Source organism: Vicia villosa, linkage group LG1 (assembly GCF_029867415.1).
Source record: "Vicia villosa cultivar HV-30 ecotype Madison, WI linkage group LG1, Vvil1.0, whole genome shotgun sequence".
In the NCBI taxonomy this organism is placed as follows: Eukaryota; Viridiplantae; Streptophyta; class Magnoliopsida; order Fabales; family Fabaceae; genus Vicia; species Vicia villosa.
This window is the reverse complement of record NC_081180.1, coordinates 38,117,613-38,171,804: the sequence shown is the minus strand read 5'-3', so window position 1 is coordinate 38,171,804 and position 54,192 is coordinate 38,117,613. Positions and strand designations below refer to the sequence as shown.

The window sequence follows — 54,192 nt, the reverse complement described above, 5'->3', positions numbered from 1 at the left end:
AATCAGAAGGATCTTGTACAGAAGATGCTAACTCTTTCAGTCTTTCCACATTAGGCTCTTTGAAACCGTACCTCTTGGTATGCCTTTTTACCCACTCCATAATCTAATCCTATAATGTTTGCAAAGAAAATTCTCTAATTGTTTGGAAAAATCATGTTTTTATGGAAAAAGATTTTTTTATTTTTTATGGATGTATGAATGCGTGGATGCATGGATGCCACATATTCAAACATTGTAAAGCAAACATGGTAGTTCAAACATGGTAACACATACATGGTAATACAAACATGGTACACACAGGTTCAAAGGTCCAGTGTCACGAGCATGAGGTCAGAGAACCAAAAATGGGATAGTTCTAGTTAATCACCTGCACAACATGTTCTACTGATACGTCAGAGTCTACATTTTTCTTTCGGATATTACCGGCTTTCCACAATTAAACTCATGAGCCAGTAATATTCTCAAGAAAAACTCGTCTGAGTGTGGTTCTCCGCATGACAACTAATCCAAGTCTTCACCTGAATAGTTTCTGCACCACAACCTAATAAGGCCAGGATGGGTTGGGGTTCTACGGTCTCTCAGCTTCTACAGTTCAATGAAAGCAATAATGTCTTCGCAATTAACTCGCTAAACATATATTACAAACAAGGAACCTCCACTGAGCGGAAGGATTCTCACGTGCGCCTGCACATGACTATACCCTCCACCTAATTTCTTATGTGTACTTAATCCGGGTTAGGATTTGTCCATAATGTATCACTTGTAACAGAATCCACACAAGTAACAGAACCAAAGAACCAAACAAGAACAAAATAAAAATAAAACAAATAGAAATAACCCTTTCTTTGGAAACAATAAAAAGATGGTCCCCAGTAAAGTCGCCATTTTTCTGTCGCGGGGAAAAATCGTTGTCTTTTTTTCGGGATGAGACACCTGATGCCTTCTTTGGGCTCGAGTGCTCAAAAAAATGATTTTTCTTTTGTACGGACCAAACTTTTTATTGTTTCCAAAAGAGGAAAAGGAAAAAAGCTGCAATAACCTTAAAAGTGGGGAGAGATCTTGGGTAAGAGGGTTGGTTATACGAAGGGAAGGTATTAGCACCCAACGTATCTATAGTACTCTATAGGTTTCTTTGTTTTATTTATTCCATTCTTGTTATGGTGGAGGTTCTTGTGAAATAGGTGGGACCTAAGGTGTTTGTTTGATTATGCTCGCAAAGATCATCGCGATCCTCTGCATACATATCCCCTAGAGGGAATCAGAGCATCTGTAGCTCGGGGTCTACGGGTGCTAAGGTTTGAATGGTTTTTTTTTGTTTTGTTTTGCTCGCCAAGGATCGACCTTGTGCCTACGTATTCTCAAAGGGATGTTGAGAAAGTCAGAGCAATCGTAGTTCCCACTTATGCTAGTGGAAGCAAAGGAAAAGAGACAAATGTCATCTAAATGTTCGATGTATCTAATCTATATCATCACATACATCTGTTTGATTTTGTTTGAAAATCTTTTCATTATAAGCCCGGGGCCATGCCACTTAGGGTGCTTAGAATGATAAAGATGTTTTTGTTGTTTAACCAGCCTTGTGGCAAAAGTTTCAATGAAGTCAGCCTTGTGACAAAAACTTTGATTAATCAGCCAGCCTTGTGGCAAAAGTTTCAATGAAGTCAGCCTTGTGACAAAAACTTTGATTAATCATCCAGTACGGTGGTAAAACAGTTTGATTGATTTAGCCAGCCTTGTGGCAAAAAGAAGTTTGGATTGATTAGCCAGCCTTGTGGCAAAAAAGTTTGATTGATTGATTGTTTGTGATGATATATAAGAGATACTCCTAGCATAGAGATGAAAAATGTCTAATCTCCTAGGGTATTTGATTTGGATATTGGGGATGCTTATAAGAAGCCCGTGGGTCCTTGTACGAAGCCCAAGAGGAGGCTATCCGAGGGTCCTTGCATTGTAAGCCCAAGAGGAGGCTATGGGAGGGACAATCCAGGGTCCTTGCATTGTAAGCCCAAGAGGAGGCTATGGGAGGGTCACTCGTTTGTACAAAGCCCAAGGGGAGGCATGGTATAGTTGGTTTGAGCTCTTAGAGCGATTTCACCGGGAAACCATACTCTATGTCCTAACCTAAACTAGTGGAGATTCTTTGCACGAAGCCCAATAGGAGGCTATGGGGAACCTAGTGTTGTACTAAGTTGAATAAGCATATAACACAATCACAAGTATGAACAAGTACAAACAAACATGAACAAGTACATGAACAGTTATATATGACAGAGTGTGTGTATATAATGGAGTTTATGAAGGAAATATACCTGTAAGCATGATCCATTTGTATACACAGGGGCTCGGGACTCACACTCGGGGAAAGGTCCGCTTGAGTTTATTCAAAGCTATGTAAACAGGTTTTTACAAAGGGGCTTGGGACTTATACCTACATGGAGGCCCATGGTATTTTTGGGAAGATTTAAAGAAAACCTTCATTTTTGGTTTGTTATTCAAAGTTAAAAATCAAATTGATCGAGATATGTACAAAACGGTGTGTGTACAAAAAGGCGTACAATGAAATACCTAATTTCATGTACTGGAATGGGTATGTACAAAAGGGCTCGGGACTTATACCTACATGGAGGCCCGTGGTATTTACAAAACATGGTTGATTGCTTTATTAACAGAGCGCGAGGTTTCGCTTTTGAAAAACTGTTTGAAGATTTGTTTGAAAAGTTTATTCTGTTTGAAGAAAAACTGTACAAAAAAGAAAAGAAATGGGACTTACACTCTCTAATATTCGAGAGGCCCCTGTTTTATTTTCATAAAACAGGGTGGGTGGTTTTGAAAAAAAAGATGTGAGATTTATTGTTTTGAAAAAACAGTTTGAAAAAGTATTGTTTTGAAAAAGTTTTCTGTACAAAGAAAAACTGTAAAAGAAAGAAGAGTGGGTCTTATACTCTCTAATATTCGAGAGGCCCCACTTCGTTTTGAAAATCATTTGATTAGTCAAAAAGATTTAATCAAAAAGGAATGGTTTATCGTTTTTGAAAAGAATTGTGATCGCTCGTTTTAAAACGATTTGAATTTGAAAGAAATCAACTTAATTAAGTTTAAAACAAGTTTTAATGCTTAATTAAGACCTAAGTGATTAGGGTTTGATCACAAAATATTTACAAGTGATTAGGTTTGAAAATTAAATGAAGAAACAATATTTAAAGTATTAAAACACTTAAAAATATGTTATTTTAAACTTAATTAAAAATGTATTAAACAAATATATTTTTGTGATTTTTTTTGATATTCATAAAATATGTATATTAAACAAAGAGTATGCAAAAAATGAAGTTAAAATGAGTTAATTTGCTATGTTAATTAATTAAGTGAAGTTGTTAAGAAAATGAAGAGAAATAGTGATAAAAAAGAAGGGTTTGGTCCCATAGGGACTTGAACTCGTGACCCTGAGGTCACTACTCAAAACAAAAGCCAACTGAGCCACGCTTGTGGCTTGTAATATACACGCGTTGAATTAATTATATTTTAAATCAATTTCCAGAAATCCTTTGAACCAAAAACGCGCCAAGAACAACCCTCCAACTGAAATTTGAAAATCTCTAAAACTGTATTGTTTTGATCAAGCAAAGGGTCTATCTCACTCGGTTTTTCACAAGGAACATGATGGTGATCTCAGAATTCATTTATTTTTGCTCTAAAGGGGTCAATTTTCGCATGAACATGAAGAACCCTAGAACTGAAATTCAATGTGAAATCGTGTATGTGCAAGTTATGATGCAATTGATTGAGGGTTAATGATCCTCATAGGTGCAGAAACAAGATGGTATGCTCACATTTCATTTATGATGCGTGGAAGTATGAATTTGAAGTTCATGAGCACTTACCTTAAAAACGGCACAACTGAGAATCGAATTCTTGCTTGGAGGTGTTACAGAAGTTGTTTGATGATCTGGATAGCTTCAATGAACCTTATGGAAGGTGTCTGGATGCTTGGAACCATCTGAATTCATCTGGGCATGGCCATGGTACCCGATCTGCATAAGCTTCAAGAGTGAATCGAATTTGATGATTCTGAGGTTATTGGCTATATGTGATGGATTGGATAGTTCATATGTGATATATGGATGATGTTAGAAGCATTGGTTTGGACAGAAATGAGCTTGTGTGGACTTTGGCATGATAAGGCTCATTTGATGTTCATATGGAGGTTGAAAAGTGAATCTGAGTTTTGGGGTGATTTGGGGTGTGTGAGTGGTTCAAACACTTCCTAATTGATGTTTAGAAGTTGTTGGAATCATCACTTTGGCCAGAACTTCAAGGATTTGGAGGTTGAGTTTTCTACCTCACTTTGAAACACATGACTTGTAATTCAAGAAAGAAGAGAGAAAACCTATAATTGTGAGGTTTTGGTGTGAATTGAAGAGTGGAAATGACCTCTATTTATAGGCCAAGCTTTCTGAATACCAAGCCCTTGCAACTTGCTTCTTCTTTGGTGATTTGGCACTTAAGGGATAGAAAGGAATCTTACCATTAAATGCATATGGTTAAAGTTACTAAACCATGGTTAAAATTGGCTATGCTTCTTATCTCTTTCCCATCTGTCTCAAATCAGAAAATATCTCTCAATCATTGCTTTTTTGCATCATTACTTGGATTATAGGTCATGTAGTCTTGAAACTTAGTGAAAAATGGTGAAAATTCAAGTGAAAATGATCACTAAATGCATAATTCAAAACCATAGCTACACCCCATATTTTTTCATGCTCTTTGACATTTTGGAAAGCTCATGTTACACACTTCAAAACCCTAGTTGAAAGTTTCTTCAAACTCTTTAAGGAAATGGGTGAAAAAGATCCATGAACTTTGAAGAAAATGAGATTTCAAGTGAAACTTTCAAAAAGTACCAACTTTGAAGCACCATATCTCTTAAATGGTTGATCTTATGGAAAAAATTTATATGTGTCAAAGTTGTTTATTGGATCAAAATCTACAACTTTCATGTTGGAAGTTTTTTTCAGTTTGTAGGTGAAATTTTGAGAAATTCCCTTCCAAAGTTTGGAAAAAACCATGAAAAACACTTAGAAAAATTTTCTAAGTATGAAAAGTCAAATTTTTGACTTTTGATTCTTGATTGATTTTCTTGATTTTTCTTGATCAAATGACTTCTCATATCATATATTGATGATTCAAAACTTCAAAAGTCATGGTTGACCAAAATTCCCCAAAAGTCAATGGTGATCTTGTACAGTTGACTTTTTCAGACGAATCGCGTTTCTGGAGATTTCAAATGAAACAAGCTATCCTCATCAAATGAATAGTATGAATGGATCATATTGAGGTATTAGAGGATATTGAACCATGATTTGAGTTGTGGCACCATGTCCTGATTAAAAAGTCAGTTGCTCAGTGAATTAGGTCAAAAAACCCTAATTGTCGACCTGATGAAATTGATGACTGTAGGTCTTGAATTGAGATACAATTTCCACTGTATATTGTCATAGGGATTATTTGAAGATGATTGAAACCTTTGATTGACTTCCTGGGGATTTTTAGGGTTTCCCAAATGTGATCCCTGATTTCAGTCCCTGATAGTTCAAAACCCTAATCTGAGGATTTGTCTGATCAATCTTTGTATAGGAGATGTTCTGAGCCAATGGATTAGGTCAAAATGATGTACTTGGGGTTTTGAGGTCATGTCCCAAGTCATTAGGTCAAATTCTGAGCAAAAGTCAGGAGTATGCTATCTTCAGTCAAAACCCTAATTCAGTCGATTCAAAGCTGTTGAGTTTGTTGAAGTGAATCTCTGGGGACCAAATGTTGGTTGTTGATGAAGATGATTCATTTGAAATGAAGGGAGAACAAAACCCTAATTGATTGTTACTTGTACTGATGAGTGATTTCCTGATTAAACCCTGCTAAGCACAAGTAGCAAACACAAGCTATGCAATTTGTTAGAGATGCAAATGATGCATATGCAAATGGTATGAGGTGGTATCTTAGGTCAAAAATTGGGGTATGACAGTCGCACGGTAGCCAAATTGGTGTTGCCCTCCAGCTAGTCGTTCGGGGGAGTTTGTTGGGCTTTCCTTCCTATTTGGAGAGACCCAATTAGATGTGGGTTAGTGGCCCATATGTGACGCCTTTGTTATTATCCAACAAAGAAAATTAAGTTATGCATTCATTGTGTGAGAAAGACAACAAGAAAAATTAGAGAGAAAAGTGAAATCCCGCAGCCCCAATTTTACACAAATCAATCCCAGCAAAATTGAAGCTTGCGCAAAATCCTACAGTCGAATTATCCTGAAATTCTGACACAACGTTCATGACTAATAAGAGCACATTCGGAAGGTGATAATTGGATTTAGAGCTTTCTAAATCGGTGTGTCGAGTCCATCTCTGAGGTCAGAACTTCTCGGTGTTTTTGGGTTGATTTGTCTCTCTTGATTCTTGTTGTATTCCAAGATTGATTGCAAATCTTGATGATGTTGATGTATACCTCTAACCAGTGTTGGAGAGAACCTTGTTAGTACCCATTGTTGATTATAGTGGAGATTTTAAATGGTCTACGGGTCCCGTGGTTTTTTACTCCTAGTTAACTGAGATTTTTCCACGATAAAATTGTGTTGTGTTGTTTGATGTGTTTTTTTGTTGTTTGTTGTTGTGTGATATTTGGGAGAGTTTATTTTATTGGGTTTTTTCATTGAGTTTGTGATTTCCTCCCAACAAATATGTGGTGGCTCCCTCACTTGTTTGGGTAAGTCTTTAACCTTTAGGTGAGTGTTTGGTCCAATGTGAATTTTTCTCCTTCATGATGACCCATTATGAAGGAACTCAAACGGGTGTCAGTCATCACCTGGAATGACTAACTAACCGTTAGCATTCAACGGTTCACCTTGTTTGATTAAATGCATGATTTTAAATGATGACAACCGTCATGATCAAATTTTTTTCTTTTAAGACACATATCATCCCACTTTCTTAGCTTACCGAATGCCTGATTTTCTAATTTTTTTTGCATCGACTAATCTCATTATTTTTCTAATTAATTAAATAACTAAAAACAAGATAGAACGCTCGTGCGTTACCTCCCATCGCTTAGTTCGACCTTTCAACTTGTTCTCAACAAGGGATTCCTTCGTACCGAAGCAAACTCCATTCCTTAATACCTTCTTCGTGTTCTTTATTTATTGTTTAATTATTCGTTGTTTAATTCAAATTATCTTATTTCACACATTATTTTAACATTGGGTGTAATATCTTACTGCTGACCAACTAAAATTTCACTTTAAACAACCATTATCAAAATTTCACTGATATTTAACATTTGAAATTGCAAAGGATGTCTGTATTATAAACTTCTTTTTTCTGAGTTAAAAGATAGTACACTGACAGTGTAAAATAGTTTTATACTGTCATCTAATAAAAACTATCAATTTGTCATGTCATTAAATTACTTTTTAAATAAAAGAATGATTTAATTGGATACATGGCGACAATGAAGCACCGATACTTCAAAATCCCTGTCGTATCGTATCCGATACGCTCTGATACGCCGATGCGCTCCGATACGCTGCCGATACGTATCGAAGGAGTATCTGAATTTTTATTTTAAAAAAAATAATAAAAAAAATCCGATACGGCTGCGATACGCTTCCGATACGTCCCCGATATGTGATATTCAAATTTTTGCAGATTTTATTTTTTTAATGACTCTTCATTTTTTTCTTTTTTAATAGTCATTATTTATTTCCATATTTAATTCTTTCCTAATATTTTTATTCCAATAATTTTTTGTATCAATTTTTAATATCTTATTTAATTAAATTCATCATGATTCATCATTAGCTGGGACTTCCAATTAGACATATTAGGGAATAGTTATCTATTATAAATATATAAAAAGTAAAGTATCTGGAAATTACGTGATAAGCCCTCTGATTAAAAGTTTAAATTAATCTAATTACAAGGGATATAATTGACTTTTTGCATAATCCTTGCTTTATATTCATTTGGCATTAAATGTCGCTGATGTGGCACCCTTATATTTTTTATTGGATTTTATATTATTTTTATTGCGCTAAAATCCCACTAAACCCTTATCTCACTTATCACGTTAATTATGTTGCAACATTATTATTGGCTGTGGAATATGAGCAGTCAGGCGCTACATTGAGTATTTGGAACAATTTTCAACCAAAAATATCCTTTCCAAGGAACGATATTCAACCAAAAATATCCTTTCCCAATGTGCAATCCTTTCCCAATATGTTGATTACTGCTGAACCATATTAAGATGGTTCCATACATTTCAAACCCTATCATTGTTGTTCTTCATCCAAGTTTTAGTCGGTAAGTTCTCTGTTCTCATTTTATACGTTTTTATATGTTTTTTATTTCTTGCAGTGATGTGAAGAATGTGAAAGAAAGAAAAATAGGGTAAAGATTTGGGTGCACTTCTGTTACAACCGAAATTTGATAATTTTTATTCACCAAGATCTATAAGAAAAAAAAGATAAAGATTTGGGTCCTAATGTAGTGCCGTGCGCTGTTACTTTTACTTTTTACCGAGGGTGTTAGCGTGTTGCTTGGAGTTGAAACCCTATTTCCAGCTTGGAGTTTAAACCCTATTCACAGGTTTTTTAACAGTTGAAACCTATACAGATCTGATACCTATACAGACCTGATGTAATTTAGTGTCGCCTGATGTGATTTAGTGTCGCCAATTTGTTGTAGGTTTGCTCAGGAGGTTCTATTCTTCTCATAGCTACAATTTTCCAACCTATCTTCTGTTGTCCAACCTATCTTCAAAGTTGAAACCCTATTCACAGGTTTTTTAACAGTTGAAACCTATACAGATCTGATACCTATACAGACCTGATGTAATTTAGTGTCGCCTGATGTGATTTAGTGTCGCCAATTTGTTGTAGGTTTGCTCAGGAGGTTCTATTCTTCTCATAGCTACAATTTTCCAACCTATCTTCTGTTGTCCAACCTATCTTCAATTTTCCAACCTATCTTCTGTTGTCCAACATATCTTCAATAGAAGAGAGGGATGAATAGGTTAACAATGTCTTATTCAACCTATCTTCTCACGAGATCTTCCGTGACCAAAACTAAAGCAACATTAAAACCTTTTGAAAGTGAGAGATCTTACGTGACCAAAACTAAAGCAACATTAAGATGGTAGAAAACACGATACTATTTTTACAAACTAATCCTATCATTGAGAAGAATATCAACCTGCTACATATATGTAGCTATTTTTAAAAATATATTTATTTTTTACAAACTTTTTCTTTATTAAGTATTTAATAAAAGAAATTGTTATATAATTAAATTAATAATCATAGAATCTTTTTTTTTTTACAAAAAAATCATATATTCTAACTTCAATATTAATATGACTAATGAAAAAATTAAAGATTAGAAAATATATTATAATATAAAAATTAATAAGATTATAAAGTATAGTATCGCCAGATACATAAGTAATGTGTGTATCTAATAGTATCAAAATTGTATGATAATATGAAATCTTTTTAATTATTTTATGATCACAAAAATAAAATAATATATAATTATAATCTGATACTTTTCATATAATTGTTTTTAAATGATTATTTTTTTAAATAGATTTAACTAGATTTCAAAAAATATGTTATTTCTAAATTATTTATGTTGATAATAAAGAAATATATGAAACAAATATTTATAATTAAAATAGTACTGAAAAAAATTATGTATGAATTAAATGACATTAAAATTATACTTTAATATAAATAATTAATAAATATTTTATAATCACCAAAACAATTACCCTTATGATATTTTTTGGTTTTTTAACTTATATTTTTATTTATAAAATTTTACAATAATTTATATATGATTTTTATTTTATTTTAAAGATTGTTATTGAAGATTAGGTGTCATACATTTTAAATTTGGAAAACTGGGTTAATATCTAAAATAAGATTAATAAATTTTTAATATTAACTCATTTGGATTCAAATAGGATTTGTTAACTTTTTCGGTTCCAAGTCTAAAAATTAAATCTTTAGAATTTTTAAAATCAAAGAGTTTTAATATTTAATCTTACAATTATAATTATAAATTTATAAACACGTTATTAACTTATAATAAATTTGTTAATATAATAATACAATTGCAACCTATATATTGTGTGTCTTTTAAAAAAATATATATTAAATCATTATTATTGATTTGGAAACTAAATCATATTATGCTAATTTCTCACGTTATGTTTTTTTATGCAAATCAATTTGTTTATGATGTTTGTACATAAATTTTATTACTAAAATAAATATTTTAGTCATTTAAAAATATTTATTTAAGTTTTTCTTTTTAAAATTTAGTAATATATTAACTATAATAAAAACTACTATTAAAATATAATAAATTATATTAAAATTTCAATTTATCAAAAAATGTTAATATTTTTTTATGATAAAACTGTTTTATTTTTACTAAAAAAAGTTATAAATATTTGTATATGATAAAAGAACATGAGACAATTATGATAGAAACATACATAAATTTGTTATGAAAAATATAAATTTATCATTCTTTTTACATTACTATAATTATATATAATCATTTTATTTAATTAGTACACGTGACATAAAGTTTTATCACCGTATCAAAAGTAAGTTTTGTCTCTTTATAAAAGCGTAAAAAATAATATACATTAATTATAATAATTAAATTATTATAATAAAATAAATTAAACATAAATTTTTTTAAGCATTTGACTGGAGCTGTCATACATTTTAGCATTGAAAAAATGGGCTAATACCTCAAATAAGTTTAATAAATTTTATTCTCTAACTATGTTTAATTTCTTAATTAAAATTATATTTTTTTAAATTTATAAAATTATATTTTTTATATTATAATAATATACATTAAATGTAGAAAATTTTAAGTATATACGGGAGCTGTCATACATTTTAGGTTTGGAAAAATGGGCTAATATCGCAAATAGGTTTAATAAATTTTTAGAATTAACTCATTTGGATTCAACAGGGGTTTGTTAACTCATCTAAATTGACGGGTAGATGTGAACGTATTGATTCAACTGGAGTTTGTTAACTCATCTGAATTGACGGGTAGATGTGAACATATCTCTAAGATATCAGCTGTTGACTAATCATTTTAATATGTACCTTTTAACTATTTCTTTTTTGTTGTTTTATAAAATTAAAGTTATACGAATAATTATACGATTTATTATAAATATGAATCGATGCTTAAAAGATGGTGCATATCATTAGCATATAATTGAAATTACGTAAATATTTATGAATTACAAAATAAGTTATATTATGTTTGATATTCCAAACACATAAATTAAAGTTTGATAAATTATTATAAGTTATAACTATATTAATGTTATCCAAATGAAAAAATGGTGTCATATTTAAAAATTTAGTCATTGATACCTGTAATGTGAATCCAGACACGACCCGTGCGACAGCACGGGTTTCTTACTAGTACGTTATAAAAAAGTAATAAGTAATATCTATCTTAATAGCTATCTTAATAGGCAATAACTATTAATAATAACTATCCTAGACAATAGCTATCTTAATATACCCATTCTTGTACGTTACTATCAAAGAAAACAAATAGGCAATATCTAAGTTTTCAATTCCAATAATATTGATCATTAGTGGCTATTTATATGACTAATATTTTCAAATATTCACCATCTCTCATCTCTCTCTTGCAACGTATCTCCTCTGCTATTTTTTTCTACTTCTTCATACTTTCCCATTTTCCCCATTTTTGAAACACCAAAATGTCAACATCTTCCAAATCAAATTTAAAAATTTCAAATAAGTTTCTCTCTGAAAATATTTTACAAGATGATCACTGTCCTCTTTGGGGTTATGTTAGTATAACAAACAAGGGTACTAAAGGTTCAGAAGCAGGTGGAAATAAGGTATGGGTATGTAACTTTTGTCAAAAAGAGTTTACAAGTTCTTACTCTAGAGTCAAAAATCATTTTCTAAGAATTTATGGAACTGGAATTTCTGTGTGTCCTAGTGTAAATGAAGAATATTTGTCTGAGTTACAATCTATTGTAGAACTAGCTAGCAATAGAGTGAAATCTAAACATATTCCATTACCCACTGAAAAAAGGCAAGAGGGTCCTTCTTTGAAGAGGAGGAAAAATAGTCCATTAGAAAAATCTTTTAATTTAAGTGAAAGAGAGACTCTAAGAGCTCTCACATCCAGAATGTTTTATTCTTCCGGGTTGCCTTTTAACCTTGCAAGAAATCCTTATTATGTGAATTCTTATTTGTTTGCTGCAAATCATAATTTATCTGGTTTCCTCCCCTGGATATAATGCATTGAGGACAACTCTCTTACAACAAGAGAAAACACATGTTGAGAGATTGCTTAAGCCCATTAAATCAACTTGGAATTCAAAAGGGGTTAGCATTGTTTCTGATGGATGGACAAATTGTCAAAGAAGGCCTTTAATAAATTTTATGGCCATAAGTGAAGGGGGTCCTGTATTCTTGAAAGTTGTGGATACTTCAGGTGAAATTAAGAGTAAACACTACATAGCTGATAGGATGGCTGAAGTTATACAAGAAGTAGGGGAAGAAAATGTGATCCAAGTTATAACAGATAATGCTCCTGTATGCAAAGCTGCAGGAATGATCATTGAAAGTTCATGTCCGAAAGTTTTTTGGACTCCTTGTGTTGTACACACATTAAATCTTGCATTGAAGAACATATGTGCTGCCAAAAATACTGAAAGAAATGAGGTAGTATGGACTGAGTGTAATTGGATTACTCAGATTGCTGATGATGTTTCTTTTGTTAGAAATTTTATCATGAACCACTCTATGAGAAATGTCATTTTTAAACAATTCTCATCTTTCAAATTACTTGATGTTTCTGACACACGTTTTGCATCTGTCATTGTAATGTTAAGAAGATTTAAATTCTTGAAGCGTTCTTTGCAATCAATGGTTATTAGTGAAGAATGGAATTCTTATAGAGAGGATGACATGGGTAAGGCTCAAGCTACAAAAGAATTTATTTTGAATGATGTTTGGTGGGACAAAATTGCATATATTATTGATTTTACAGAGCCTATTTATAATATGGTTAAATTTTGTGATACCGATGGGTCCACACTTCATTTGGTATATGAGATGTGGGATTCTATGATATAGAAGGTGAAGGCATCAATATATAGGCATGAAGGGAAAGATTTAAATGATGCATCAATATCACCATTTTATAATGTTATTTATTCGATACTAATTGATAGGTGGACTAAGAGTTGTACCCCTCTTCACTGTTTGGCTCACTCTCTAAATCCAAGGTAAAATTAGCCAAAAATTTATTAGTTTTTTTATTATTTATTTTTTATCCTTTTTTAATTCATAAGTTGCATATTAACTTTTATTTCATTTATAGGTATTATAGTGATGAATGGCTTCGTGAGGATCCAAATAGAGTTTCTCCACACGAGGATGAAGAGATATCTACACAAAGAAATAATTGTTTTCGAAAATTGTTTACAACGGTTTAGGAAAGAAAAAAGGTTAAAATTGAATATGCTAATTTCTCATCAAAATCAAATAGTTTTGATTCTTTTAACTTTATTGAAGATAGATGGGTATTAGACCCCAAATCTTGGTGGGTTATGCATGGTTCTCCCGCTCCTCTTCTTCAAAAGCTTGCCTTGAAGCTTCTTGTGCAACCTAGCTCTTCATCTTGTTATGAAAGAAATTGGAGTACCTATTCATTCATCCACTCTTTAAAAAGAAACAAATTGAATCCTAAAAGAGCTGAAGACTTGGTTTATGTGCATACAAATTTGAGGTTGTTGGGTAGGAAATGTGAAGAATACAAAGAAGGGAGTACTAAGATGTGAGACATCGGTGGAGATGCATGGGAAAGTTTCGATGGTGTTGGAACTCTTGAAGTTGCATCATTGTCTCTTGATGAGCCAAATTTGAAAGCCACTCTATTCACCGATGATGGCGAAGGAGGAGACGACATTGATACTATACCAATATCTTAGATTAGATTTAATATTTTTTAGTAATATAGTTATGTATTGAAAGTTCTATTATGAGTTTGGTTTTGTTAACTAAATATTTTATTTTAATTTTTATATGTGTATCTTAAACGTATCGTATCTGGTATTATTCAATTAGTAACGTATCGCCGTATCGGATACGTATCGTATCCGATACTCGTATTGTGTCCGTGCTTCATTGCATGGCGGTAATTAGTTGATATTGTAAAATTATTTTACAGTTGCATCGCCCAATTTTTTTTTTTTACTTAAAAGTACACAAATTATTTTTGGTTCTCTTATCATTAGTGAAACGAACTTAATATTTATCTTTTGATTACAAAGACAAATCGCTAACTCACAAATATCTTCTCTATCTTTTGGCTTTTACTTTTTTCATCAATTTGTCCTTTTCTCTTCTTAACCTTTCTTTCATTATTTTGCATACTGAATTTAAAATTTTACCGTTTGATCTGAATTTGATTGCAACAAATTCAAATCTACTGGTGACAAGAATTTAAACCAAGTGTTTCCTGCTACATTATGGCGTTACGGTATGTGACAGAAGGTTGTGAAGCATGTGCACAATTTGCATATTGAGTTAAAATGTCATTTCAATTGTCAACTCATAACTTAACACCATAGTAAACTGTTTAATTACTTCTTCACCTAACACAGTACTTGATCTTTCCTTCTGTGTGTCAAGGTCACTATATGTGTCCTTATCTTTAAATCATAAAATCTAGAAAATCGTAGTTGTGCATGTATATTCGATTGCAATAAAACGAATTCAAATCTGCGATATTTTACTTATTCATCAGACACATTCATCAGGTACAGAGTAATTCTGGCCGGTGAATGCAAAACTAATTAGCTAGCAAACAAAGAACAGAAGAAATTAAATATAAATTCAGCAACTCCAGTAAGTGAAAAAGGAAGAAGCCATCTTGTTCCTTTCGAAGAGACAAAAGAATTAAAGGTTCTTTTATAAAAGCTAAATAAGGTAAAGTTTAAATCCTCTTAAACTATAGGTGTTATATATATTCTCTTTAGTTTTTGTATACTATATAGCCCTGTTGCAATCTACCTATATGCATTTAAATATATCTGTCTTCTTTCTTATTAATGATACAACAGGTGCAGAGAAATCATTAATGATGATTGCATCCTCTTTCTCTTCAAAATGAAATCACCCCCTTTTTGTCTTTTCAAATTCAAGTCACCACAACACAACAAACAATACAAACACTCTTCTTGTATTTATGTTTTTTTGTAGTATTTCACTTTCATTGACTGTTTCTATAGCTGTCTGCTGCTTTGGTAAGTCAGAGAATTTAATGGATATTTACATTTCCAGGTGTTGTGGTTTCATATGCTATGCTGAGTGAGACTTATCCCTAAATTTTTTTTTGTTTTTTTATTTAATTATACGTCAAGGACTAACCAGTGTTTTCATATCGGTTTTAGGATTTAGGGTTTCGAGTTTCAATAGACTAAAAAATTCTATTGTTTGGAATTAGGGTTAAGAGTAGTTTGTAGACATATACTCTACTAAATGCGTTAAGGTGTTACTTAAACTCAAAACGGATAATACTTTGTTAGGGTTACGGTTTCACGCCAGATTTAAAACAGACAATACTTCGTAAAGCGTGCATTAGGGTTTAAGTCGGTTGGAACAAAATAGATATTTGTTTTTTTTTTGTGTGCCTATTTAAGAGAGAGATACTATTTATTTGTTGTATCTTGTTTTGTTAGCAGTTGTTGTTTCTTTGTTGGGTTTAGGATGAAACCACCCAAGAACTTTGGAAGTGAAGAGGAATGTGAGAGCAGTGAATCTGGATGGACTATGTATATTGGATCTCACATAGAAGATGATGATGGAGATGTTGATAACATGGATGAAGAAGGAACTACTACTCATCAAGGTTATCCACAAGATGATGAAAGTGATGATTCTATGGTTTCTGATGCTTCTTCTGGGCCAAGTCATCAACATGGGAATGATATTGGCAAAAGAGGAGTAGTCAACTATGGCTTACAAGGTTTCAAGCAAGTGGTGGTTGAGGAGACTCAATATGATAATGATGATGATGATGATGATGATGAAAGCAAGTATTGCTTAGAAAAGAAAGCAATAAAAACTGTGGAAAAGAAAATGGAAGAAAAAAAGTTGGATGGTAAAGGTAAGTCTTCAGTTCAAGGTGGTGGCAAGGTGAGAAAAAGGAAATAGCTTGTTTTTTTAAAAGGAATTGAACTTGTTTTCTTGAGAGAATTACAACACTTTCAAATCAATCTCTTGTGCTAGATTTGTATTTCTTAGGTTTAATTATAAGTTAGTTTGTTAGTATTATTTTTAGGTTTGGTTTCAACTAAATAATAGCTTCAATTACTGTGTTGTACTAATTTGTGTATTTGGAATGGTGATGAAGTTTGAATCAAGAAAATGTAATGGCCATATAGTACTTTGTTGCATGCAAAGATTAGAGAGCAATGGTTACATTCTAAATATCTTGTTGTGATATTATAGCACACAAATTAGTTCTGTTTGAGGAATTTATTTGGTTAAATGCATTACATTTAGGACTATTTCAGTCTCTATTTTCTTGTGATGGAATTTTGATATCTTCTATGTACATGTGTCTACTATGCTTAGTGTTTTTGTTTTCTTTCTTTCTAATATTACAAACAATTAGGATCATTTCTGTTTCTATTTTTAACAGATACCTATAAAAAAATTCTTCTAGCATAGTAGCAGAATTTCACAAATATGTTTCTTTTTTATCTCTTCTTTCTAAGTCTGTAAAAGACCACACACACTTTACAAATTTGGTTATTATTGAAAGAAATAACATTTTAACGCAAGTTCAACAAACACTTAAATAGTTAATGATGTTAAAATATATATGATTAACTATCTTCAACATATAGTTTATTATTGTCTAAATGAGAAATTGTTAGAATATTTTATTTAATATTTAGTTTACTTATTATATTATAATATTATTATTTGGATATATATATATATATATATATATATATATATATATATATATATATATATATATATATATATATATATATATATATATATATATATATATATATATATATATATATATATATATATATATATATATATGACAATTTGTTTACCCGTCGCAAAAAGTTGGATAGTGTACCTTCAACCAATCACAAGATACAATTTAATTTGAGAATTTTTTTTGAGACCCCCCTATGGGGGGAGAACCTCCATCGAAAAACAAAAAATACCCCTATTTCGGAAATGCATTTCTGAAGTAATTTTTTTCCAGAATTTTTCCAGAATTCGGAAATGCAATTCCGAAAATATCAAATGGGGGGTGTTTTCGGAGATGCATTTGCGAAATCACCTTTTCCACATTTTTGGGTGATTTCGGAGATACATCTTTGAAATATGCCGAAATTGTTTTTTGTTTTGTTTTTCTAAACAACGTTTAGTCCCGTATTTTTAATTAAACGACAACGCTTGCAGTAAAAATAGTGTTTGATATAAATAAAATAAATATAACCCGAATAAAATAAGCGACATATTAGCATAACATACTAATATTATATATACAACTAATAGTGTACGAAAGTGTATGTAAATGTCAATAAATACAAGTCGAATACAATAAAGTCAAAGAAAAATAAACTGGAATCTCCTACTGGGTATGCCTAACCCTAACGCCCTGGGACCTCCTCTGCCTAGTATATGTCGTTGTGCCGCCTGCGTCACCGACCATCCTCTCCACGACTGCAACCGCCTCTGGACCGCCGTGCATAATTATACCTCGGTCCAACGTGTCCTGCCCAGGCATCTCTATCCGCTGGCATATCGGCAGGAGATCAGTGACATGGTCATCCTCGGCCTGTTGGTTCTCCAAGATCTCCTCATATGCTGGCCTAGGAGCTCCGGGAGCGTCGGGTGTCATCAGAGGATGTGACACCCGATAGAACCATGTCACGTACCCCTCTACACAATGCCACTCCTGGGTGGCCTGCATACGCCGATACTACTCAGGGACCAAATGATGTGCCCAGTCCTCAAATATGGCAGTGAGCTCCACTTGGGTAATTGTGTCGGGAGAAGCCTCAAACAGTGACCTCGGTATCATCTGCACACGTCCAAACTGCCGCATGCACCGCTCCGGTGGATACCTCACCATGGTGTTGGCCCTAGCCAATCAGCCAGAGTATAACGCGATGCGGTCAAATGGGACAACAGCAGTGTAGTCACTGAATGGCGTCCAACGAATGTCATCGTGAGCTGTGTGGTCGAGGTACCCGCGATATGGTCCCACTGCGTTGTTCCCCTTTTGGAGAACGTATCGGGCAGCCCTGGGAAAAGTGTCATCGTACACAGGATCAATGGCAAAGTCGTGGATGCGGGGGAAGTAGGAGATGATCCAGCCCTGAAAGACAAACACAATAATGTATTAAAAATAAATATGAACCATAAATAAATGTGTAACAATTAAAAGGAAACGTAACGTCAGGAGTGTGGCAGATCCAGTCAACTGCCTGGTCCTCCAGTTGGAGGCTTCATTCAGCTTCTGGTATAGGTATACCAGAATAGCTGACCCCTAGTTCCATTGGTGAATGGTAGTCAGGTCCATGAAGTAGCAGACATTAGTCACGTCGACGTATGTTGCACTCTTGTCCACAAAGAGTGCAGTGCCTACCAAAAACATGAACCAACACCGGAGAGCGCAGGCACGCTGATACTCCGTAAAAAGTTCGTTCTCCGCCTGCTCAGACTCGGCCGCCGCCACCAGGTGGTTCTCATACAACTCTCTCAAGATGGAGAACCGGATATGGGTCTCACTCGTCGTCCTGCACTCAAACTCAGCCATGTATAGGTCCATACCCAAATATTCGACCACCCACTCGATCGCCTCGACCCTCTGGATTCGAGAATGGTGCAGCAGTCTCCCTCTGATCGGTAGGTGGAGCAGACAATGAACATCATGTAATGTGATCGTCATCTCCCCAACTGGTAAGTGGAAAGAAGACGCCTCGCGATGCCACCTCTCCATGAAAGCCCCCTGCATGCCGTTGCTGATAGTGATATACCCGATCATGCACAACCCACCGAGCCCGAAAGCAGTCACCACATCATTAAACCACAACGCCTATGATTTAAACATATCAAAAATCTTCCGCGTGTGGTTCACCATTTTTAGCGTCGGCCTTTCCTGTTACAACAAAAACAAAAGCAAAAAAGATTGTTAATTAGACCGTGAAGAAAATGTGAAATAAAAAGCTAAATAAAAAACGGTTAAATAATGAAGTCGGATAAATTATAAAAAATACCTCTCCCTCTCAGACACATCGAGCGACGTGCTCGTGGTAGAAAATCAGCACGGAAGTGTGCCTAGGCCCTCTCGGGTAGCCCTCCTCCTCCTCCTCCTCGTGCGGAGGATCAGCATCAGGTATCTCCTCGCCCGCCTCCTGGTATCTCACCTCCTCCTCCTTCCGTACCTCCTCCTGACGGGAAGAAGACACCCGAGCCAGCCGAATCCTCGATCCAGATGAGGAATAAGCCTCATCCATCTGCACGGGTACTCGTACTCTACCCCGTCCATGCGTCGATGCCAGCTGCGCCGCCCGCTCGCGTCTAGCCGACGCTGTCTGTCTCTCTCTCCCCTGTCTGAGTATAGCTGAGTTGCCTGCCATTTTCCTGAAAAAATTAAATCGGTTAGAAAATAATAATAATCATAGTAAATAATCAAGAAAATTAAAAAATGCAAATAATCAAGAAAATTAAAAAAATTGCAACTCTGACTCATTTCGGAAGTTCATTTCCGAAACTGGTGAGGGAGGTGTTTGCGGAAATGAACTTTCGAAACCCCCCTGCGAACACCATTTTTGCAGGTTACATGGCAGGCACCTTAAACACTTCAAAACCAGTTTTTATGCTTCTAAACAACCCTAGAGACTACTAACAACCTACCCATATATCATTTTTTTTAATTTCTAACAACCCTATTATGCATTTCAATCATTGATCTAAAGTTTTAGAAACTTACAAATTGAAGGTGATTGTGATGCTTTAGAATGTAGTAGAACAAGTAGATGGAGCCTTTGAAGTAGCCTTGGAAGTTGGTTTGCTGAAAATCTTAGAGAGGTTGAGATTGAAAGTGATTTAGGGTAAATGTGTTTTGGGGGAAGGTTGTTTTGTTTAAACAGCAGAACGCGCATTATTTCGAAAATGCATTTCAGAATTTTTTTTACGTAAAAAAGGTGATTTCGGAAATGCATCTCCGAAATCAGTCTTTTTTTAATTTTGAAAATGCATTTATGAAGTAAAAGGGCATTTAAGGAATTTCAGCGAGGGTGGCCAAGAAAGAAGAGAGGTCCATAAAGAAATTTTCTTTAATTTTAACATTTTTAATTATTTATAAAATTGTACAATTATTTGTTATTTTTAATACACTTTACACTGAAAGTAATTTTATTCAACTTTTTGAGTGGAGTAGATAAGAATTCACTTTTTAGAGATTTAATCATATTAATTATTTATCAATAAATTTTAAATTTTTTTTATAAACAAAGACAAAGTTGTAATGAAAATGAGTACGAGGTACTCAACCCTTAATTAATGATTTAATTAAGAGTATAATGTTAAATTAGTACTATGTACTACGCCCTTAAATAGATCTCAGAATATATAAATATTTTTAAAATATTTGTTATTTTTTTATTAAAATTTAATTTTATTAGTTCTTCAATATTAATGTTAAAGAGTCAGTTCGCGTAAAAAAAAGTTACAGACTAAGTTGATAAGGGTGACTGAAATAGTTCGTTTGTATTAGTTGATAATTGATATTACCTCTGTTTCATATTATAAGAGAAATTCACTTTTTAGATTTATTAAATAATTAATGTAACTGGTCTATATATGAGACAGAGGGAGTATAGGTTAGTTGAGTTAAATGGCTTAATCGGTTGGTCATGATCTCCAACGGTAGTATTTATCTTTTTATTTAAAGAGAAATTCTAACCCTATCACTGGGTCTCTTATGCACATGCGCGTTGCCAAAAATGTCCTCTTGCTTCCATATATGTATCTTCGGAAACACTTTTTTTATTTCAAAGTTCATTTGTTCTGCAGGTGCATCTACGAAAGACTTTCAGTGATGCATCTACAGAAGCATTTGATCTTATATTCGCGCCAGACTCTTTTCCTCCATCATTCTTCACTTTTCTTCTTCTTCTTCACACTCTTAAACTCTCTCAACATCATAAATCAAAATCCACCAAAGTTGTTTTTCTCTCGAGTTTGGCGATAAATGTGTGCATCAATGATCAAAACATTCCAACAACTTCAAAACTCAATTTAATCGGTAAATTTTTGAGATTTTGAGTTATTTTAGAGTATTTCCCGTAATAGAGTTTAAATACACTTTTAGGTGTAAAAATCATTAGTTAATTTTAGAAACATAGTTTAGAGATAATGTAGGTATTTTTTGATGTGTAAAACGGACGATCAAGCCACCAAAATAGAGTTTTATAGTGGCTGGAACAATGACAGATGCCATTGTTGCATCCTTGAAGTTTCGGTTGCGTAGGTACATCTACGAAACAAATGAAATGTTAGGTTGTTCCGTAGATGCACCTACAAAACAATCCCAATTTTTTGAAATGTTGGGTGCTTCCGTAACTACATCTACGGAAGATTTCCGTATTTGTACCTACAAAGGTAAATTTGGTTTTTTTCTTCTTTTCTTTTATAACTAAATTGTATCTTACTCGATTTGATTTGTAATACAATGCAAACATTATAGCCGACCAGTCAGACAGACTTATATGTGAGAGGGTTGCACATCATGCCTCTGTGCGACGTGCACGGATGCAGGTAGTGTCTCAGGTGACGGGTGGATCCGCCGTTCTAGCAGATGTACCTGGTACATCCGTTTCAGTAGAGGTACCTGGTACATCCGTTCCAGTAGAGGTACCTGGTACATCCGTTCCAGCAGAGGGACCTTCCATATCTACTACGTCATCCCAGAGGCCTCGAGATGATGGTGAGGGTTTCTCACAGACACCCTCCTCCCGCATACGTCGCCAGGACACTTCTTCTACTCCTATGCCACCTCCGATCGATGTTGGATCTCCCGTGCCACCTCCTGATGGTATTGACTCGTTGCACGAGGAGGCCGATGTGCATGAGGTGCCTTTGGGCTACCCAGGGGTCCTTCAGATTTATCACTGTTGGCATGGTATGCAGATTATATAGCCAGACATCTCTGTTCACTGAACTGAATTAACTTGAATTTTCCAAACATTCACCATGTTTTTAATGCTTCTGTAGATGTATCTACGAAAAATACCAAATTTTATTATAAAGAAGGTGCTTTCAGATGTGTATCTACGGAATCAGGGGGCATAATTAGAATTTCGCCAGGTGGTTAAGAAATTCAAGGGGTGGATTGAGATATTCTCTTTTTTAATGGTACAACAATATTTACTTATATTTACACTTTAATTAGTGACAGAGTCCTTTAACTGAATTTTAAATTTTACTTTAGTTCCTTATCTAATAAAAGTTATATATTGGTCTCTTAAAAATATTCCATTACTCTATTAATTGGTCATTTCCGTTAAATTTTGTGAAAAAAACCGTTAACTTTTGCTTACGTAACATGACAGGAAGACAATTGTTACTCAGTCAATACATGTATTAAAAAATTGATATCTTGCTTAAATTGTAGGGATTTTATTTTCGGAGGTTAAAAACCTTCACAAATAATTAACAATGTATAAAAAAATACACCAATGGCATTAAAAAGACAATAGAATCACAAGCAAATAAATATGATTGTAAATATGGCAACAAAATCTCAATATGACGCAAAAAAATCTTAATAAAATCACAAGCAAATAAATATGGTTGTCAACATGGTTCCAGATATTGCAACAACAAGAAGATATAAAAAAATCTTCTAATTATTTGAAATTCTAAACTGCTTCACCAGAAGACAACGAAGATACTAAGTCTTCATTATGAATTGGTAAATCATAATATGTTGGGTAAGAATATAGAGTAAAGAAACAGTCTAAAAGGGGGTAAAACATCAGAGTTTTTTGATGTATCAGTCGTATAGCAAAAAATAGAGATTTTATGCTTGAATTGGAAATTAATCATGAATACACATATACAATTAAAAACTATCTCAAATTGATTAGAGAATATATCAAAAGAGTTACAAACTACAATGAATTGGCAATTAAAAAATTACACAAGATATGTTCTTTGCAAAATCCAATTGCTACCAAATTCTAACACGACAGTTTGCATATTTTAATCATCACTAATACACAAATAGTTTATTATTCTAACAAAACCTAAACTTATGTAATTTATAATTCTACTACATTTTTTTATATATAATAGCATCTATTTAATAGCGTTTTTTTGTCAAATGCTATTAAAATTTTGAAACAAATAACTATAATAACGCTTTTAGTCGAGCGCTATTATAAGGTGCTACATATGATAGCGCTTTTATGAAAGTGATATTATAGGTTGCTATACAAAGAAAATAAAACAACTAGAACAAACCTATATTAGCGGTTTTTTAAAACGCTATTAAAATGTACTTCCTATAATAACGCTTTTCGGTAAATGCTATCATAAGGGTACCTTCTAATTAGTACTTTGAAAAACTCAAATTTAGGGATTTCTAAAATACTGAAATGATAAAAAAAAATAGAATATTTGCAATATTAGTTTTATTTCGTGAGCTGAAACTGAAACATTTTTCATTCCATATCCATCACACTTTTTCTTTCCCCAAAACCCATAACAATTCTTCTTCCTCATAAACTAGGCACCAAAACAAGAGTCCTTCATCAGGGAACTCATGTTAATCCCTTGTCAAACTCACTTTCTTCTACACCATATCATTATCATCTTGAACTCTCTATCTCGCTCAAACAACCTGTATCTCCGTCCATGTTTCGACCCTCCGAAAACCCTATATCCTTCTGTTTCTCCCTTTTATTCTTCTTGTGAGCAAAAAATCACTCTCAACTAACATCACGACTTTTATTCCATCATGGAAAAACACATTTTTGGAAACAAGTATCTCTCTATATGGCTCCCTGATGGCCTCCTCTTCCTTGGAGGAGCACTCTTAGCTCTTTACTCGTTTTGTGGGTTATCTTCATTCACAATCCCCATTCCAAGAGAAAACCCCAATTTAAAATCCTAAATTTTGTACTCCACTCTCGATTTAGGGTTTAACCCACAATACCAAATCTAAAATAGGGTACACCATGGACAAAAAGGTTTAAAATTGGGAAGAGAAACATGAGGAATGACTTCAACTTCATATATCTTTCTCCATCGAACCACCCCTGGGATAATCTCTTTGGCAGGATAAGAAAGTAAAGAACGGATGGTAAAGAAGAAAGCATTCGCTAGCCGGGGAAGTTCAACTATTAGCCGGTACAGATGCTGATTTATGTAGATTAAGCATGGAGGCTGCATGAGAGGTGGATTTTATTATAGTGCTTTACTCATGTACCGGATCATATTGGAATCGGTCTATCAAAAAATGCCTCTTATCTGAATTTTAAGTCTTCTGTAATTGTTTATAAAACAATGTGTGAATTTATGTGCAATTGAACTAATGTTGATGTCTAATTATGTTTTAGCTAGTAGGATTTAAAATAAAATAAAAACAGGGCCTTTAATAGCGTTTTCTAATAAGTGATATTAAAGCTACTGTCTTTCATATCAATTTTTAATAGCGCTTTAATGAAAACTGCTATTAAAGTTTGTGCTTATAATAGCGCTTAAAAACGCTATTATATGTGGCCATCCTACAATAGCGGGGCCTTAATAGCGCTTAAAAGCGCTATTAAATGGTAAAATAAGCGCTACTAATGATATTTTTTGGCGTAGTATAACTACCGATAATAATTAATGATAAACTAGTATAAGAAACGATTACCTAAACATGCAATAACCTACGAAAGTTAAAATTCAAGAGAGACAGAGAGACATAAAGTACATCGGCATGTATAGCAGTTTGACTCTATCACCATCGTAAGAGCCTACTCCGCTCTCTAATGGTTTCCCACTAAACGTTATTCTTCCAATATGTTTTGCAAAATATTACACGAGTTCATAAAATCATAGAATCCACAATAATGCCGAGAAAATAAATCAAATATCTAAATGTTGACTTGTATACAACCCTAATGTCGAACTCTCTGTGAAATCTTTACTCGATTCTCGCTTATTGAATCTTCTAGCTTCCCAAATCTGCTCTGAGTCTTTGCATGTGGCAGCCCACCAATTTATTGAACAACGAATTGTTCGAAGATTAAGAAGAACTCATACCTTGTCTGTAGACTTTCACACATTACTTCCAAGGTCAACCTGGAGAGAAGAACCTCTTTATTTTCATTGAAATTTGTCACCACCAGACACAGCTACCACAATCTTGCAAGCTACCTGAAAATATATACACAATCTTCAAAGAAACGTTAGTTTCAAGACAAGTCTTCCTTAAGAATTACACATCTTCTCAATCAAGATATGAATTTCAAAACATGAGGTTGAAGATGAAATTTTTTTGTTTGCAAGATATTTTGACTTTTCAAAAATGGAAGTTGTTGTTACGTAGTCTCATACATAGTTGGTTTGTTAGAAAATGTATGAGATGATAAAAGGATTTATATGTGTTGGAGATTAAGCACGCAAATAGGTGAAAAACAAAAGGATCTATCTGGATCAAACTTTATCTTGAAAACCCATCTCACACTGATGGCTTTCTAATTTTTTGGTAGAACAATCAATTCCCATGTCTTGTTTCTTTCGATTGCCTAAAGTTCTTCCTGCACGCCAAATGATTTCACCTTTAGAGTTAATCTCAGTGTCAAGTAGCTACTCAGAGTTTTCAAGTTTACTGGGTATCTATCTGATTCTCTATAACCTCTAGAACTGTTCAAGTTCACCTTCAGAGCCAAGCCACCTTCAGAAGCTCCATCTTCAAAGGATGGATCACCTTCAAAAGCTCCAACTTCAGAGGCTGAATCACCTTCAGAGGCTGGATTACCTTTATACTCATGATCATCTTCAGAGTTAAAATCTCGTTTAGACTCACCTTTAGATTCGAAATCACTTTCAAATTCATAATCTTCTTAAGAGTCATATTCACCTTCAACGCCATCTTCAGAAACACCTTCAGAGCCATCTTCACAAACACCTTCAGCTCCTGTAGCATGATCATACTTGTTCTAGTCCCATGTTTTTGATTCTTTCACCATCACATCTCTACTGACAACAATTCTATTGGTGACTGGGCAATAGAGTAAGCATCTATAGAGTGGTAACCTATAAGCAACATGACATTGCTTCTATCATCTAATTTACTTCTAGTAGCATCTGGTACATATTTGTAACAAACAAAACCAAACAACTTCATATGGCTTACACTTTTCGTTCTCCCAGTCCATTATCCAAAGGAACTATTTCCTTTAGCTTCTTGGTTGGACATCTTTGGGCATATAAGCTGCAGTAGCAACAACTTCACCCTAAAAATTATGAGGTAGATTATTCTCTTTCAACATGCTTCTGGTCATGTCAACCAAAGTTTTGTTTCTTCTTTCAGCAAGACCATTATGACGTGAAGTGTATGGAGCAGTCACCTGATGCTCAATACCATTCTTCTCATAGAACTTCTTGAACTCTCCAAAGTTGAACTCACCTCCACCATTGAATATGATCTTCAACCTTTGTCCACTCTAATTTTTAGCTTTCACTTTGAAATTCTTGAACTCAACAAACACCTCATGTTTGAACTTTATGAGTGTTATCCATGTCATTCTGGTGAACTGATGCACAAATGATACAAAGTATTTTTTTCCTCCAAGTGAAGGTGCTTCAAAATGCACAACATCTAAATCATGAGTTGCTCTTGGAGGATATTCTGATGAGAAAGGCCACCTTAGTTGCTTGACTTTCATGCACACATCATATGATTTCTCTGGGGCCACAATCTTAGGATTTCCAAGTACATGATTCTTTGAATTTAGATGTCCTAAGCTTATGAAGTTCAGATGCACCAATCTCTTGTGCCGCAACTCACTCTCCCTTGCAACACTTGTTTCACTACGACATTGAGTGTATGATGTCTCAATATTCACCTTGAATGTCCTATTTTTTCCTAGTTCAGACTGCATAATCGGCTTTTGATTATAATAATACTACTTCATGAGATTATCCTTCATGGTTACTGAAAAACTTTTTTACTTAGATGACCAACACTCATCAGATTGCTCTTCATGCCAGGAACATACCATACATCCATGAACAGAGTAGCTTTTCCATTCTACAACTTCACTCTGACATTTCTCATTCCTTCAGCATTCAGATACTTATCATCACCATATTTGATCTTGGTCTTTCTACCAGAGTTAAAATTAACAAGTCGTTGCTTGTTTCCAATTAGGTGATATGAGAAACCAATGTCCACATACCACCAGTCCACCATGTTTTGGTTGGTGTAAGTCATAGAGGCCAATACTTTTGGTACTTGTATCAAATTATTTATCAATAATAAAAGACATTTATTTATTTTGTTTGATGAAATGTTAAGTGTGACTTAATCATGAAATCTCATTAAACATAAGGACACTATTCTTAAATTATTTGTAGTCAAGTTTTATTGTGAAGTGGGATAACATTAAAGCTTTGAGACTATTATGTGGATAGACTGATGATCTCATCTCATGGAGTACGAATAAAGAGCTATCAAGTTTTAACAAAGGTATGAATATTAGGAGTAATATTTATACCGAATTGACCCACTATGAGAGTACTGCATAGAATGTTATGCAAAGCGTCATAAGTTATTCTCATAGTGATAGTGGTGAATACCACCCTTCGACTTGAAACCAATATGGACCCTAGATGTAGAGTTAAGTACTTTATTGCTGATCTAACATTGTCCATAACTGGATGATCATAAAGATAGTTGATGAGTACTCCATAAAGCATGCTGAGGGACATGAGTGACCTAGATGGAATTTTCTCATCCTGTATAACAGGATAAATGTATAAGGATCCAATATTGAACTAGACAAGGGTGACACAGTCTATGCCTTATGTTCAATATAGACATGAAGGTTGTACACACAAACATTATCACGGAAAAGGTTTTGTTAGATCACATGACATTTTCATGACTTGGATAGCAACGATATATTGCTAGATACCACTTGCTATTTATTATGTTAAATGTGTGATTTAATATAATAGCCAACATCGCAAGAACCTACATGGTCACACACATTAGGACATATTGATGATAGATAGAATAAATAAGGAATACCATAAAATACGGTGTACTTGAGAGAATTTTGGAACATCGTAAGGTACAATGCACTTAAGTGAAATATGGAACATCATATAATATGATAATAGTTAATATTATTATTATTATTATTATTTTATAATAGTTATAAAATATAGTAATAATAATAATAATAATAGTTATTATAATAATAGTTATTATTATTATTATTATTACTATTATTATTATTATTATTATTATTATTATTATTATTATGTGGTGCACTTAAGTTGGGTTTTTAGCTTGTAGTCCACACAAGTGGTTCTATAAATACAACCATTGTGCATAAACTTTGTTACTTGATGAAATTAGGTTTGTGAAACCTTGACCGTATTTCTCTCTCATTCTCTCACTCAAAGCCTTCATTCGTAGCAGCTAGCACTGAGACTGGAGGTTGTCTGTTCGTGTGGACTGAGTAGAGGCGTTGTTCTTCTTCAATACTCGTGATTAATCCTGAGGTTTTTGCATCAAAATTGTTAATCACCATAAGAGATAACTGTTCTATCACCGATCATGTTCATTCATAAGGATCAACTAAAGGGAAAATTTTAATTTCCACTACGTGTTGTATCGCGATTTCCCTTAGGTTTTTGCCTTTATTCTCGTATGCCGTTAATATCACATGTCCATCCTTTGAATCTCCTATGGATATATTGGCTTCTTCACACTTGTTTTATTTGTTTGACTAGCAATCAGAGGCAAAATGGAAAACTCTGTTACAATTGTAGCATTGAACCTTTATGTTATCAAACTTCTCATTTCACTTTTGAACATTCTTCTTTTTCTTCTCTTCTGAAGAAGAAGGTTCTGACTTTTGAACATTCTTTTTCTTGTTCTCTAGCCATGCTTGCTTCTTGTTATTCAACAAAAGAAGCCTTCAGAGCCTGTTCAGACTCCCTTTCTGAGTTCCTTTCAGTCAAACATAAGTCTTGTGCCTCTAAAATACTCTGAAGTTCTTCACTTCTCATGGTGCTAGTGTCTTTAGAATGTTCTATGGCTACAACCATGTAATCAAACTGAGAAGTAAGGGATCTGAATACCTTCGCAATGATTACTTGTTCATAGAGAGTTTCTCCACAAGCTTTCATATTATTCGTGACCAAAGTCACTATGGAGATGTAATATAGTACTTTCTCATTGTTCATCATGCCGAGATTCTCGTATTGCTTGCGTTAGGACCACAACTTCACTTATGTGTCACCTCCATAGCACAACACCAATATATCCTTCACAACTTTCACCATTATCGCGTCAACAATCTTCTCAAACACCTTTGTATGCACACACTGATGGATGTAGAATAACGCCTTATGATCCTTCTTCCTCGTATCATGTTGCACGTTTCTTTGCGCTTCTGTTGCATCTTCTACAATCGACGTGTAACCGTCATCGACGGGATCAAGAACATCTTGAGCTCCAAACAACACACGCATCTGAATCGACCACCGATTCTAATTCTTTCCGTTGAATACTGGAAGTTTTGTGTTCAAGCTATCGTTTATACCGTTCATCTTCAATCTTGTGCAAATCACTCAAATCTCACAAATACTCATGTTTCCCAACCCTAAGAATCAAGAAATGTGATTTTTCTCCGATTTTGAACTTCAATTCAGTGTGAATTTGAGGAACGAAATAAACCACATATCTCGCGAACACCTGTGTTTCCCTAAATCAGAACTGGAGCTCTAGATATCAATTTGTTGGAGTTCACACCTCCATTAATGCACAAGAATTATAGAAGATGATGATGAAAGAATAGAGAGTGAAAACAATTTGTAACTAACTTTCTAACAAACTCAATTTCTCAAATTGTGATTCAATCAATATTAGAACTCTAACTTAAATGAGATTCAATGTATATACTCCAATTGAAATGAAAGCTAAATACAAATAAGACTTAAATGTTAGATAAACTCAGATGCATACAAAATACTCCATCTGTCTCTAAATAAGAGTCTTTCTAACTAAAGAAATTTATCTTTAAATAAGAGTTTTTTTTCTTCCATTTTCAATGCAACATTAATTCATTTTTACCAACTCTATCCCTGTCTGCACTACTTTCAAACTATTACATCATACTTTTATGACCACTTATAATAATTTCATCTTGAATTTGAAATTACAACTAAGAGATGTCTAAACAATCATATAAATAGTAACCTATCATATAAATAGTTAGGACATGCACAAAGTCTAGTCCATGATATAAAGATTTTCTGTTTGAGAAAGGAAGACGGTTCAACAACATGATAGCTACAAAAGAAAAATGAAGACAAGCATTACATGTACCAATAACTGTGAGCTTTAAAATTCAATTCACCATGCCGTAGAGGACCATGATGGGATTCTTGAAGGAATTTGGATCTGAGTTTACAAGGTAAGAAACTACATAGTACTGATACTTAAAAAAAAAACATCGGTATGTTAGACACCACCAACAATGAGAGACGGAGCTACAGCCCACTGAGTCGGGACATGCGTCCAGGCTCAACCATTTCTTTAGTTGTATACTCTCAATTTAATAGTCGATTTTTGAATAACACCAGAGATAAAATTAATAATTTTTAGACAAAAATGAGTAAAAATAGGGTATGAAATTTTTGGACAAAATCAGGACAAAATTTTTAGACAAAATCAAGGACAAAATTAATAGAAATAAAATGTAAAATTAATAAAAACTGAATATAAATTTTTTGTCCAAATTTTCTAAAATTTCTGACTCCACCACTAATAACAATAATTAATTTTTCTTCGAGCTATTTTTGGTGTCACGGTGTAAGTGTATTTTCGGAGTGTCCCTCCTTCCTAGGTAATGAGTTAAGGAGATATTCACCACGCAGCAGATTTGCATTACGTGTTTGGATTTTGAATAGTATGATACCAGTTCGGTTCAGCATTGAATTTATAGTGCAGCGAATCACTGAATCGGTTTGATTTGGTTTAAGTGACATGCAGTTCGGTTCGGTTTTTTGAACTGTTTTTATGGTTCACCTTAATTTGGTTTAGTTTTCTCTTATAACCAAGCATGAACAGTGTTGCGAGTTTTCTTCTATGTTTCATTCTCTCTGATCCTCTACGGTTCGTAGCTCAATCAATCTCACTTTTCCTCCTCCTTCTTCTCGAGCTCAAATTCGACTTCACACTCTCTAAATTAGGATTATTACTGCATAAAACGCTCCGTTATTCCTCTTTGTTACTTTTGGTTTTCAATTTCAATTTCTAACCTAGTTTTACTATCAACGCCTTGAAACTGGTTTATCATCTTTCTTATTTTTTTCTTTTAATTTTAGGAACAAGATTTTCACTGTTTCTTTCAATTTCTTAGCTCAATTCAGCTTTGGATTACAACTCTCCTTCACTGAGGTACTTTTTCTTCTTCACCTCCTCTTCTCTCATTTCATATTTAGTTTATTGTTGATTTTGAAATTTGTTTCTGTTTGCTTTTGAAATGGATAATCATTGGATAGCTTCAATGAATTTGGAATTTGTAAGCATCGTTAATCAATTAGTTTGAAGAAATTGAGATAACAAGTTTGATACAGATAGGGATCCAATTACCCAACAATGTTTAAGTAAATAATTTATCATTAGGTGGGAAATGGGAATCAAATTATAAACTCTTCACAGTTTTGCGGCTGTAGTTGTTTTGGGTATGTGCATCAAAGATGTTTGTTAGTTGAATCTTGGAAAATGGATGGAGCCTAACAATGGCTTTCTCGCATATTATGTAATGGTTTATTTCTTTTTGTTTCAAAAAAATTTCGTTGTTGTGACTTGTGAGCGCAGAACTCTGGGACTGCAGCTTCTGCGCTGTGTTGCTCTCGGGAAATGCTTCCGAGGCAGCCGCGACAATGATGCGTGCAGCACCTGACATCTGAGCCATTGAGTGTCTACTATTAGTTGTTAATGCCCTGTATTCTGTCTTTGAGGTTGAGTGAGCTGGCCTTTTGTTTCTTAGATTGCCTTGATATTAGAGGTAGGCAAGGTAGTTAAAATTGAGATTTTATGCAAAATCAGGATGGGGAAGCAAATTCTGGAATAACATGATTGTACAAAAATCTAGAACTCGCACATATGCAGACAAATTAAGAGGGGGAATTCTACTTGATTTCACTAAAATAAGATTATGTGTATTCTCCTATGGAGCACGGACTCTAACACGGACATGGGGACACGACACGGCACGAACACTCTGACACTGATAATGTAAAAAATATAGGACACCGCTACATATATGTATCTGACCTCTATGTATCCATCCAATATAGAAAGAGTTAAATGTCTTTAATCTTTCATTGATCAACATTGCTTCAACACATATTTAACCCTCTTAGATGTGTGTGAAATTTGTTCAAAAATGTTTAAGGTTTGTTGAAGGAGAAAAAAAGGCGTGTTGAAGGAGAGAGAAAAACAATTTTATTTGGAAACACTTGTCTGAAGTTGTCCGACACATGTCGTATGAGTGTCATATGGGTGTCGGACACCGATTCAAAGAGTGTCGAAGCAAAATAAAAAATCCTTTTTTTAGAGACACTTGTCTGAGTTTTCCGACATGTATTGTACGGGTGTCATACAAAGTGTCAAACACCGTCACATATCGGACACCACGGCACGCCTACTCTTAGAGGTGTCGATGCTTAAGAGGTATTCTCTTAATTTCTGTGGCCAAACATAACTGCAAAATGGTGGGATTTTACAATTCCAATCAGGATTTTAACTATCATGGAGGTGGGAAAAGAAAACTGCAAAAATCCTAACCAAACTAAATATAGGCTGTAACTGGTATCTTTGGTGGTAGCCTAGAAAAGTATATTATGTTTGATTTTTCAAATTTTTTGTTTTTGATTGATGGAATAGTTACTCATTAGTTCAACAACTTATGGTAGTTTCTCTTCGGCTAAAACTTGTCGATAGGATCTAGAATAAAGGATTGTTAGCGTAGTTAAGAGTTGTTAAGGAAGTTTGTTAGGTGGTTGTTAAATACTGTTGTTATTCTTAGAAAGTTTTTAAATTGCCCTAAATTGGTAGAGGGGAGGGATATCTTTGAATAGATGAGTTTTATGACTTGCTAATCCAATGAGAAAGGAGAACCATAAATTGAGAAAATTCTACTTAGTTTTCCTATTGCTGTTAAATAAAGAATTCTATCCTCTATTATAATCTTCGTTCTTTTGATTACTCAATATGGTTTTGTTATGAAAGTCATTTCTTACCATTGATTTCAGGTTAAAGTTGCTGGCCTTTACTGCATGCCATGGGAGCAAGAGGAGTAATCGCAGACAAGTGGTCTATGAGAGTTCTTTGGGCTTGTGCTATTGGAAGTGCTGTTAGTAAGCATTCTTCACCTTTTCTCAATGTAGTCTTCTTTGATGAGGCCAAGTTATGAAACTAACATGTAACTTTTTTTATGCTATTAGTCTCTTTCGCATAAAACTTTGTTGGTATTATCATATTTTTCTCATTATGGATGACTATTATACCTGTCTAGGTCTGTATATGGTTGCTGTAGAAAGACAAAAACAAAATCGGCAGAAGATGTTGGCTGAAGGCTTGAGGGGAATGGAGTTGGGGGAAAGCGATGATGTTTAAGCTGCGCCGTACTCTTATGAATACTCTTTAGTAACATTTAGCAGATTTTCATTAGAAAATAATAGCTACATTCAGCAGATTTTATTTTCTTTAGTTACATATGTTGGCTGAAAAAGGTTTATGTGTTCATGCCTCTCACAGACAGTACCCATGTTGATCTTGTAAGATCCTTGGTGAGGGGTTTCCCATTTTGGTAAGATCCTTAGATGCCAACAAAATGGAATACATTTGTATTCTAGAAAGTTTAAAGTTTGGGAACCTATTTGTGACAAGAGAAAGTCACGATCAACTTTGTTGAGAAATAAATCTATTCTTACAAGTTTAACAGATTTTTTTTAATAAGGATGTAGTTTAGGCAAAGCAAATGGTTTGAAGGGGCAGTAGGTAAGTTTTGTGAAGTTTAACTGATTTTTCTTTTTTAAATAAGGATGAAGTTTAGTTTAACTGATTTTTTTATTAATAAGAATGAAGTTTAGTTTAACTGATTTTTTTATTAATAAGAATGAAGTGTAGTAGGTAAACCAAATGGAAACATAGCTTTTAATAGGATAAGCTTACAGACCAAGTGGAACTTTTAACAGGATAAATTCACAAACCAAATAGAATTTTTTGTCTGGCTGATCTTTGGAGCCAAAGAGAGATTTTTGTCAGACTAACCTGAAGAACAAAATAAGAATAGTTATCAAGAGAATCACACTCTTAGGCTATGTTTGGGAGTTTGGAGGGGAAGGGAGGGGAAGGTTTTGGAAAATAGGAAGAATTGGGTGAAAAGGTTAAAAGGATTTTGGGTTAGAGGATTTTGGAGGGTTTGAGTTTATTCATAACATCAAAAACCCCATAAAATGGGGGAACTCAAAAATTATATTGAAGGAGGGTTTTGGAGGGTTTTGAAGGGTTTACATAAATTTTTCAAATATATTTTAGGTTGTTATAGTATTCTGAAAATTAAAATCTGAAAATTAAAAATTTAGTAATGATAATGACTTTTTTATCATTCAAAACAAAATCATTTTTTCAAAAAATGTCAAATATTTTCCTATATTTTTTTAAAATTTCATTTTTGGAAGCCTTCCCCTCCCCTCCCCTCCAAACTCCCAAACATAAAACCACTTAAGTCAAACGCTAACACAAAAGAATCATCACTTGTATTTTTCACTCACAAGACACTAAGATAACTTTAGGGTCCGTTTGGTTGGGAGTAGATGGAGGGGAGGAGAGGGGATATTTATAACAATATGTGTTTGGTTCATTTTTTATAAAGGGAGGGGAGGGGAGGGGAGCAAAATCCCTCCTAAGCTCACTTTTTGCTCCCCTCCAAATTGGAGGGATTTGGAGGGGAGGGAAGATTTAGTTATCATAATTTTTTTATTTTCCCTATTTTAACCTCAATCATTTTTTTTAATTCCAAGATTGTCCTTATTGAATTATTAAAGACTAGATTTTTTCTATGTATTGTTTCACGTTTATTTTTTTCTATTGTGCGGTTGCTATTTGTGCGTTGTTCCTCTCAGGTGAGTTTTTTTCCTTTTTATTTTATTGAAGTTCCCTTTTGATATTATTATTTTTTTTATAATAATAACATACTTATACTTATATTGGTTCTTTTATATGATAGTAATAAGGTTTTTTTTTACTATACTATTAATAATAATAACAATATACAATATATGCAAATATAATATATTTATGTTATAAATAAAAATTTTAACTCAAATATTATCTGTTTAATTTTTTTAATATTCTAACCTTATTTTATTTATTTTTAATTATAGAAAATGTTTTATTGTGTTAGATGAATCATAAGATTAGATAATGGTTTGATTTGCGTTGAAGATATATAGTTCAACTAATGTGTGTTGTTGTTTACGGTTATATATTATGGTTTATGAATGAACAAGTTTTTATTCGGTGAAATTTACTCAATACTATTGTTATTTAGAATTATTTTTACTAAGCATAAATAATAATATTTATAAGGATAAAAAGGTAAATTGATTTTAAAATCCCTCCCCTCCCCTTGTGAACCAAACATACTTGTTGTTAAAAATCCCTCCCCTCCCCTCCCCTTCCTTCTTTGAACCAAACATATATTTAGTTAAATTCCCTCCCCTCCCTTCCCACCCATTCCCCTCCCCTCGATTAAATTCCCTCCCCTCCCCTTGTGAACCAAACATACTTGTTGTTAAAAATCCCTCCCCTCCCCTCCCCTTCCTTCTTTGAACCAAACATATATTTAGTTAAATTCCCTCCCCTCCCTTCCCACCCATTCCCCTCCCCTCGATTAAATTCCCTCCCCTCCCCTCCGTTGAACCAAACGGACCCTTAGTGAAAAAATATAAAAAAGGAGATGAAAAGAGTAGAAAAGGAAATAATCCATAAGCCAAATTAAATTATTTAATCGATTAAATGATCATTTAATTGATTTAGGCATTCTAATAGGCAACAACCCTAATCCAGCAAAGAAAACCCTTAACTGCTATATATTTTAATTAATAAGAAGTGTTTCTAATTGATTAGGAACAAATTTTCCTTGCTCTAATCGATTAGAACATGTTCCTAATCGACTAGGCAGTTTAAAAACTTCCCAATTGATTTGAAATAATTCTTAATCAATCCAACACATGTCTTGATAGATTTTAAAGAGATGTTAAGGTGTTATAACAAAAGAGAGGTTTAAAATTATGTGAGTGTGTGCGTGGGTGTGTGTGTTGACTTAGTAACTTAAGAGTTCCTCTTATACCTTTTACAATACAATGACCACTCAAACACATAATCAAATAAGTTTTCACACTTCACCTCTTTCACAATTATGAAGCTTCAAGTTCATTTGCTTGATTCATCATAGATTTAAAACTTCATATGGAACTTGACTTTTATGTTGATGATGCTTGATATAGATTCTTTAATGTACACTATCATTAGAGGTTGCTTGACAATATTTTATCAACGATTTCACCAAACGTCACTTGACCTTAGGTATTGCTTTTGGCTTTACATCATGATCTCACAAGGACATTTTAATCTTGATAGAACATTCGCAGATATATGTACTTAGAAGCATATAGATCGATAAAAACCACCAAGATCATCGCAACGATTACAAACAGTTGTACTTGCAAGCACATGGATCGACATCATAGTGTTTCCTAGCCATATTGCCATTCAATCTGCGTTGAAACTCTAACCATGCCCTATGTGTAATAAAAAAAATCATTCTCGTCAAATATATTGACATCCAAGTCTTTTTTTAGGGTGGGAGCCAATCTCGTCAAATAGATATTGACATCCCTGTCTTTTTTAAGGTGGGTGAGGTAGTTCAACTGACATTAACTAATTGAAATAAAATTTCAAAGGAGTCGAATGTCCAAGGTTCAAGTCTTTGCAAGGGTGTAATTATTAACCATTTTCTATTAAAAAAATCCAAGTCTTTCACATAAGCCCTAAATAGAAACATTTATGATATCGCAGTTAAATGATTGCACAATTTAAAGAAATTCAAGTCTTTCACGTAAGCCCTAATTAAAAACATTTGTGATACCCTGATGACATCCAAGTCTTTTTTTAGGGTGGGAGCCAATCTCGTCAAATAGATATTGACATCCCTGTCTTTTTTAAGGTGGGAGAGGTAGTTCAATTGACATTAACTAATTGAAATAAAATTTTAAAGGAGTCGAATGTCCAAGGTTCAAGTCTTTTGCAAGGGTGTAATTATTAACAATTTTCTATTAAAAAAAATCCAAGTCTTTCACATAAGCCCTAAATAGAAACATTTATGATATCGCAGTTAAATGATTGCACAATTTAAAAAAATCCAAATCTTTCACGTAAGCCCTAAATAGAAACATTTGTGATACCCCGGTCAAATGACTGCATAAAATTTGTGTCATGGGAGATAAATATTTTATTATTATCCTTAAGGATGAATATCTTAAAGGCTTTGAAATGTGTCGCAACAACCTATACATACAAGTGTTTTGGTCAAACGACACAAAAACTATGAGGTTGAGGAAATATGGGGCAAACTTTAGATTATGCGGAAGACTCTTGTAAGATGAGTAATCACGTCACTTGAAAAGGGTTTATTAGAGTTATCATTCTCCTCTGGTAAAGATCTCTTGAGTGTTAATTTGGTTATTCAAAATCTTAATCCTACCCATTCAAACCCTTCACATGAATAAAGGTATTTAACCTGCTTATACAACAACAAACTCGATCTTGGTATTGACTTCGTAGTTTTTGACTTTCTTAAGAGCATTGGAGACCAATGATCATATTCTCTGTCACCCAGAAGCTTAAAGACTCCCATATGTATGGATAATAATAGAATAATTTATTGTTTAATTATAACTTTGGACATTATGCTAAAAAAAATTCCTTCTCCATTCTATAGGTCTTCTTTGCTTGTGTTAGACTTGCCGACATCAATATCCCGCCTTTCAACGCATATACACTATTTTTAAATTAAAATTGCTTGTATCTTCGTCATCCATAGCCCAAAGTCATTGTCTATAAAAAAAAAAACTTTTGATGTCTCATTTAATATTCATTGTAGTCACTTGAAAGATCTGGTCCTATTAGCTCACTATGGGTGCCACATATTGGGGATTCAAAACCTTGTCAAACCAACAAGAGCAATAGAGGAGCAAAAATAATGGTAACCATCAACTAAAAAGCTTCAAGCAATAATATTAATCATTCATGTAGAGCAATCATACAATTAACAAGAGCACAAGCACAAGATAGAGGAAGAAGAGGAACAAACACACTGATGTGTGTTTGTCCAAAATGATCTATGTCTAGAGGAAGAGTATTTCTTGGAACAACTATGAATAAGTTGTTGCATGGAATTAACTTTCAATATTCTCCAAGAACAATCCTTAATTTGTATCCCTTATTTTTTTCACTCCACACACAAAAAGATCTTAGAAAACAAAAGAGAACATTTAAATCCTTTCTCTAATGAAATCTAAATTAGTGGTTTGGAACTGCAACATATATTATATACATCTAAATATACATGCAATCAACATGCTCCTATTTTTATACAAACAGAAACAAATCAATATATGAAAAGAAACAATCACTGTGAGTAACATAGTTATATTGTTACAAATAATGTTTACGAGTGACTACTAGGCAATGCCAAATGAGTAGGGTGCTTTTCACCCGCCACGATTACCAGAACGTTAGGTTCACGATCAATTTCATTACTTGTTTCACCTCTTGACTTGTTCGAATCACTAGTTGTATTCGGCAAATGATCCATTTCAGGCCTAAGACACCGCGAACAAGCTACCGTGAGCAATGCTATTCCAATAACAATAAAAATGGGTGCAAGACCACCGTAGAGGAATGAAACTGAGGAATTCCAAGTCCATTGATACGAGCCATGACCAACTGCTCCCTGATTCATATAAATAGTTAGAAGTTCCTTAGATTTTTCTTTTGTTCTTAAAAATTGATAGAGTTTGATTGCATTCTTATAGGAAGTTTGTTAGGTGGTTGCAAATACTATTGTTATTCTTAGAAAGTTTTTAAATAGCCCTAAATTGTTAGATGGGAGGGATATCTTTGAATAATTGAGTTTAAACTCTTGCTAATCCAGTGAGAAAGGAGAATGATAAATTGAGAAAATTCTACTTAGTTTTCCTATTGCTGTTAAATAAAGAATTCTTTTCTGTCTATTGCAATCTTCATTCTTTTGATTACTCAATATGGTTTGGTTATGAAAATAATTTCTTACTGAAAAAAAGAATCCTAGCACTTGTGTATAGATAAGCTTTCACATCTTACCATTGATTTCAGGTTAAAGTTGTTGGGCTTTACTGCATGCCATGGGAGCCAGAGGAGTAATCGCAGACAAGTGGTCTATGAGAGTTCTTTGGGCTTGTGCTATTGGAAGTGCTGCTAGTAAGTAATCTTCTTTCATGAGGCCGTGTTATCAAACTAACATGTAGCTTATTTATGTTATAAGTCTCTTTTGCATAAAACGCTATTGGTATTATCGTATTTTTCTCACTATGGATGACTATTATACCTGTCTAGGCCTGTATATGGTTGCTGTAGAAAGACAAAAACAAAATAGGCAGAAGATGTTGGCTGAAGGCTTGAGGGGAATGGATTTGGGGGAAAGCAATGAAGATGTTTAAGCTGCGTCGTCCTCTTATGAATACTCTTTAGTAACATTTAGCAGATTTTCATTCGAAAATAATAGCTACATTTAGCAGATTTTATTTTCTTTATTTACATATGTTGGCTGAAAAAGGTTTCTGTGTTCATGACTCTCTCAGACAGAACTAGATCCTTGGTGAGGGGTTTTCTATTTTGGTAAGATCCTTAGATGCTAACAAAATGGAATACATTTGTATTGTAGAAAGTTTAAAGTTTGAGTTTTTGGGAACCTATTTGTGACAAGAGAAAGTCACAATCAACTTTGTTGAGAAATAAATCTATTCTTACAAGTTTAACTGATTTTTTTTAATAAGGATGTAGTTTAGGCAAAGCAAATGGTTTGAAGGGGGCAGTCGGTAAGTTTTGTGAAGTTTAACTGATTATTTATTTATTTTTAAATAAGGATGAAGTTTAGTTTAACTGATTTTTTTATTAATAAGAATGGAGTGTAGTGTAGGTAAACCAAATGGAAACATAGCTTTTAATAGGATAAGCTTACAAACCAAGCGGAACTTTTAACAGGATAAATTCACAAACCTAATAGAATTTTTTGTCTGGCTGATCTTTGGAGCCAAAGAGAGATTTTTGCCAGACTAACCTGAAGAACAAAATAAGAATTAGGGTTGTTCATGGTATGGTTCACTAAGAGAACCATACTATACTGAACCGAACCATAACAAAGAATGGTAAGAACCGAACTAAACCGTTTAAATTTGTTCAGAACCGAACTGAACCAAATAATTGGTTCGGTATACCGGTTCTTAATTCTGAACCGTACCAAACTATTAATAACCATTTTTTAAGAGAACCACTTGTTATGGTGAATAGAACCTATTACATTTTTTTTTTAATTTTTAATAAAAAATCATTTTAGACTTTTAAAACTACTTTTATAAATATTTTTATCACTTATATAATGTATAGTATTTACATTTAAATTGATTTGAAATTAAAATCACATATATAACGTAATACTATTCATGTAAATTAATTTTTCAAAAGAGCCCACTTATAAAACAAACGAACAGTGCTGTTGTGAGGTTTTCTTAAACAAAAGAGGATGATTTCTTCATGATAGATAATTTCAACAAATGCAAGAGAAGTGAAGTGACAATCATATTCACATGAAAAATGAACTTCTTTGCGTCCAGTATATTTTCTCCTAAACTTATCACTCATATAAAAAATTTAATATTAAATATTATTATTTTTAAAAATTTAATTTGTAAAAAAAAATTTTAATATTTAAAATAAAATTTAATATTAAAAAGTTAATTTTGAGAAAATATTCATGAACTAAAGTTCTAAAATAATCAAGTAATACTATGTCATAAATATGGTTGGTTTACAGTGGTTTGGTTTGGTATACTTTGGTTCGGTTAACAGTTTGGTTCAGTTATTGAACTGCTTGATAAACTATGGTTCAGTTCTTAAACCATAGAAAACAGTATGGTTATTTAACAACAGTTCAGTTCGGTTCTGTGGTTCAGTACAGTTCTGTGGATTTTTTGAACAGGCCTAATAAGAATATTTATCAAGAGAATCACACTTAGAGAAAACCACTTAAGTCAAACGCCAACACAAAAGAATCATCACTTGTATTTTTCACTCACAAGACACTAAGATAACTTTAGTGAAAGAATATAAAAAAGGAGATGAAAAGAGTAGAAAAGGAAATAATCCATAAGTCAAATTAAATTATTTAATCGATTAAATGATCATTTAATTGATTTAGGCATTCTAATAGGCAACAACCCTAATCCAGCAAAGAAAACCCTTAACTGCTATATATTTTAATTAATAAGAAGTGTTTCTAATTGATTAGGAACAAATTTTCCTTGCTCTAGTCGATTAGAACATGTCCCTAATTGACTAGGCATGCTATATATTTTAATTAATAAGAAGTGTTTCTAATTGATTAGGAACAAATTTTCCTTGCTCTAATCGATTAGAACATGTCCCTAATTGACTAGGCAGTTTAAAAACTTCCCAATTGATTTGAAATAATTCTTAATCAATCCAACACATGTTTTGATAGGTTTTAAAGAGATGTTAAGATGTTATAACAAAAGAGAGGTTTAAAACTATGTGAGTGTGTGCGTGGGTGTGTGTTGACTTAGTAATTTAAGAGTTACTCTTATACCTTTTAAATACAATGACCACTCAAACATATAATCACACAAGTTTTCACACTTCACCTCTTTCACAATTATGAAGCTTCAAGTTCATTTGCTTGATTCATCATAGATTTAAAACTTCATATGGAACTTGACTTTATGTTGATGAGGCTTGATATAGATTCTTTAATGTACACTATCATTAGAGGTTGCTTGACAATATTTTATCAAAGATTTCACCAAACGTCACTTGACCTTAGGTGTTGCTTTTGGCTTTACATCATGATCTCACAAGGACATTTTGATCTTGATAGAACATTTGCAGATATATGTACTTGGAAGCATATAGATCGATAAAAACCACCAAGATCATCGCAACGATTACAGACAATTGTACTCGCAAGCACATGAATCCACATTATGGTTTTTCCTTAGCCATATTGCCATTCAATCTGCGTTGAAACTCTAACCATACCCTATTTGTAATAAAAAAAACAAATCAATCTCGTCAGATATATTGACATCCAAGTCTTTTTTTAGGGTGGGAGCCAATCTCGTCAAATAGATATTGACATCCCAGTCTTTTTTAAGGTGGGAGAGGTAGTTCAACTGACATTAAGTAATTGAAATAAAATTTTAAAGGAGTCGAATGTCCAAGGTTCAAGTCTTTGCAAGGGTGTAATTATTAACAATTTTCTATTAAAAAATCCAAGTCTTTCACATAAGCCCTAAATAGAAACATTTATGATGTCGCAGTTAAATGATTGCACAATTTAAAAAAATCCAAGTCTTTCACATAAGCCCTTAAATAGAAACATTTGTGATACCCCGATCAAATGACCGCATAAAATTTGTGTCATGAGAGATAAATTTTTTATTATTATCCTTAAGGATGAATATCTTAAAGGCCTTGAAATGTGTCATAACAACCTATACATACAAGTGTTTTGGTCAAACGACACAAAAACTATGAGGTTGAGGAAATATGGGGCAAACTTTAGATTATGCAAAAAACTCTTGGAAGATGAGTAGTCACGACAGTTGAAAAGGGTTTATTAGAGTTATCATTCTCCTCTAGTAAAGATCTCTCGAGTGTTAATTTGGTTATTCAAAATCTTAATCCTACCCATTCGAAACCCTTCACATGAATAAAGGTATTTAACCCGCTTATACAACAACAAACTCGATCTTGGTATTGACTTTGCAGTTTTTGACTTCCTTAAGAGCATTGGAGACCAATGATCATATTCTCTTTCACCCAGAAGCTTAAAGACTCCCATATGTATGGATAATAATAGAATAATTTATTGTTTAATTATAACTTTGGACATTATGCTAAAAAAATTCCTTATCCATTCTATAGGTCTTCTTTGCTTGTGTTAGACTTGCCGACATCAATGTCCCGCCTTTCAAAGCATATACACTATTTTTAAATTAAAATTGCTTGTATCTTCATCATCCATAGCCCAAAGTCATTGTCTATACAAAAAAAAAAAAAAAAACTTTTGATGTCTCATTTAATACTCATTGTAGTCACTTGAAAGATCTGGTCCTATTAGCTCACTATGGGTGCCACTTATTGGGGATTCAAAACCTTGTCAAACCAAAAAGAGCAATAGAGGAGAAAAATAATGGCAACCATCAACTAAAAAGCTTCAAGCAATAATATTAATCATTCATGTAGAGCAATCATACAATTAACAAGAGCACAAGCACAAGATAAAGGAAGAAGAGGAACAAACACACTGATGTGTGTTTGTCCAAAATGATCTATGTCTAGAGGAAGAGTATTTCTTGGAACAACTATGAATAAGTTGTTGCAAGAAATTAACTTTCAATATTCTCCAAAAAATCTTAGGAAACAAAAGAGAACATTTCAATAAGTTGATGAAATCTAAATTAGTGGTTTGGAACTGCAACATATATAATATATACATCTAGATATACATGCAATCAACATGCTCCTATTTTTATACAAACATAAACAAATCAATATATGAAAAGAAACAATCACTGTGAGTAACATAGTTATATTGTTACAAATAATGTTTACGAGTGACTACTAGGCAATGCCAAATGAGTAGGGTGATTTTCACCCGCCACGATTACCAGAACGTTAGGTTCACGATCAATTTCATTACTCGTTTCGCCTCTTGACTTGTTCGAATCACTAGTTGTATTCGGCAAATGATCCATTTCAGGCCTAAGACACCGCGAACAAGCTACCGTGAGCAATGCTATGCCGATAACAATAAAAATGGGTGCAAGACCGCCGTAGAGGAATGAAACTGAGGAATTCCAAGTCCATTGATACGAGCCATGACCAACTGCTCCCTGATTCATATAAATATATAGTTAGAAGTTCCTTAGATTTTTCTCTTGTTCTTAAAAATTGATAGAGTTTGATTGTATTCTTATAGGTAGTTATGCATCTTTGTTAGTATTTGTTTAATTTTAAGAAACAAGGTTCAAAGATTTTTTTGATGTTCTTCAAAGGCTATATAGTAGTTAATTTTTAAATATATGAAATGTTACTTTATTTATAAACTTGTTCTCACAAACTTCTCAAACGACTTTGTATGTTTTTCTAACGTGAATGTAGAAGTAAAGAAAATTGGATGATGTGATTTTGGCGTTACAACGAATCCAAGAGACGTTGATTTGAGTTTTATTAAAAAAAATGTTTTGACCATTTCATATGGCTCAAGGGGATACAAGATCTTAAAGCATAGCACTAGTAAAGGGTTGAGGGAACCGTAATTGTTACTATTCTATATTATTATTTTTATTAGTTTATGAAATTGGCAACCAAATGACAAGTTAATCCTTAAAATTAACATAAAATCCCAAAGAAATGATTGGGGAACCAAAAATGTAACACCTAATAATACCATATTCTAATTAGGATATATTTTTTATTCTTTTAGTAGTAATATTTTCTTTTACCTCGGTTTGCCAACACACCCAGCCTTGTGTTTTAAATGTATCTGGTATGATATTGAGATACTCATAGCAGCATAATCAAAATCTAAATCTTCAAAACTATTTAATCTTTAAAAAAAATAAGTAAACGAATGTTTACTTTTTAATTCAAATTGTTGGGATTGCTTGATTCACAAGTTAATGGACATAAGAAAACAGTGATGAAATTTAGAGAGGTGCAAGATGTAATTAGTAAAGGAGAGACTTGGTATTAATGGTCTAGATGGGGTAGAATCCATCTTTTGGGGTGATTGATGTGTCAATCCGATTTTATGTATTAGATGATGGGTGTTAGGGGGTTGGGGGAGTTTTTCTTTACTCTCCTTTTTTGTAATCATTGGTTAGCACTTCTTGTGCTTTTTTTATAATACCTTCTTTGCTTAAAAAAAATGGTCTAGATGAATTACAAGTTTATATAGAAGGAAAAGTAATTGATTAATAGAATTTTAAAAATTGTTAGTTAATACTTCTCAACAAAGATCAACTAACCTTCTCATTATCATCGATCCTTTGAGATTTTCAAACCTTGATTTCTTCAATGACTTAGTTAGATAAGTCAGAATATCTGCAAGTTGTAACTCATTCTTGCAATATTCAATCTTTAATCTATCATTGTTAATTTGGTCTCTTAGAAAATGATACTTCATTTCTATATGTTTTCTCCATAATTCATTAAATGATTAGGAAAATTAATTGTTGATTTGTTGTCAACTAGCATATTGATATTCACTTCTTCACTAAACTCCTTCCAACAACATTTCCTTCCACAATGTTTGGCAAGCTGCATAAAAGGCTACAACATATTATACCTCACAAGATGATAGAGCCAATATTTCTTTATTCTCTGAGCTCTATGAAATTGGAGTTGCTACAATCATAAACAAGTACTTATTGTGTTTTTCCTGTCATATTGATCTCCTCCCCAATCATAATTCGAATAGCCATAAGCATTAGCTTCTCTTCAAGTGTTCTCATGATATGTCATGAATATACCATGATCTGCAGAGCCTTTAATGTATCTGGAGATTCTTTTAGTTTCAAGTATATGGCATAATTTTGGTTTCTCCATGAATTTGTTTACCAGGTCAACACTATAGCAAATGTTATGCCTCGTGTTGCATATACATCTTGGTGAGCCTATGATCAGCTTATACAAGGTTTCGTCTACAAATTCATCATTTGTGTCCTCTTCTTCAACTTTGCACCTATTTCCATGGAAGTATTTACAGGGTTGAAATTGCTTATCTTGAATTTCTTCAATATCTTTTGCATATTTCATTTGGTGCAAGAAAACACCTAATTTTGTATTCAAAAATTCCACTCCTAAGAAATAGGTCTAGTTCTCTAGATCTGACATATCAAATTCATTATTCATGTTGGCCTTGAATCTTGTCGCTTCAGCTTCGTTTGATCCTGCTACCAATAGATCATCTACATGTAAACATAAAATGATTTGGTTCTCCTTACTTGAACCTTTCATATACACTCCATGTTCTGGTGTGCATTTGTTGAATCATAACTTGATGAGAAAGTTTTCAAATCTCTTATTTCATACTCTAGATCCATGTTCTGGTCTGCATTTGTTGAATCATAACTTGATGAGAAAGCTTTCAAATCTCTTATTTCATACTCTAGGTGTTTATTTTAATCCATACAATATTTTTTCAACATGCACACCTTCTCTTACTTCCCTTTGATGGAAGCTTCGATCGAACTGGTGCTCTTGATATCAATTTGTTTGGTAGTTGCAGAGTTTGTATTTTGCATTTGTTATAGATTAAAAAATTATTTTATTTATTTTAATTAGTTCATTTTATAAATTTTAAAAAAATTGACATCAAATTATTTAAATATTATATTAAAAAATTAATATAGCAAAAATCAAATAATTTTTTAAAAAACATATATTCAAAATTGATTTTTTTTTATAAAAATATACAATTTTAATATCTCAAATTTTAATGTCTAAAAAAATTATGATATAGAGATGAAATCCATAAAATTACTTTTTATGAGAAGCTATTTAAATCAATTTTTTTTAAAACTTTTTTTAAAATTTCTTTTTGAAATTTTTCAATAAAAATATTTAAATCATAAAAATATCAATTAAAAAAACTGAAACAAACTGTTTTTCTTATTACTGTTCGTAAGGTGGTGGTTCTTGTAGGTGGGCCCTCTTTAAGTATTTTCCTTTTCCTTCCATATTTGACATTTTGTGTTTTGTATTTTGTTTCTATTCACGTTTGTTTTCATTTTCCTTTCCCTTCCCTTCCATCTTTTACTTTTGCATGTTCATATGTTTTGTTGGTATTTACGTTTTTAGTCCAAACAGGGACTAAACAAATTCCAAAATTACTATTGTTGGTATTTGCATTTTTTTAATGGCATTTGAAATCATTCTGGTTTTGCACCAGAGAAAGATTCAAAGGGAATTAAAGTGGCCAATCGGTATTAGTGTTCATCATTGGAGTAATGCTGAACACTAATACCTATAGAGGGATCCACTTGTAATATTAATTCCTTAACAATGAGAACTGCAGTAATGCTGAACACTAATACCTATAGAGGGATCCACTTGTATTATTAATTCCTTAACAATGAGAAATGAACTTATTATGCACTATGTTACCAACACGAGGATCTATGATTAGGCAGTAATGCTGATAAAATACAATGCTGCTACGTGATCAAGATAACAAAGAACATTGAATAAATAATTATGTCTTATTTATGATCATGAATTCGGAGGAAGACACAGGAGACTGGCCATTTCATAAATTACAAGAGATAAAATTATGTGAAAATGACAAACAATTCTTTTAATAAACCCAAGGCCTGACTATCTAGACTAACACCAAAACTGAAAAAGATACAGATACTCTTAACTCTGTGGGGCGATGAACTGTTACTGCGTTTAGATCCATCGATATATAACTGGACGGTAAATGCACAGTTGCACATGAGTTTTTTAAACGACTTCCATATGTGATAATGCCACACTGTTCTCTATAGTGAGACTCATTGAGAGAACTTTGCAATCAACTTATCAACATGGATAACGATATCATCTATCCGGGGCCTCATAGCAGCTTGGGGCTGAAGCATCCATGACACAAACTGATGAAAAGCTTCTGGATACGAAGGTTTATGTCCAGTTGGCCATTTGACCTGAGCATTTATAATAGCCAATTGTAGACTTCCACCAGACTCCCCAAGTGCATATTCAAATGGAGATACCCCATACCTGAAAATTTAAGCAACATGAATAATAGTTAATATGAGTACTAAAACTGCCAACATATATTTAAAACACCAAGTAAAAAAATCAGACAAGTCTCATTTGATGGTACAGAGGAAGTACTTTGTTGATTTTGCTATACTTAAAAGGGTACATATAAATCAGCCCACTTGTTAGTGTAAATAAAAGACACACTTTAACTATTGGGTTTCTGTTTAATGTCATATCAAATGATAATGCCTAGGGAACAACCCTCAAAAGTCAAGACTACACAGCCAAAATTCTATGCATAGCTATTCAATTTTATTTCATATTGACAATGAGCAATAACCTATGTAAAGTGACCCAATAGCATGAGCATCCGTATGTTTTTCTTTTCCAACACCCCCCTTCTTTTAAAGGTTACACTAAGACTCTGTTTACGAGTTAAGAGGGGAGGGGCTCTGAGATCCAGAAACAGAGCCTAAGGGTTCAGATCAAATGCATTGCATATATGAGGATCAAAATATGGTCATTATGTTTTATTAAGGCCCAGTTGTTAAAAAATGTAAACATCAAATTAACATAATCACATAAGAAGGATTAATCCTCACATTATTGCATATAATGTGCATCCTAGTGACCAAACGTCAGTCCTCTCATCTATATCGGTGTGGCTTGGACAATCCCACAGCTCAGGGGCTCGGAAAGGAGCAGAGACATGTTCAGATGCCCATTCCTGCATAGGAAGGCAAGTAGCAAACATCGAGTCAGAAAATCCAAGCTAGATGACTGAAAAGAAGCTTTTCTTTTTCATATTTCTAAAACCTACTATAAATAGAAAAACTGATAGAAGACCTTGCATTGCCAAAATAAAATCCTTTGCAAAGAAATTTAGTTTTAAAAAGCCTATGCAAAGGAATTTAGTTTTAAATGGAATAAAGGACCAGTTAATGTACAGAAAGTAATCCAAAATCTATTACATAAGCAAAGAAATTTAGTTTCAAATGGAATGAAGGACTAGCTAATGTACAATAAGAAATCCAAAAATCCATTACCAGCCTGATGATGCCTATGCACCTATCACACCAGGCAATACAATTTCAAATAATACAAATGGAGTAAAAGAATCACAAGACATTTATGAGCTCTGTCACAGAAACCAGTTCTGCAAGAAGTGGAAGTTCTAAACCATTAAAGCAGTATATATTTTTTATTTAGAAAGAACACTAAAAAAACAGGAAGAAAGAATCACCTGCAACTGGAGTGCCTCTGATCGGGAGCTAATCTTCTTCCTTGCGGGGCGAGCACTGCCAAAATCCATCAGTATGGCAAGTGGTGGCTGTCCTTTTCTGTGTGTTATGAGAACATTACCGGGTTTGACATCATTGTGTGCATATGGAGGATCTAAATTGTGCATGTGCTTTAGTCCTGCACAGAGCTGTTGAGTTGATTTTGAGGGGTTAAAAGGATCTTATAATAAAACAATTTCTGTCACTAGAACTTATACCTCAACAAGAAAATAGAAACTAATAGATGAAATAAGCAGGCCAGAGAAATCTATTTTTGTTTTACACTATCATTCTCAAGGCAACATTAACCCATGTGTAATGAAGGTTCCAGCTGTAGGGTGAGTCGGCGCAATATGGTAATGACAATGAGCCAAAATGAGTTAGAGAGGCTCCACAAATACAGGGAGCAAAGAGAAGTAAAAGGGCAAGGATAACTAACATTCAGCTTTAAAGTGAGTATAAGAAAGGAATAGAATTGAATTAGAAGGCAAGCATTGATTGATGATAGATTCCTCTATCTGATTTCTTCCTTCTTCCCTCAATAGAGCTTAGATCATTCTATCCTTTATTCTTTTTATTTCAATGCAACTGTAATTGATCACTAGTCCTCCTTAACAAATACACTGGGAGTTGAATTAGTTGATATTTTTTAATACACAGTGATCTATTTTCTACTAGTTGTGAGAGTCATTACACCATGTCTCATGAATTGCTAGCATGATACAAATGTGCATGCAACAACCAAGAATGGCTATAATATGTGCTAAACAAGATATAATAAATGTTGAGCTACAAGGGTGATACTTCAGGACTCTGGTCCCCTTCCCTTGATGAAAAAAGTTATTATAATTAAAATGCATAATGAAAATACAGTGCTTCTTACCTGCTGAAATATTTGAAGAACATCTGAGGTAGAATAGTGCTCCTTCTTGGCTTTCATTGTTTTGGCATTATCTAGCAATGTTCCATCCAAATGAACCGGAAATAACAAGTATGCTTCATGGCTCCAAGACGTCTCCGCAGTAGGCTGCCAACAAAAGCAACATATTCTATCTCAACATAAAATCACAAAAACACGTTGAGCTAAATGAGTAAGCGTTGATTGCAATCATTACTTCACCTTAACAGAAATGATTGCATGATCAAGAAGCGGCAGGAGATTCGGATGACTAAACAGCGACGAGACGCGTATCTCCTCCCTGACCAACTCCAACTGCTCGTTGTTCTGAATGAGGACCTTTTTCATAGCATAAGATCCATCATCTACAAATAAGAGATAGTATCACAGTACAGTCGATGTATTAATTACTGCTCGATTTCATGGTGGAAACCATCACAATTAATCTCAGTCGCAATCGCAATTCTAAGTTTGACTAAAGTAATAAAAACGTACAGTTGAATTGAAAATTTTAAACTACATCAGATAATCAAAATCAACAATCAACTTCATCAGATCGGAGAACCAAAACTGAAACTATGCTAAAATTCAATGAAATCGCAGATCGAGTAACAAAAATGCAAACGAATCACATAGATCAAGCTTCGATATACACCTTAACATCACTGATTTAACGAATTAAATAAAAAAAGTGATTATGAAACGATGAAACGGAATCGAACCGGAGAGATGAGAGGAGTCTTTGAGTTTATTGGCGAGGCCACCGGCGGGAGAGTCGTTGGGAGTTTCCTTGACGAGGTAAACGTAAGCGAAGCCTCCTTCTCCGAGCTGACGCAAGATGCGGAAGCGATTCTCGTTGATCCAAACGTCGCCACCTCCGTTCACGGAGTCGTATAATGCATTTAAACCGGAGAAAGAGCAACCCATTTTCTTCCGCTCTCTACCTGTGTTGTGTTAGAATGAATAATGAATGATGAAATTGTTGCGTTTTAAGTTGGGATTGTAAAAATAAAGAAGGAAATGAAATCAGGTGTCCAAAAAGTGATTATTTTTTTCGAAGACCTGATTTCACGTCGTCGGTTGAGTAATGAGTTCTGATTGAATCTCAGATATATTTATTGAGTTTGCGTGTTATGGTACCAACGAGTTCCTTCTTGGATCGCTCGATTTTCAACCAAACACCTGTATCTCTACATTGCTTTACTGTTTAGTATTTTTTTTTCATGGATCCACATTCCAGCTTAAAAATTAGTAATAATTCATTGACTTATGTGTATCTTATTTTAAGGGGATTGTTTTTCTCACCCTTAGGCTTTGTTTGTTTTTATGAAATCGGATAGAAGGGAATAAGATGGAATAGAATTATTTAAAAACGGATGGAGTAAAGTGGAATAGAGTGGTATAAATTTCATTCAATTCCATCATTTACCTCTATATTCCTTTCCCTTTGATTTGGATGGAATGAATAACTTGTTTTGTTTCGTTCTAAAATTTCCAAACAATAAAATGATATCTTTGTTCCGCTCTACTCCATTATACTTCATTTCATTCCACACCGTTCATTTTATGATATTCAAACATAGCCTTAAAGGTGTTTCAATTGCCTCTAAAATTCGGAGATTCATCTCAGAACATACTCTTTTTATACTCTTCAACTCAAATTGGTGAGCCGCCCTTATTTTGCTAAAATGCAGTCCGAGGATGCATCTTCATATCAGGGTGAGTTTGAAGACGCATCGCCGTAAAAAACCCTTAATTCAAAATTTAGGGATTTTACAGAGATGCGTCTTCGAACGCGTATAATTAAATACCCGCGAAAGACCATTCCCTCATCCTTCTTCATTTGTAGCAAAGTCACTAAAACTTAATTTAGTCTATTTGTACTCGAAACTGGGCGAAGGTTGTTTTTAGAAGACAACGCAGTTGAAAAGAAGTTGCACCCTGCTTACAATAATTTACTATTACTAATATGTTCATAACTCTTTTGTTACACTTGTTATTAATATTTTATCTGAACCATTTCCAGGGATAGATCATCTCTCACATTCCTCGCATTTTCGAGTGGAAACATGTGCTTGACTACACTGAGGATTTGCCTTGTGCTGCCGCCTTTTTCCCGTAAATAGGGAATCAGGCGATCGAGTCCTTCCAGGTGTATATTGACCTTCATGTAACATATGACATTGCCTTCTGCCCATACGGTGGTCACCACCATACACATCAACTAAATGTCATTTCATTATACACTAGATGGATGGCTTATGGGCCAGGTCTAATGAATGTGTATCTTCCTGAGCGAGTGATGCATTAGTTTGGGTATTTTCCAGTTATTGGAAAACATCACTCAGGGTCAGCTCCTCCCATCGTATGTTGCATAGATCTTGATGTCATACTTGAGGATCTCGAGATTCGTTTGGTACCAGAGGACTATCACAAGGCACTAGCTCTTGTACAATAGACTTATACAGACAACTACATCACATGGTTATAGGGTATCACATCCTATAATGACACCATACGCTCCTAGAAGACCACCTAGGTCATCTAATCAGGAGGTATAGGAGGCTAGGAATGACCACACATAAGATGTGTTGCGAGTATGTTGGTGTATTATGGATACGGCGAGATCAGGCATAGAGGTTGGACTTTTTGAAGAATGTAGTCCCCAGTTGGCCCTCGTAGAAGACACTATTGCCGAGGCACGGAATTCCTAGCAGAACAGGCGGAGGAGAAGCATAAAATGACCTAAAATGTAAATTAGCCTAAAAAAATGTCAAAGTTAGGAAAATGTTGTTGCATAGAAAACATTTAGAGGGTTTCTGAAGATACATCTATGAAATATCACCTGTTATGTGCAATAAGCACGCTTCTAGTAGCTTAAAATGAATTAAGGAGGTTTTGCCAAGATGCATCTTCGGATTCACTCTAGCAAATTTATGGAGGTGCATCTTCGTACCATATTTTGGCAAAATGGGGTGTTGGGCCGAATTATGATGGCAGTTGTGATATTAGGTGTGTCCAAATATGCATCTCTAGACACCAATAAAAATATTTGTAAATTTTTAGAGACGTGGGGTGCACCCTATAGGGTGGGACGAGCGTTCCTCTATTTTAATTGCATTGGGTCAATTTACTTAAGTTTTATCCAATATTGGTAGTTGGGTTAATATCAATTCCAAGTCGTGTATAAAAGTAGGGTGCAAAAAATAGTTCTTCAATTTTAACTACGGGGAGGTAAAATGGTTTGTGTCGTGGGGTTAGACTCATATAAACAAAAAAATTTATGAGATCGTTCATTACACCATACATATATTTTTTTAAATTGTTCTTATCGTCTCGTTTGAATAACACAATCCAGATGCACTCACAACACAATACACTATGTTGTTTATTTAAAATGGTTCTATCAGAACAAATTGTTTATATTTTGATTGTATCATCCGAACAGAATGTTAGTTCGCCCGAATATTACTA

General features: G+C 33.6%; 6 protein-coding genes across 6 annotated transcripts; 3 read left to right on the top strand and 3 right to left on the bottom strand.

The window, feature by feature from the left end:
* Positions 1–15,845: 15,845 nt before the first annotated feature.
* LOC131616486 (protein SOB FIVE-LIKE 3-like) lies at positions 15,846–16,292 on the top strand. Its single transcript, XM_058887858.1, has one exon. The coding sequence runs from the start codon at positions 15,846–15,848 to the stop codon at positions 16,290–16,292; it is 447 nt and encodes a 148-aa protein (XP_058743841.1).
* A 15,168-nt stretch (positions 16,293–31,460) lies between these two features.
* On the top strand, positions 31,461–34,366 carry LOC131634497 (uncharacterized). The gene is made up of 4 exons (XM_058905167.1): positions 31,461–31,530; positions 31,743–31,815; positions 33,678–33,782; positions 33,941–34,366. The coding sequence occupies exons 3-4, from the start codon at positions 33,707–33,709 to the stop codon at positions 34,039–34,041; spliced, it is 177 nt and encodes a 58-aa protein (XP_058761150.1). The 5' UTR covers positions 31,461–31,530; positions 31,743–31,815; positions 33,678–33,706; the 3' UTR covers positions 34,042–34,366.
* On the top strand, positions 31,494–40,508 carry LOC131634486 (uncharacterized). Its single transcript, XM_058905159.1, has 4 exons — positions 31,494–31,530; positions 31,743–31,815; positions 39,847–39,951; positions 40,087–40,508. Exons 3-4 carry the CDS (start codon positions 39,876–39,878, stop codon positions 40,188–40,190), a joined length of 180 nt encoding a protein of 59 aa, XP_058761142.1. The 5' UTR covers positions 31,494–31,530; positions 31,743–31,815; positions 39,847–39,875; the 3' UTR covers positions 40,191–40,508.
* LOC131616394 (protein GLUTAMINE DUMPER 2-like) lies at positions 39,161–39,454 on the bottom strand. Its single transcript, XM_058887752.1, has one exon. It carries the CDS (start codon positions 39,452–39,454, stop codon positions 39,161–39,163), a length of 294 nt encoding a protein of 97 aa, XP_058743735.1.
* A 3,870-nt stretch (positions 40,509–44,378) lies between the features above and the next one.
* Positions 44,379–44,672, bottom strand: LOC131616307 (protein GLUTAMINE DUMPER 5-like). Its single transcript, XM_058887640.1, has one exon. The coding sequence runs from the start codon at positions 44,670–44,672 to the stop codon at positions 44,379–44,381; it is 294 nt and encodes a 97-aa protein (XP_058743623.1).
* Positions 44,673–48,080: 3,408 nt separating this feature from the next.
* LOC131634475 (uncharacterized) lies at positions 48,081–51,906 on the bottom strand. Its single transcript, XM_058905150.1, has 6 exons — positions 51,441–51,906; positions 50,941–51,083; positions 50,704–50,847; positions 49,784–49,969; positions 49,143–49,267; positions 48,081–48,555 (listed from the first exon to the last, which is right to left on the bottom strand). The coding sequence occupies exons 1-6, from the start codon at positions 51,643–51,645 to the stop codon at positions 48,330–48,332; spliced, it is 1,029 nt and encodes a 342-aa protein (XP_058761133.1). The 5' UTR covers positions 51,646–51,906; the 3' UTR covers positions 48,081–48,329.
* Positions 51,907–54,192: the final 2,286 nt, after the last annotated feature.

What these genes read in the sequence shown, in the direction of transcription:
- LOC131616394 (XM_058887752.1), bottom strand. Translation starts at nt 39,454, where the DNA reads ATGAATCAGGGAGCAGTTGGTCATGGCTCGTATCAATGGACTTGGAAT.
- LOC131634497 (XM_058905167.1), top strand. Translation starts at nt 33,707, where the DNA reads ATGGGAGCAAGAGGAGTAATCGCAGACAAGTGGTCTATGAGAGTTCTT. An exon ending in TGCTATTGGAAGTGCTGTTA is followed by an intron (nt 33,783 to 33,940) that starts GTAAGCATTCTT and finishes ATACCTGTCTAG; the next exon opens with GTCTGTATATGGTTGCTGTA.
- LOC131616307 (XM_058887640.1), bottom strand. Translation starts at nt 44,672, where the DNA reads ATGAATCAGGGAGCAGTTGGTCATGGCTCGTATCAATGGACTTGGAAT.
- LOC131634475 (XM_058905150.1), bottom strand. Translation starts at nt 51,645, where the DNA reads ATGGGTTGCTCTTTCTCCGGTTTAAATGCATTATACGACTCCGTGAAC. An exon ending in AGACTCCTCTCATCTCTCCG is followed by an intron (nt 51,084 to 51,440) that starts GTTCGATTCCGT and finishes TCTTATTTGTAG; the next exon opens with ATGATGGATCTTATGCTATG. An exon ending in CAGAGGCACTCCAGTTGCAG is followed by an intron (nt 49,268 to 49,783) that starts GTGATTCTTTCT and finishes CTTCCTATGCAG; the next exon opens with GAATGGGCATCTGAACATGT.
- LOC131634486 (XM_058905159.1), top strand. Translation starts at nt 39,876, where the DNA reads ATGGGAGCCAGAGGAGTAATCGCAGACAAGTGGTCTATGAGAGTTCTT. An exon ending in TGCTATTGGAAGTGCTGCTA is followed by an intron (nt 39,952 to 40,086) that starts GTAAGTAATCTT and finishes ATACCTGTCTAG; the next exon opens with GCCTGTATATGGTTGCTGTA.
- LOC131616486 (XM_058887858.1), top strand. Translation starts at nt 15,846, where the DNA reads ATGAAACCACCCAAGAACTTTGGAAGTGAAGAGGAATGTGAGAGCAGT.